Below are 71,052 nucleotides of genomic sequence, written 5' to 3'. Positions count from 1 at the left end.
CCAGATGAAGAGGCCTGCTTCCTGTCCAGACAAGGCCCTCCCTCCCCACCCCTGGCCTCCTGCACTGCCCCTCCCCGTACATCCCAAAGCCATACAGACACCAAGTCCCACTGAGCCATAGTCCCCTGTTCTCCCAACTCCTGGGCCACTCCAGCCTCTGCATTTGCCCAGACTTCCTAAGGTGTGTTTCTCTCCCCTCTGCTGTCCCACTGCCCGGGGACCCCTGAAAATCTTAGTCTGGAGGTCCCCCACAGCCCTGCAGTGACCTTAAGCAATCTGATACTAGGGAGAGAGTGTGACTGGGACGGAGAGATGGCACAGTGGTGGCAAGCAAAGCGGCCTTCTCCCAGCACAGCACCCTCCTGAGGGGAGCACACAAGCTGAAGCCTTCACCGCTGTCCTATGACCCGCACGTCAGCCACCAGCCACCCCTCCAACCTGGACAGAGTCGGGGGGCCAGGACTTCAAATCCCAGGTACCGCAGCCGAGGCCCCGGCATTTCCCATACACGCGATGACAGGTCCGTGAACAAAGCCCAAAGGAAAGTGGAATCCAGCTCCTACACACGCACACACACAACCCTGCAGCGTAACTCGTGTGCTTTGCAAAGCTGGAGGCAATCAAAGCGGTGTTTTTAACTCCCTGAGCTCCCGACTCGCCTTTCTACAAGTGTCTTGGGAGTGTTCCAAGTGTAGTTCAATATTATTTCGTGACTTTTATCTTTCCTCTCTCGATTGTGGTATTTAGAACTGGGTCATCTTTTAACTATTTGCAATGTACCTTCAGGGGAGAGGGGGCGGGCTTTATAAATAACCTTTATTATTACGATGCAGGTTGATTCTATTCCCAGCGCTGAAGGGAACGTGAAGGTACATGTCAGTGACTCATCCCCACCGGGACACTGCCGCGAACTCAGGACGGCACGGGCCCCTGAGCGGCACGGGTCCTGCGGGGGCTGCTGGGACCCCGTGTGCTGCTCCCTGTGCCAGGGAGGGAGTTGGGCCTTCAGTCCCTTGAAGCCAGGGGACTTCTCACAGGTTGACCTGGCTCCTGTATGATTTTCAAATCTGGTGCCCAAGACAGTAAAGGGGGCAGGTGCAGCACCCTACTCAGGTGGCCCTACACCCCACGCAGCGGCTGCCTCAGGACCCCACGGGCTGCTCACGCTGGCTGTTTAGGGTGGGGGCTGGGGACTTTAATAGACACCCCCACCCATGCTAGTCAGTGCTCCAACTTAGATCATCAGCAGGCATCTCCTGGTCTCCTCCTTGGAACCAAGTGCCATCAGAGCGAAGAGCCATGGCATGGAGGCGCCTCGCTGATTCCAGGGAACCAGGGATGAATAATTTTCAGATAAAACCAGAACCACACACCAACCCCTTTCGGCGACTCCCTGGGACACCCAAATTGCCACGCTCGCGAGGCCACACGTGCCTACATCACTTGCTCATGGTCCAGCAACCGGCTTTCTGGCTACCAGGCCTCGATTCCCTGTTACGTTGCTTTTTTAAATTACTATTTTTTAATCTCTTGGTAGATAATCCAGGAAGGTATGGTGTCGTCATGGTCATTAGCAAGTCCACTCGGCCTTCCTGAAAAGAAGGGAGCATAATTTGCCCACCCCTCACCCCTGTTTCACCCACCCGGCAGCCCTGGTGAGCTGGGCAGCGGAGCCCCGGTCTGATGGAGATCCCCCCAAAAGGAGTGTTGGGGGCTGTTCCCATCTTCCTCACTTCTCATGGGACAGAACTGCCAGGCTGGGGGGTGGCCCTGCGCTTTGCCAAGTGCCGGCCTGGGTTCTCCGCCTCCTTCGAGGGCTTCGTTCCTAAAGCAGGTGTAAGGCCTCCCCCCGGAGGGCAAGCAGGTAAATACATGTGAAGGGCCCCCGATGGCGGCTGCTTACCGCTTTGAACCAAGTCCCCACCCTGTTAGCAGTTAAAGACCGAGGAGTTTCTATTGTGATTGCCTCCCTGCTCCCTTTCATCTTCTCCACCTCTGCCCGCCCCGCCTCTACCTGTCCGAGGGCACCAGGGACCTTGAATCGCATCAGGAAGTGGCATTCAGTGCCTAGCAACACCCTCCCGGCTCCCAGGGCAGCAGCCCCCTTACCTGTGCAGGGCTCCCATCGCCGGCCACCTCGGCCTGGAGTCACCAGGGGCAGGAGCACGACACACAGCGTCAGCAGGATAGACATGAGGGGTCTGGGTCCCAAGCTCCATCCAGGGCTCGCACTTGGCCCAAGGGGAGGCAGCTGCTCCTCAGACACCTGGTCAGCCCCTGGCACGGGGGCTCCTGGGCAGTCACTGCGATGGCCACATGCCAGGGCCTGTGGCAGGGACAGAGGTGGCCCTGGTGGCAGCCCGCGTCTAGCAGCTCCGCTCGGGAGGCAGGTGGTGCTGGCAGGTCGGGGCTGCAGCCGCCCGCTGTCTAGCTCCTCATTTCCGCATGGGCTCGGGGGCTGCTGCGGTGCAGGTGACAGCTGATAACATCTCCGCACGGGCCTCGATTAGTCATTGGCAAAGCACATTTTTCCCAAAGGAAAGACAGAAATAGATCGTCCAGGGGAGAGCTGAGAGCAAACCAGAAAAACTCAGAGAACCAGTTTTCCTCGCAGGTAGAGCTCCGCTGGCAGCCGTTAGGACGGAGCTCGGCCACCAGCTGGGGAGGGCCCAGCAGATCCCCGAGGGCGCTGGCTGGGCTCCGCGGCAGGTGCGGTGCTGGGGTCCGGATGACAGGCCCCCACGCTCTCCCGGGGCCCCAGCCCCAGGTCCCCGCACTCTGCTGGGTCCCCCGGTGGCAGCGGCAGGTCCCCACTCTCGGCAGTGGACGTCCCCCTTTTATCTGGTGCCCGGCCCTCCGGAGGGTGTGTGGGTTTGTCAACTGTTGGGTTTCAGGAATTTCCCTCCGGAGGGAAGTCAGTCCTTCAAGGGAACAGCTAATGAGAAGAGAGTCGCCCGGGGGAGGGGAGTGAGCACGTGCGTGTGCAGTGGGTGGTTCGCATCTTCAAGGCCCAGGGTCACTCCAGTCTGACCTCTCAAAACCGCAGCTGACGTGAAGTGCCGCTCCAGGCGGACAGCCATGAAGTGTGGCTAGTCTTTAAAAAACAGCCTGCCCGCCTGCCCCTCCCAGCAGCTCAGGGACAGGCTGGGAGGGAGTTCCCAGCGGTTGGCAAGGGGCTTATGCCCTTGTAGGAGACCCTGGCATCCCAGTCCCGCACTGGCAGCTGCCCCTCGGTCAGTCAGTGGGACCCCTCTCAGCGGCCCCTGAAATGCAGTGTTGCAGTGTGAGCTCCAAGCTCCCCTGGGGAACCCCAGCTCCAGGTCTGGGCAGAGGCTGCTCGGGACACAGGTGTTTGTGAAAAGCACACACCCTGGGGCTGGGGCTTGCTGGAGGGCGGAGACAGAGGTAGAGACCAGGAGAGAGACAGGCAGGGAGGGAGGGAGAGAGAGAGTGTGTCACAGGCTCTTTCCGTAAAGCAACCTCTGTGCCTGGAGAGTCTCTCTCTCTCTCTCTCTCTCTCTCTCTCTCTCTCTCTCTCTCTCTCTCTCGTCAATATATAGATAGATGATAGATGTGTGTGTGTGTGTCTTAGTATCTGTTGAATATATATATATACACTGAGTGGCCAGATTATTATGATCTCTGAACGCATAATAATCTGGACACTCAGTAGATATATATTAGAGGCCCGGTGCATTAATTCGTGCATGGGTGGGGTCCGGCCAGTCTGGCCAGGGGCAGGGGACATGTGGGGTTGGCTGGCCTGCCTGCTGGTCGAACTCCTAGTCGAGGGGACAATTTGCATATTCGCCTTTTATTATATAGGATATACCCTGAGTGGCCAGATTATTATGCATTCAGAGATCATAATAATCTGGCCACACAGTGTGTATATATATATATATATATATATATATTCAACAGATCCTAAGAGATGGTTTTCATCCTGGTCATATGGTCACATGGTCTCAGTTATCTGGGGTCATGTGAAGAAAACCTGGAAGTGGCTCTTATTACACAGAACCCCATTCCCAGCCCCAGGTGAAGCCTGGAGTTGGTCCTCCCTCCCCTCCACCCCAGGACCCGCAGGCCTGGCCGGCACACAGTGTGAGGACAAAGGCTTTCTGACCCTCTGGATCTTAGGAGCTATGAAACGTCACACTCCCAGGAACAATCATTATAACCATTATCTGATCAAAGGAAGGACATAGCCCTCCAGATGTGAAAGGCTGATCTTTGGGGGAAAGGCAGCTGTGTAAATTGGATAATCGAGCTTTCCTCTTTTCTTTCCCAATTGATGAGAACTTTGGGGGTCACAGTGGCCCTGGGTGGGGCAGGAGCAGGTCAGGATGGGAGATGTCACTTGTGCAGGCCACAAACCCAGGCCCCGTCACTGTGACTCCTGTCAACCTCACCAGGTGACCCTTGACCTCGGGTCCCAAGTCTCTCACTAACCTTTAATTGGTTGATAAAAATGAGATCATGTGTCATCCCTTAACTACCAGATTTGAAGCATCAGAATTGTGGTGCCGTGAACCCTTCCAGGAAAGGTTTCCTCTGTTACATCCGACCCAGTAATGCCAGTAATGCTCTTGATGACAAACGGGGTAATTAGTGGGATCTCGCTCCTATTTTAAAATGCTAACGTACGTGCCTGAACGCAGCAAAGTGCTCAGAATTGCCTTCTCTAGACTGGGCCCCGTATGGCCCTGGACAAGTCACTGAAATGCTCTGAATGTTGATCCCCCATCTGCGAAACGTGCCTGGTGGGGGGACCTGCATGGGAGGGAGAGCCTACAAATGAAGGGATGGGTGCAATCTACATAAAGCAGCATTTCTGCAGACACATTGCCAGCACGCGGGCTCTGAGATGCCCAGTGAGAACAGGAGACTCAGTGTGGGATTCCTCCAGGTCCCCTCCCTGGGGACACACCAGCACAGCCGCTCGATGAAGGATCGGAGGCCCTGGCAACAAGAATGCGCTTAAGTTTCCTGCCCGTTTTCTCCACGCTGGATTCACTGCCCCGTGCCACACACTGAGGTCCCAGGAAGCCACTAGACCAGCCCAGGTGGAAAGAGCAGAGCGTGGCCCTGCCACAGTGTCACAGACCAGAGCTCCTGCCATGACTGTTCAGAACCTGCTCAGACCTTCTGTTGTCGGGCATCACCCCCAGGAAGCAGGCTGGCTACATCTCCTATTGGGAGCCAGACACAGCCCCAACAGCCCCCCGAAATCAGGCTAGAAGACCAGCCCACCCTGGTCCGCCAGCTGCCTTCCCATGAGAAAATAGGAAATCTCCCAAGAATCTCCCCCCGCACATCCTGTTGGGCTCCGCTGAAGACCTCTGTCGCTCTCAACTCAGTCCGCTCACTGGTTGAGAGGAGGGCCACGCTGACTGGCTGGGACAGGGCTATTTACCCACGTGGATGAGCGTGCCCCACAGGCGCTCAGCCAGGGCTTCCTTATGGCGCGACCCCTGAGAGCATCACCGTGTGGCCGAAGGTGGCCGTTAGTGTGTCCCCATCTCCTCGGGGGCTGGTCAACATATCCCAACCAGGGAATGAAGCTTTCTCTAGGAAAATGAGATGAAGTGACAGGTAAAGGAGAAATTTGAAATGATAACTCCATGTTACAAAAATGATAACTCCATGTTACAAAAAGATGCTAATACCATGCAATCCCCCAGTTTGGGGTTATATGAAGTTAACCTGTCACTTATGTGGAATACTGGGGGGGGGGGGGGAAGAGAGCACTTGACATGTGACCACGGGTCTAGATAGACTAGAATAGGTGGCAGGCTTAGACAGCGAGCAATGGCCATCTCCCTGGGCTCCCACCTGGCACCCAGCGTGGGTCCATCAGTCACTGACACCTGGAGGGGCACATGTGAGGCCCGGGGTCTCCAGGAGATGCAGGTTAGAATTCCATTTTGAAAGTGATTTCATGAGAGAGGTCTCGTGAGGTTATTGAATAAGAGAATAAGACTTGGTTTTTCCAGTCCCCAGAAGATTTCTTCAGATCAGCAAGCCATTAACTCTTTGTCTGCTGAACAGTTGCTGCAAATATTTCATCCCTATCACCTCTTTTTTGATGCTTTGGTTTAATTGCTTTTTTTTTTTTTAAGGAATGCTTTTTGGAGCTTTTGTCTTTTGCCAGGTATTTTAAGCTTTTATTTAGTCAGTAACATTTTCTTAAGACGTATGGATCTTAAAATACAATTTTTAAATGTCTCCAGGGTCTTGTTGTGTTTATGTTTCGCTCTCCATTCCATCTGGAGTGTGAGCATGAACATGGGCAATGCAGGGAGTGGGACTCTGTTTCCAGAAGCTGCTATGCACCATTTGTTAAATGCCTCTCCTTCCCCGTCACCTGGAAATGTCACATGTAGGATGGATTAGGCTCCTACCTACACTTGGGTCCAGTCCATTAACCTCTGTTTTAAAATCCTTTGGTCTCTTTCCTTTGCCAGCATATTATCTCAATAGCAGTCTTTACAGTAAGTGTCAGACCTACAGATAAAGGACATATGCATTAGCCTTCCCTTTGCACAAATGTATTAGCAATTCTCACACAGTCTCTCTTCCATATGAACTTCAAAAACTATTGGTTCTCATCTTCACCTCCCAAACCCAAATCAAACCAACAATAAAAAACATTATAGGAATACCCATTGGCATGATATAAGTTTGTAGATCACTTTCAGAATAATGAACATTTTTATGATATGACATCTTCCGACTCAGTAATACATATATCTCTCTGTTTATATCCATCTTGAATTAAGTTCATCAAAAAAAATTTTAGTGTTATTCCTGTAAATATCCTATAAATTTACTTATATACTATTAGAGGCCTGGTGCACATTTATGCACTGGGTGGAGGGGGGGTCCCCTCAGCCCGGCCTGAGCCCTCTCACAGTCCGGGACCCCTCGGGGGATGTCTGTCTGCAAGTGGGCCTAAGCCAGCAGGCAGACATCCCCCAGGGGTCCTTAGTGCTGCCATGGAGGCAGGAGAGGCTCCCACCACCACCACTGTGCTCGCCAGCCATGAGCCTGGCTTCTGGCTGAATGGCACCTCCCCCGCCCCCCCCCCCCCCCCCCCGTGAGAGCGCACTGACCACCAGGGGGCAGCTCCTGCGTTGAGCGTCTGCCCCCTGGTTGTCAGTGCGCGTCATAGTGACCGGTCATTCCGCCGTTTGGTCGATTTGCATATTAGGGTTTAATTATATAGGATATTCTCATACAGTCTGTGAATGTGTGTGTTTCCAAGCCCTCTGTCCTGTTCCACTTCTCCCTGTAACCCTGTCCATTATTGCACCATAAATTCTGGTGCCGTATTGTTAGGTGCATATATGTTTGTGACCATTATATGCTCCTGAGTTTTTTCTTTCCTGGTTGGTATAGAACATTCTTCTTTATCCACAAGGTCTTACGTTTCTACAAGTTTGTTGAACATGTTTTGCTGCTTTGGTTGTGGTGCCTTTTCCTTTTGTATCATCACAAAAACTCCATCTTTGTCATGCTGCCCAGTGTTGGTGCTCTTTCTAATCTGGGCGGATCACTCAATGTTGCAGAAATTGACTTGCTCCCTGAAGATAGCATAGCAATAAAAGATAAAGATGGACAGAGACTGAGCCTCACACATGCCACAAGGAAAGAGGAAGCGGGGTCAGCAAAGGGGTCGGGGGGAGAGGAACTCGACCTGCCAGAGGACCTGTACAGAAGAACTGGTAGGAGCTGGTAGAGTGAGAGCCCAGTGCTGACCTAGAATTAAAGTGTTTATTTGGTGGGTAATACCAGGGTCTCTTCTTTGCCCTTAATGTGAATCCACTTCACCCAATCAGTTGAAGACCAGAAAAAGACAGGCTCCTTCAAGGAGGGAGGAAATCTGCCTTCAGACTTAAGCTGCAATACCAGCTCTTCCCTGGGTCTCCAGCCTGCCAGCCCACCCTGCGGATTTTGGACTTCATGAACCTGCTAGCCTCCGCAATCATGTGAGCCAATTCCTTCAAATATCTCTCCTGATACACAGATAGATGATAGATAATAGATAGGTAGGTAGATAATAGATAGATGAATAGATAGATAAATAGATAATAGATGGATAGATAATAGATGAATAGATAGCTGATAGATAGATAGATAGATAGATAGATAGATAGATAGATAGATAGATGAATAGATGGATGGATAGATGGATTGATGGATAGATAGAATATAGAGATATATCCATATATAGCCTCATCCCCTGTTTGGTTCTATTTCTAGAACCCTGGCTACTACAGCTCAGGCAGTTCTTCTTAAATCATCGTCTGAGGCGGAGGAAGTAGAGCTGAGAAAGTGAAGCAGCCTTGCTTTTAGTATTCCTATAAATTGGAGTCCCATGTAATGTCACTTTAGTGGGAAAGATTCTCCTAGATTAAATTTAGGTCTGGAAATCACTGTTCTGGGAATTTCGATGTGGGGCTCATTTATGCGGGTGCCAACAGTGGGATCTCTTTAAACGAGCCCCTCTTTACCTGAGTAGGTGATGCCGTGCCCCAGGCATCGTGTGCTGTTTTCTGCACCATTTGGTCCCATAGCATCAGTGTCCAAGTGTCTAAGGGGTCTTTAGTATGGACTCACCCAGGCAAGCCCTGTCCGAGGGCTCAGGAATGGAGTCTCATTTGCGATTCAAGGAGGGCCCTGGGAGTTTCCCTTTGAAGGCTCTGGGCTCAGCCAGGTTTGCTCACTGTGGGTGTCACAGTTGTGTTTGGGGAGCAAATGTGGAGTGGGCTGAAGGAGGCCGTCCAGAAGAAGGACATCAGACTCAATTTCTATTTGTTATTTTTCTGAACAGCCAAACCCTCTGCTGAAGTAGGCATCGCTAAGGCCCCACCCATGATGCTTTCTCATAGGGAACCAAATTGGGGGGGAGGGGGCGGGGATCAGAAAGAAATATTTCCCTCATTTTCTCCCACAACTGGCTTTTAGCTTCACATACCAAAAACTGCATTTGTGTAACCACTCGAGTTGGTTTTATTAGCTGGTTAGGAAAGGGAGCGCATGCCGAAGTGGCCAAGCCGAGAGGCTTGCTGCCTGTGTTGTTCATGAGCTCTGAAGGCAGGACAAGGGGTGTCGGGCCACTTGTGCCGCGGGGACAAATGGCACTGCCTGGGCTTGGCACGGAGGCCGCCAGCCTGCTTCCTGTCCCTGGCTCACCAAGCCTGTCATTTTCAGCTTGTGAGGGGCACCAGTCCCACCTCCAGGCAAAACCTATCCTTACCACACAGAGCATGTTCTTAAAATTCTTTACAGCTTAACCTACAGTAATCTAGCCCCGATAAAAGCATAGGTTTTACCTGCTGCTCCGAGCTGCATTGTAATTTCCCCAACAACCTGCTGAAAAGACCCAGGGAAACTTAGCAACCGGCAGCCGGCCTGGAGGGAAGCTGCAATTACCAGGGTGCGAGGCCTGCGGGCAGCGGCACCCACTTCAAAGGCGTGAGGGGCGGGCGCAGGCAGAGCTGTAATTAGCCAGGCCGCCGGGCACCAAAGCCCCGCGTGCGCACGCACCACCGCGGCGGGAACAAAGGCGCCCAGTGTTTGATGTGAATCACCCAGAGTCCGGGAGGAGGGTGTGCACCTCCGCCCTGCACCAGGACCCCCGCGGAACGCACATCCTCTCTGGTCAGGCGCACCATGGGCACCTGCATAGGAAGAGGCCCGAAGAGCAGAGACCACACCCTCCCTGCCAGGGGACCTGGAGAGCTGGAGAGGGGAAGCCCTGGCTGGAGGGGAGAAGGAAGCATGAGATTCCTGGTGGCTGACCACTGGCCACTTGCCCGATGGCCAGACCCAGGCTGCTCGCTGGTGAGGGCAGGGCTGGGAGAGGGGCACACCCAGCAGAGGGTGAGGTCAGGTATGGAGATGACGGCAGGACAGTGGGCCCCCCTCTCCTGGGTGGTGAGCCTCTCTGAGGACGGGAGTCGGAGAGTGGGAGCTGGTATGCGCTTCTCAGGCAATGGGGGCAAAGGGAAAACCTCAAGACAGGAGAAGCTGGAAGGTTCCAGAAGGAGCCAAGCCCCTTGCAGAGGGGAGGGAGAGAAGGGGACAGGGAGAGGAGGGCCTGAGGCAACGGGAGGACTGCGTGCCACCAGAGGCCATGGTGGCAGGGAGGGCTCGGGTCCCCATGTAAACCGTGCCTCTGACAAACGGCCGTCTTCTCCGTGTCCTCACGTGGCTGTCCCTCCGTGTGTCTGTAGCCTAATATCCTCTTCTTATAAGGACGCCAGTCATGGCGGATCAGGACCCACCCTATCGACCCCATGTCACTTCCATCGCCTCTCAGACCCGTCTCCAAATACAGTCACACTCTGAGGGACCAGGGGTTAGGGTTTCAACTTAGCCCATAAAAACCATCATCATAGAAGGGAGAGGTTAAGTCACTATTTATTTAAGACAAAAGTAAATACGTAAAAGCACATCTGGTATTAGTCCTTTTCTCGGTGTCAGGAATAACATTGGCAACACGATAACTAAATATTCGCCTTCGCTGAGCGATGTTCTTGGTGGGGGGTGTGCAGGCGTGAGCACGGCAGGCCCCACGTTAAGCTCGTTCCTGGCACATTGCATACGTCAAATATGAGGAGTGTGTTGTGATTGGAATGACTGCATTCTCTCAGCTGGAATTCTGGAATCACACTGAGTTGGGAGCACAGGTCCTACCCATGCCAGGGATACACTTCTGTGTGGTGCAACAAGCATGCGCTCATGTCTTATTTGTGTAATCTGTTAAAATAACAGTGACAGGAAGGCCACCAAGCTTTTACAGCTTTATTCCCTGCTGACAGATTTGAGGGGCGCTGTCAGCCGAGAAGCCTTCTCAATAGTCTAGGATGGTCCTCGTCTATTACAGCCTGCAAATAAATGACCTCACTTGGACATACAGGTGCTTTTAAAAATAACTTTATTTTTCTTATGACACAAGTAAAAGTAGGTTCGTTGTTGAAACCTCATCACATGCTAATGACGAAAGGAAGGAAATGAAAATGATCCATAACCCCGCTGTCAGAGGCGATCACTGAGCATGGCGGTGTATGCAGCAAGAATCATATGCTACAGTATACTATATATGCGTCATCAGCATACGACACACTCCTCTGCCGTCTCTTCTTACTGACAATATAGCTGGCGATGTGAGTCGCCTGAGCACTGAGGCCATCCTTGTAAACAGCCCTGGCCCCCGAGCAGGACACGCTGCTGTGCCCATTTCTACGGAGATCCAGAGAGGGGGCCCCCCTGGGTGCAGGAGGCCCAGCTCCTCCTGTGTGGCCGAGAGGAGCTGGCGCAGCAGTTCTGGGCCAGCCTGTGCCCCCTGTGCATCCCTCTCCCTGGTCAGAGTAAAGCAGATGCTCCCTGCAACCCGGGCCCCGCACCTCCATCCACCTCCCCTGCAGGGGACAGGGCATTTCATCAAAGGGGCAGCACCTCCCTGGAAGCTGGCCTCCCTGCCAGGCCCTATGGCTCTCTGCCTGAGGCCAGGCCTCTGGACTGGGGGCCAACACCCACGGGGGAGAGGCAGGACAAGTCCCTTTGCCTTGCTGTTTCCATTTCCTACAACAGGAACACCCGTGGTGGCCGCCCTGCCTGGCAGAGTGGATGCAGAGCAGGTGACCGGGGCCCACTGTGGGCGGGTCTTCGCCCAGCTCCCTCCAGGGGATGGGAGAAGGGAATCACCAAAAAGGATTGGGCTGACTCTTGTCAGTACACAGTGCGGCGGATACTTTCAGAGATCACGCAGCCCCTGGACGCTCACACCTTTCATCCTGGAGTCCCCAAAGCAGGAAGCAGCCCACCCTCCGCCCCTCCCCCAAGCAGGGTACTAGCCGTTTCCCTGCGCCTGGCACATGGAGGTCCCTCTCCATGTGGATTTATTGTCTCGTGTGACAGCTCCTAACCCACATGCCAGGTGCAGGGCATGGTCCAGGCTTTCAGGACACACGTTTTATCTTGTACTTTCCTAGACTGGAGTGGGAAGGAACGTGGCCAGACAGTGGACGGGCCCACGCAGCTCGGTAGACCGCTGAGGTTCATGCCTCTGCCCTGCCCTCTCCCACCTGTCCCTCCAATTTCTCTCCCTCTTCTAGCCTCCCCCCAGGCCCAGCCTCCCCCTGGAGCCTCCTATCTATCCAAAACTGGAACCCTCCCTGCTGCCTGCCCTCCCTCACTTGCTCCCGACCCGGACCCGTTGTGCAGTGCTGGGAGAGGATCCTGGGGTCTCGAGGCCCCAGCCCCAGAGGCAGAAGCGTGGGAACTGCTCCAGGAACCGACAAGCCGCCATCAGGCAAAGCGGCAGCTCCTGAGCAAAACGGCTGCGGGGCGGCGGCGGGGGGGGGGGGGGGGGGGGGGGGGGGAGGGGGGATGGACTTGGCACAGCGGGGGCAGCAAGGACAGGGAAGGGACAAGCAGGGGCTTCACTATCTCGGCCGCCCTGTGCACCGCCCAGCGTGGGCTCCCTGGTCCTGGAGGGGCCTTAGCTGTGGTTCCTTCTCCGACTTCTCAGTGTGAAGAGTTAATGTCCCAGGGCGGCAGGTGAATGCTCGTGAGAATGGGGGCCCAGGAACTCTGTGAGACCCAGTGAAACTGAGTGAGGCCCACTGACGACGTCACTGAAGTTATCTGAGAGACAGGACGTTAGGGTGCAGTCGAAAGGGGTGCTCTGGGTCGGATGAAGAGTGGGGGACAGTCATTGAGGGTGTCCAGGGCTCCAGCACCGCCTGCCCAGCCAGCCCTGCTGAGTAAACGCCCGTTCCAGGCCCCACGGCTCCCATGTACCAAGCAGAAGCCCTTACCCCACCCCACCCCCGCCCCATGACAACCAAGTGCTGGAGGCAGGAAGCGATGCTGTGTTTGGGCTTGGAGCCAAAACGAAAGCCGGGCAGAACCTGTGGAGGATTTTCCCACTTGAGACACCTCCGCTCGGCTGTTAGCTGGTTCAAAGCTGCAAAGTTGAAGACGGGATCATTGGCCACGATGGGAGAGGAGTGACTGATTGTCCTCTCTTGATCGATGTATGATGTGTTGGCTGCTCTCAGAAAACACAGCATCTTCCTCCCCCACAGGGTCCTGGGGGTGCTACCTACATGGTGGGCACCACAGGGAGAGAGGGGCTGGCCAGGTAGGCAGGGACAAGACACGAGATGACAGGTGTATTTGCTCCTGGAGCAGCTGGAAAAAATGAACACCAACTGAGGGGCTTAACAGAACAGGAATTCATCCTCTCAGTCTGGCAGCCAGAAACTGGAGATCCAGGCATGGGCAAAGCCACGGTCCCTGCCCCCCAGGCTCTGGGGAGGATCCTCCTGCCTCTTCCAGCTCCTGGTGCTGCCAGAATCCCTGGTGTTCCTGGCTTATGGCGGCATCACCCCGACCTCTGCCTCGGTTGTCAGACGGCCCCGCCCTGTGTCTTCCCCTGCTCCAGCCTCACCTCCTCTGCAAGGACCCGCCAAGCCTTCCTGATAAGCTGGCGATACTGGGGAGCACGGCCCACCACTGTGGATTTGGAACTCCCTTGCCATACCCCTCTGCACCCGGGCAGCCCCAGGGCCCAGAGCCCAGGCTGGAGCAGGAACCCCCGCTCGCTCACACTGGCTCTGAGCGGCAGAGAGGCTGGGACTTGGGCTTCCCGACTGCGCAATTCGGAGGCCTCACCAGGTGTCAAACCGCCAGACACAGCTCTGGCTCATTACGTTTCCACTTATGATCTGATCGTGAATCAGCCGTGACTCTGAGCCACGATTCCTCCGAGCTCTGTGCTTGGTCTGTGCCTGGACCTATTGCTTAGGAGGCTGGCTGGCTTCTTATTCCAATCTAGGGTGGTTTATAGAGCAGCCTAATTCCTCGCCCCACCGTGGCTGGGTGCAGTGGTGTAAATGGCGAATGAAATGCCAGGTGTGCGCTCACCAGCCAAGCGAGCTCCTGAAGCGCGGCGGGGCCAGGGCACTGAGTGCGGGAGTGCACAGAGCAAACAGAGGCGGCCAAACGCTGCTCCCTGGGGTAAACGACCTGGGGTGGGGCAGTTCTTCCCTGTAGTGACGGACCTGGGGACAGGGAGGGATGCACGATGCGGAGAAGGTACCCACACAACTCACAGAACACTGCAGGACCCGCTGTTCCCCGAGGGTTCCACGAGGCCAGTGGCTGGGCTGCTCCCTGTCCACCCCCACCTGGGGAAGCTGCCACTCTCAGCCTTCCCTGTACACGTGTCTGTATGTGGTATGTATGCATGTGTGCACACATGCGTGTATGTGCATATGTGTACGTGATGTATGTGTGTGTACATGTGTGTGCGTGTGTGGCCATTTAACCAGTAAGGACAACCGCCCCGTGAAATCCGAGGCCGTGAGTCACCTCCCGCTGCCGGGACTGAGCGCTGGGGGCAGGCCTGTGGCTTTGAACGGGAAGATAGGATCTGGCAGACAGTGAGTGATTGCATCTCCAGGTGGCTGAAGGGGAGGAAGCTGGATGCGTTCCGAATGCGACTCCCGTTCTGAAGGGGGAAGCACCGGGAGCGACGTCGTCAGTGCCATCGCTAATGAGCCGGCTCACAACTCGTCTCAACACGTGTCTGTGCCCATAAAAGAAGAAGGAAGGGCCCCCATGGAACTCGCACATTTCACTGTCGGGGCTGCTCAGGGGCCCAGGCCCTGCTCCAGTGTCTCTCTAGCCAGGCCTGTCACTGTGTCGTCATCCAGGCGAGAACAGCACTTGGAAGACACTTTAATAGAAACTGCCTTTTACTGTCGAAGCCCCTGAGCCCTGGAGGTCTCCTGGGGGAGCCACAGTGGGCAGCAATGGTAATAACAACTATGACAGTGATAATAGTGACAAGAATGGGTTGTTGATTGCACACACCCTAAGCAACAGGCTCTTCTGAGGCAGATCCAGAACCAAACCCAAGTCTACCTGGTTCCCAAGCCAAGTTCTTAACGGGCTCTTAGGTCACTCTACAAGGCCCTGATGGGGATGCTCTGGTCTGACCTCAGATGTATGGGTCTAGGGCAGGGGTGGGCAAACTTTTTGACTCGAGGGCCACAATGGGTTCTTAAACTGGACCGGAGGGCCAGAACAAAAGCATGGATGGAGTGTTTGTGTGAACTAATATAAATTCAAAGTAAAGGAGCGGAGGGGAGAGCAAGAGAACCGGATAGAACAGCCGGATCCGGCCCGCGGGCCGTAGTTTGCCCAAGGCTGGCCTAGGGTGAGTTTTCACCATTGCAGCCTCTCAGAGGTCAGCTCACAACCAGCAGGGCAGCTGTTCAGGGAACACTTCAGATGCCTGCAAGTCACAAACATGGAACAATGCACTTATTGAAGGATGAGGGAGGGAGCGCTTGGCACCTACACAACCCAGCTGGGGTCTCAGCCGTGTCCTGAGATGGGGTGGGCCTGCAGCTTGTTCAGCTGCAGAGCTGGACATGGGCCTGACTTGATGGGAGGAAGAGCCGTAGGTGAGAGAAGACACTAGTGAATTAACCGGTCAGCTCTTGGCAGCTGCTGCCCTGCTTCTCTTTGCATCCTGAGTGGTGGCTCAGGTCCTCAGGTGCTAGTGCAGGATGTGCAAGCTGCTGTAGCCACCAGGAACATTGCACGTTATGAATCACCCTATAGACGGCGGGCTGGGCGGGCATGCCCGACATGTGACTTCACGTGAATGTTCAGATTGCAGATATTTCTTTAAAGCCTTTTCAATAAAATTTAATTAAGTTTTCAAAAGAATTAACTTTTTAAGAGTCTAATTTTCATAACTTGCCTTTATATTTTATAATCATTATAACTCGTATTTTGCAAATTATTAATCAATTTACTTTGTATTTTAATATATACCTTTAAATACCTTAGAAGCAAATAACTTGTTGAAAACACTGAAAAAATACTTTCAGCTTTTAATGTTTAACTTTAATGTGTGTCTATATTTTATTACACGTCCAGTGTAATGGACGTGTGTGGACACTTTTGTCGGTAGGAACACCAGCTTTTGATACATCTTTGTGCAGGAAGGGGACAAAACCTGTTTTATTTCACAGCTTGTCAGCGTGGAGTCTTGCTGTTTCCATGTGTGGATCTGGCAGTGGCCTCCCTTGCACACTTGCCCTGAGCCTCTGTGTGGAGGGAAAAGCGGCTCAATGGGGCGCACCCCTCAGGACCACCTGGACAGTAGAAGGGCGGGGAGTCAGCCTCCCTGAGCCCTGAGTTCTGGAGGCATCTTTGCAATGTGAACCAGCCCATCCTGGCTAAGAGAAGCACGTTCCATCCTGGATCCCCACAGAGCCATGTGCATGTCCAAGACACCTGACGGCAGCTCGAGTAGCCACCCAGGCCAGACCCTGAGACCCTTGGGTTCTGTGCCAAAGGATGTCCTCCTGCAGTGCGAACTCTCCTAGGCCATCAGCTGGACAGAGGGCTGGCCAGCAACCAGGCAATCCTATGGGGTTCTGCTCTCTGCTGGCACGCAGGAGCGGCGGGCCAGAACCACAGCCTCAGCCGCCAAGGCAGCCTGGGAGTGATGGCAGCCTGGTGACCGGCTTGGCCACCTAGGGTTTGACATGAAGTCAAGTCAGCATGTGTGTGCAAGTATCTGTGCCCCTCTGACTGAAGCTGCAGGCCCGAGCTCCTGGTGGTGGGCAGCTGTCTGTCCCCGGGTGACGCTCACCTGGAAGCAAGCATGTGCAGGCTGGCAGTCATGGATGACTCATGTGGCTCATTTCTTTATGACAATCAGGCTAAATTTAGGTTAATTACTTTTTAACCATTCTCCTGAGGATGCATGAAGATACTTGACACGGTCCACAGGCTCCGACACTGCTATCTGATGGACCCAATGCCAGCCTGGTTGTGCGGGGCCCTGCCCAGCGTGTGGGGAAACCGGGGTCACCAGCTGGAGAGAACCTGAGGCGTTGCTGTCCAGCATGCAAACTGGCAGCCCGTGTGGGGTTTTTGGACACTTAGGCATGAATGTGTGCAGTTTGTCTGCCTGCCCAGCCCTGCAGTCCCCTTCCCTCCCCAAACCCTCACCCAATAAGCCCGTACCCTGAGACATGGGAACCTGGGGAGCCCTCTAGCTGGGATGCCACCACAGACCCTTCTCCCTGGTCTCCTCATCAACCAACAACTGAACTTCCCAGAAAGTCACTCTGGGACCCAGAAATGTCAACCTACCCAGCTGTGCTGCCAGCCCCTCGCAGCACATCTCCCGCCCCCAGGCCCAGCCCCACCAGTCTGGGCTTTAACGAACCCTCACCTGGCTCACCCTACACCCTCACCTGGCTCCTCCAGCACCCTCACCTGGTTCCCCCAATACCCTCACCTGGTTCCCCCAATACCCTCACCTGGCTCCCCCAGTACCCTCATCTGTCTTCGTCCACTAGACTTCAGCCTCCCTAAGCCCTACCTCGGCGGAGCCCTCTGGGCAACTACTGGCTCAGCCATCACTCTGGCTCACAGTTGCCGGCAAAATTGTCTGGCTCCTCAGCTGCCCATGGAAGTGAGGGGCTGCCCCCTCACAGAGGAGCTCCAAGGGGCACATGGTTAGAACAGCCACAGTCAGACAGCGCTGGCCACACTAGCACACCCTTCAGGCTCTTCCCATATGTATCAACTCAGAATGCTCTAGAAGCTGAGGGGACCCACTGCTGCCCTGTGACTAACCCTGTGTACTCCATTCTCTCCCTCCAACACCAGGCCAGAAACACTGCCCTGCTCCCGGGGGACTGTGCCCCACAGACAGCGGACTCCCTCTTGTCCAAATCCACTCACCACAACTCCTGGCCCAACACGGCCAGGCACCCCGCACAGAGGCCTTACAAGTCAGCTCTGGGTCACGCTGCTTTGGGTGGGCCTGACAAGGCCGTGTGAGGCCTGAGCAGAGCATGGTTCTCACAGAGGCTGGTCTAAAGCCCAAAGGTACTGTGACATCTCTGTAAAGGTTGTCTGTGGAGGATGAAGCACTGGCATCAAACAAAACTGCATGCGTTTCCACGTCCCCTCCCCAAGCAGGGTCCGTCCCTGCAGCGGGCTGAAGGGTAAATAATGGAATTCCTTAGCTCCACTTCACTACCTCCCAGGAGAGCCAGCAAACAGCCTGAAACCCCATCAGAGATGCACCTGCACAGGGTGGGAACCAGCTTAACCAACGTTTTAATCTTTATGAAATTTTAAAGGCAGCACGTGTCGGCTGTAACAATGAACCAATGCAAAGCAAAGGAGGTGATGGCCTCTGTCCCACCGCAGCCACGATCATAACTGGTCCTGACCAGCACTTTTGCCCTAAACCAGTGGTCGGCAAACTCATTAGTCAACAGAGCAGCAAACCGCGGCTAGCGAGCCGCATGTGGCTCCCGGGCCACGGTTTGCCAACCACTGCCCTAAACCAATAACACACTAACAGAATACACAGGCCAGTCTCCAGGTAGCGGATGAGGGCTGGTGCGAAACTGTGACCCCAGAGAGGGAGAGAAAGGCTGCGGGAGCCCTGGATCCACCCCTCCCCAGCCCCACCCCCAGCACAGTCTCTCACGTGGCTCAGCGCTGGGCTCCAGGCAGAGCATGGCAGGTGGAGCTCAGAGAGGAATGTGCATCAAAGAAACTGCGTGGAAATGGGAACCCAGATCCAGGGCCCCCAGTCCTTGGCTGAGGACTATCTGCACCTACCAGCGTGAGCACGTGGGAACTGCTGGAGAGGCTGCTCCGGGAACAGAGACTGAGAAGTCAACTGGTCCGGCCCAGCGGCGTGGAAAAGCCCCTCGGCCCTCACTCAGCCCCCGGGAATCCAGTGGAGACACCAGGACAGCCATGCCTGAGACTTGAGGAAGGTCACGACTTGCAGTGGGGACAACATTTTAAGTAAGGTCCATGCTAGACACCCACTCCCACAAAGCCCTAAGGAAAGCCCTGACAGAAGCCACAGGGACAGGGGCTGCCTGTGGAGTCCCACCCAGTTACAGGAGCTTAGAGAACACCTAGGACACACCTCAGAGCTAAACCAACAAAGCATAAAACCAAACTCACACAAACCCAGAGCCAATTAGATAAAAAAAATCAGCACTCTTCAGAGGAAGATAGGAACCCAGAGTTTCCATGACCTCCGCAGCCAAGTTCAGCAGAGATGAGGAGAAGGAGGGGGGAGGAAAGGACCAGTGGGAATAAGAAAGTCAATTAACAGTCATGAGGTGGGCCAAAGGTGGGACTCAGCAGAGACTGAAAGCAGGTGTGGTAAACAGGCTCCAGGAACACAGGGAAGGCAGAGTTTGATATGAAGAAAAGGAGTCTCAGCACATACACAGAAACTGTAATGCAAATCATACTTCTCAGTTCTGGAATATCCAAAATGAATAATTCACTGGATTATTAAAAATGAGCAATCTGCCGAAACCGGTTTGGCTCAGTGGATAGAGCGTCAGCCTGTGGACTGAAAGGTCCCAGGTTCGATTCCGGTCAAGGGCACGTACCTTGGTTGCGGGCATATCCCCGGTAGGAGGTGTGCAGGAGGCAGCTGATGGATGTTTCTCTCTCATCAATGTTTCTAACTCTCTATCCCTCTCCCTTCCTCTCTGTAAAATATCAATAAAAAAAAAAAGAAAGTTCATCTCCCTGTTATCCTTGAAAACATTTAATAATATCTGTACTTAGCCTTAATAAATTCATAACTAATATAATAATAAAAAAATAAAAAATAAATAAAAAACAAAACAAAAATGAGCAATCTGAGGAAGAGAGAAAAAGGAGCTTGAAGAGAAACACGGGGTCGGGGGGGCCACAGGACAATTGTGAATGCCCATCTTACCTAATAATAGACAAACATGCAAATTGACCGTACCTCCGCTATGCCCACAGCCAATCAGAGTGAGTATGCAAATTAGAAGGCAAAAAATGGTGGCCGCCCAGCTGCTCCAGGCGCCGAGTGGCCAGGCGGGGCAGGACGCCTGCTATGAGAGGGAGGGCAGGGGGAGAAGGGATCTACAGGAGTGGAGTGCCTCAGCGAAGACAGACTGCAGACTGCGGAGTCTGCAGCGAAGACGAAGATGGCAGACTCCAGCTGGAGTCTGCAGCAAAGACGAAGACGGCAGTCTGCAGCAAAGATGAAGACGGCAGACTCCAGCTGGAGTCTGCAGCAAAGCAGCAAAGATGAAGACGGCAGTCTGCAGCAAAGATGGCAGACTCTGGCCAGAGTCTGCAGCAAAGATGAAGACGGCAGTGCAGCAAAGCAGCAAAGATGAAGATGGCAGACTCTGGCCTGAGTCTGCAGCAGAGATGAAGATGGCAGACTCCAGCTGGAGTCTGCAGCAAAGCAGCAAAGACGAAGATGGCAGACTCTGTCCTGAGTCTGCAGCAATACAAAGACAGACAGACTTTGGCCAGAGCGAAGGCCTGGGTCCCGGGTGCCAGAGGAAAACGGGTGCTGGAAGCCAAGGGTAGGAAGGCCTATTGCATGAATCTCTTCGTGCAACGGGCCTCTAGTAAACATATAAAATTTGAAAAATTACTCAACATACATGAAAAAATGAACCAATTCCCAAGGGAAAAGACAATTAACAGACGCCAACCACAAGACACAGATGTAAGAATTACCAGACTTGAAGGTGGTTTTCACAAGCACCCTCCACAAGGTGTGGTGAACCACCCGAATTGAGTGGAAATAGGAGTTCTCAGCAGAGAAATGGAAAGCATTAGAAAAACCTAACTTCAGAACTAAAAACAATACAGCATCTGAAGTAAAATAAAATATGAATTGTACGTAGAATGTGGAAGTTAGGGCTGTGTATTGTTATCCCTAGAGTGGCCACTAAAAAAATAATATGAAATTAATACAAATTAATACTACATACAATTCACATTTTATTTTACTTCAGATGCTGTATTTTTTAGTTCTGAAGTTAGGTTTTTCTAATGCTTTCCATTTCTCTGCTGAGAACTCCTGTTTCCACTAAACAATATACAAATAATCCAAAAGGATGCAGGAAAACTGATACAAAGCAACAAAAACCAGAGGGACAGAGAGGTAAACAGTAAAACTGCTGACCCAAATCCAATGATCTCAGTAAAGAAACCCACTTTAAAAACAATGCTGTAGATGGGTTAATGTTAAAAAAACGTTCCCCCCATAGAGACCAGAAAAACCAGGTGGTTTAACAGGTAAGTTCTACCAGACTTTCAAGGAACAGGGAATCCTATAAGAAAAAAAAAAACAAAAAAAAGACTCTCCAAGTCCTTCTCTGAGGCCTGTAAAACTGATGCCCAAACCAAACAGACATAAGAGAGGAAAAGTCAGGTCTCCAGGCACTCCTGAATATGAACACAAAACCCTCAACAGACACCAGCAAGTCAAACTGAACAAAGTAACTTCAAGAACACACCACAAACTGGATTACCGAGAAACATAAGAAGGGTTTAAATACAGAAAATCCAGAAATGTAACTCACTGTGACAGATGAACAGAGAAAGGGTGTCAAGGATGCAGGCGGGTGGGGCCAGCAGCACAGGTGCTCACAGGGAGCCACTTCTCAGCAGTGCCCTGAAAAATGCCCTGGGAAGACCCTCTGGGTGGAGCAGAGGGAGACAGGGAGGCAGAGGCGCCCTGGCCAGGTGGGTCAGTTGCGAGTTCCATTCCCGGTCAGAGCACATACCTAGGTTGAGACATGTATGGAAGGTGTCTCATTGTTTCTCACATGGATGTTTCTCTCTCTCCCTTCCTCTCTAAAAAAAAAATCAACCCAGGTGAGGATTTTAAAAAAAGAGGCAGAGCCATTAATCCCTCCCCCACGCCCACCCCAAGGCCCAGGGACATAACTCTGTAGGCCCACAGGGGACCTGCTAAGAGCACGTGTATGTCCTGACACCTCCCCCTACGCCCCGCTGATTTCAGTGGTCGAGTTTTTGCCACACTTGAATCCACTCAGAGCCTGCAGGAGGAGAGGAACATATTCAAACAGTGGGCCACGAGGCTGTGCTGGTCTGGGGTCCCAGGTGAGTGGGTATCTGGTGCGGCACCTGTTCCAGCCCAGTCTCTACCATCCACATATGGCAACAGAACTGAGCTCGAGTGGACCAGGTCCAGGGAACCACAGCCGTCAGGGCTGATGGGACAGGACATCCCAAAAAGCAGCCCGGACAGATGATGGTTGGGGAAGAGGAGGGGAAGAGTCTGCAGAGAGACAGAGATCTGCATTTTCCTGAGGTTGTTCAGACACCCCATGGGCCCTGGGGCACATTCGTGGGCCTGTCCTCTCCCTTGACTGCCCATGGCCCCAGTCCAGGAAGGCTGCCCTGAAGCTTCACTGCAGACCCACACACTGTGTGCTCAGAGCCCTGCCCCCGCCCCCTGCACACGCTCACCCCTCCGCCTGCTTCAGGCCCTGCATTCCTGGGGTCCAGCGTATTTTTGTGGGTGGAAAGAGAATGGGCATGGAATTCGCCCCCACACTCACCCATCACTGGGCTCTAGTTGGCAGAGGCTGGTTCCACCCCTGCAGCCCTCACCTGTCAGGGCCCCTCTCCTCAGCTACAGCTCAGCAGGTCTGGACAGCCTTCCACCCTGTCCCTGCAGCCCAGGCCCATGTAAGCCTGCCCTGGTCCCAAAAAACCTGCCCGCACCTCTGTCCACAAACCCTCCAAGTACCCCGTTGAGCATCCATCTGTCCTTGCCAGGACCTGCCAGCCCGGTGCGGTCCCAGGCAGTGCCCAGGGATTGGCAGCGGTGAGCTGTGAAAGCCAAGTCCCATCCCACCGGCACGGGCAGACCTCAGGTGCCCGCAGCCTCCTGGGACTTCACTGTTGGGAAAATAAAGATGGAGGTGGCAATCAGGTACCCAGCCTCAAAGCCACTGGGGCTTCTTGCCCTGAGGAGTGATATGTATATGTACACACTTATATGCATGTATGAGCTGTGCACACATGTGCTTGTGCACTCGTGTGTGTGCACAGGTCTTCACGAAGGTAGGGCCATGCTGGGTGAGGTGGCGCCCAGAGGTCTGGTGGGTGGGACCTTGCTGCTGCCCCATCCCTGCTTAGCTTAGCTGCTCCCGTGGGCGGGAACTGGTCCAAGAGGGAGAAACCCGTGAGAACCCCCAGCCTGCTCTGCCCTAAAGCTGCAACTGTTTCATGTGGTTCCAACTCATTTAGTGTATTATCCAGGATTTCAAAGAGCCATTAGCAAGACAATCCCTCAGTCCCTGGTTTCCACCTGAATCTGGGCCAACGTTAGGTCCTCTGCCAGACAGGTAAACCCGCACACACATGTACATGCACACACGTGCACGCACACACACATACACAACTTGAAAGGAACTTGTCGCCACCGTTACCCTGGAGCAAACAGGAGTCAGGAGGACCAAGGCAGGACATGAGGTCAGTGCCATCAACACAGTCACACACACAGCTGGCCATGCAACCATGGGGGCCCAAGGGGCAAGCACCGAGCACCCACCACCTGCACTCTGCGAGATCTGCGCTCTGGTCTTGATTCCTCCAGGCCCACCCTACCCCTGCGCCAGTGGCTGATATCTGACAGGGTTAGTGTTGCCAAGAGCCAGCGGCAGGAGCTGAGGAGGTGAAGGGGCTGGAAGCAGTGAGATAGATCCCTGGGTTGAGATGGACCTGGGCCCCAGCTGCACAGCCAGGGGCTTCGGGCAGCCACAGAGAGACTCACCTCCCGTGGAGGGCGGAGGGGCTTTGTCTCAGAGACTGGGGAAAAAACAAACCCTGGCCTGCCGATTAGCCGGCTTATAGACAAGCACTTGGAGGCAGAAGCCCATGTCCCTCACCCCCAGGACCAGAGCCTTGGTTCTTGCCCGTGAGGCCATCAGGGGACTTCTGGCTCCAGAGCACGGCCCTTTGACCAGACACCTGAGCCACTCTACAATGAGCTGCACTCCGGCCAGGCAGGTCCAGGAACCCCGCACAGCTGAATGGCCTCCAGCCCCACACCATGGCAGGCGCATCTGCAGCCATGCCCAGCTTTCCTGGGCAAAACACCTGTGAACACTTGTGGGTGTCTGTGCACCCCTGAGTAGCTTGGGGACTCCGGTCACCTCAGGTGCCAGGTGGAGAGGAAGTCTCGGCAAATGCTCAAGCCACACATAAAACCAAGGTTCCTAGGGCTTGGGGTGACAGGTGTTGGTGGCCAAGGCAGATGGCCTTGAGGGGAGGGTGGCATGCCTCTCGATGTGGAGGACAGAGGAGCAGCCTCCATATGACTGGGCTGGTGCCAGCATCTGCGAGAGCTGGGTTTCAGTCGAGTGGGAAGGCTGTGGACACCAGGTGGTTCACACCCAGGACACAAGGCCTAATGACCCGTGGGGCCTGGGTGGCAGGGGATATTAAAGGTGCTGCTGGGCCAGGTTCTGGTTTGGTGGTGGGACGGGTCTCTGAGGGAGTGAACAATTTTGTCCCCTGTAAAAGCCCAGTCCTGGGGGAGGGAAGCATGACCTGAATAGATTTGGGGGGCTGTAATACTGGGCCTCTGGCCACACAGCTCAGCCTAGGAACACCATTCTCTACATGGAAGGGGATGTGTGGTGTCGAGTCCACGAGGGTGCCTCCCCTGCAATCAGACCTCCTGGGACTTGCCTAAGGGGTCAGGTCCCTGGCCTGAGCACCAACAAACTCAGCCAGCATGGCCTCTCCTGCCTGCCCAAGATTGGCCCTTGGCTGGCACCTGAGAATGTGGACTGCAGACTAGGGTGCCTCACTGGGCCTACACCATCTGTGCTGACGAAGGGTGTGCCGACACCTGCTCTCCCTCTGGGAGTCTGAATTTGAGGAAGTGCAGGCAGAGGTGCCATGTGACCAGCCCCTGATAAAAACCCTGGGCCCTGATCTCTGACAAGGTCCCTGGTAGACATCTCACAGGTGCTGTCATACTCCTTGCTGTGTGCATCCTGCATGAAATACTGGGACGGGCTCTAATCACTCACCTGGTGTCCCCAAATCCTCCCACAGGTCTTCCCTGTGCTGTATGCTTTCACTGTCCTGTATCATGGCTGTGAGTCCAGCAAGTCACCAAATCTGGGCTGGTCTGGGGCACCCCAACTCGAAATCACATCAGAGATCTGACATTAAAGGAGTGAAAGCCCCTCAATAGAAGGCAGAGTGAGCACTGCTGGGGGAGGGGGATCCAAGACCTGAGCCTGAGCACCTCAGAAGGTGGTCCAGGGCCCAGGGCTCAGGGCGGGAAAGGAGGGCCAGGCCTGGTTCTAGGGAAGCCTGGGAACGAAAAAGAAAAGCCGACCATGACAGTCACCAAACAGTACTGAGGTCAGCAAAGCTGGGACCTGGGCCCCTTTACTAATTTACACACTAAGCAAGGAACTTCAGAGGCACGTCCCACAGGGACTGTGACTTCACGTCCCAATGAAAATCCGAGTGTGCTCTTAGCTTCCTGCAGCTTCCTACTCACACGCCTGTTCTTTGCTGCCCATGTCCAGTCAGAGGCTGGTCAACAGACATCTCCTCTAGACAATTTCACAGACTGATGCTGCCACAGACCCAGCTAGGAAACCCGGGAACTACAGAAGGAAAGACACAGAGAATGGAACAAAGGGACTAAGAGAATGAACCCATCCAAGGCTCACACAAGTCCAGAATAAAGTGACCTCTGAACAATCCTGACACGGAGTCTTGGTGCCCATACATACTGCCCAAGGAAGGGTAGCTCTATGGAGGGGCTTCTGGCGTATTCCACAGCGGGCAACCCTGTCGTGGGTCTCCACATCATTATATAAAAACTAGAGGCCTGGTGCACGAAATTCATGCATGGGGGGCGGGGAGGGCCTGGCCTGCACCCTCTCCAATCTGGGACCCCGCAGGTTATGTCTGACTGGGACTGGGCCTAAACCGGCAGTCGGACATCCCTCTCGCAATCCAGGACTGCTGGCTCCTAACCACTCACCTGCCTGCCTGCCTGATCGCCCCTAACCACTCTGCCTGCCTGCCTGATGCCCCTATTCCCCTGCCAGCCCGGTCGTCCCTAACTGCCCTCCCCTGCCAGCCTGGTCACCCCTAACTGCCCTCCCCTACTGGCCCAGTTGCCCCTAACTGCCCTTCCCTGCCAGCCTGGTTGCCCCTAACTGCTCTCCCCTGGAGGCCTGGTCGCCCCTAACCGCCCCTGCCTTGGCCCTCGCCACCATGGCTTTGTCCAGATGTCCAGTCTAATTAGCATATTACCCTTTTATTAGTATAGATGCGACAAATAAAAATACACTGCAGAATGGGGAAAATATATAACTTTATTTTTAACCAGGGGATTCTCTTTCCATTTAATAAATACAAATTAATAAAAATACTTTGTTTTACAAAGAGACAATCTCTCTTCTTTCTCCAGATTTCTTGGAAGCCCCCATGGCTACCTGCTAATGTGGCTGCAATGCCCGCTCTCCAGCCATGTCCACAGATCACATCCCCACACACTTTCCCTCTCTGTGGAGAGGGCTCTGCCTCCTGCAAATGGGCCTACAAATACTGTTTAGGTGCAACACCTCTTTCCCTCCCCTTCCAAATACAAATCCTTGTACTAAATTCCAAATCTTAAAAGATGCCCTTCTGAGGAGAGAATCTGGTTTCCAATGAAGCCCAATACGGAGCCCCCTTAGCCAGTATTTGTCAACCCAAGAAATTATGTGTGAGGTGGCAGTAAAACAAATACCACAACTGCCCACCGGACACATCATGAAAAGGGAGGAAGGGACAAAGGAAGATCTATTCTATGTCTTGAAGGCCGTCCCTTATTTTAAAAATAGAAATACCTATTTAAATGTAACCTGTTTGAAACAGGCTGAATGTGTGATTCTGCAAGCAATATATCTGTTATTGCTCATAATGGACCCTGGCATCATGCTGCTGAGCCGCCCATACTGGAGAAGACTGACTGTAATCCACAAGTAAGTGATTTGTGCCCACTGGGGCCTGGGACCCCGCGTGCCACACTTCCACAAGTGAGCGCAGGTCAAGTTTGGAGATAAGGCACGCCTCTGCTCTGCGCTAACAAAAGATCCCTTCCAAGTTGCAAAGAATAATTTTGTCCCAATAAGTCAAAGTTCCAGCTGCAACCACAATGTGCAAAAACCTAGAACTCCCTGGTTTTGAGACTGGAAAAAGTAAACTCCTATAGATCCAGAAGAAACTGTGACTAAAAACTTTCAGTCTCATATTTTCCTGTATTAGTAACTGAGAAATGACTGTCATCTTTGATAAATGTGATCAGGAAAGATGGTTGGTCTGTGTGGTAGCAGTGAGCCTCCCCATGTGCCCACTGTTCAGTCATCCACATTTAGAAAAGTATTTATTTCCTGAAAGTATTACTAAGTGTGATAGTTTGTAATACACAACAAATGAAAAAGATGTAACTAGATTATAAGAAAAACACCTGCTTGTAAAATACAACACACTGAAATGGCTGCACACTGCTCGTGGGGCACACAGGAGCCAGAGGGACCACAGACGCCCGGCCCTGCCCTTTGCCTTGGCTCCAGTCCTGAGGAGGCCAGCACATACCCTCTCAGCACTCAGGAGGGAAGGGAAGCCACTAACTGTTGGGTTTGCAGGTGCTTCAGCTGGGAGAGGTAGTGGCGACAGCTTTGACAATCTACCTGAACCACCTTGCTGGGAACACTCTAAAGCTGCATCCAACTGTCATTATCCTACGTGAATTGTAATTTCAGAAGAGAAGCCCGTTTGGGGTGGGAGGGGTGGAAAAGAAGACCAGAGCTGCAGTTCTACAAGCTTGCCTTTTTTGGTACCAGCACAGAGTGTCACTGTCACTCAGTGTCCTGGAGGAGAAACACTGGAGACTGCCTGGTGGTGTATGTGCACACACACGAGCAAGGCCTTAGAGCCCCAGAGACTTCTGCACGATCTGCTTGGCGATCTTGTAAAACTGCTCTCGGTCATCCCGCCACATTTTGGAAGCATCCACATTAGCTCCACTTTCGTCGTTGGGCTCTGGAAGAGAAGGCAGACGTGTCCACATGAAAGGGGCTCCTAAAGTAAGGTCTGAATTGACAAGATCTTCATTCCACTCCCAAGATGTGTCCCAGAAATAAGAGATGCTGACGACTGAAATGCTGGGGGAGGAAGCCTGTTCTTTAAGAAACAAACAACAGCCCCTCCCCTGAGAAGAGGTGTGAGGTCAGTGGAGAGACACGTCTCGGGGCAAGATCCACTCTCATGACTCCTACCTTCTGAGCATCTTAAATGTACCCACAGAAGTCATCTACCTCGCTTAGCACATAGGACAACTGGCACATGACCTGCGGAGTGCCCAGAGAGCGAGTCACAGACCACCCACCCGCCAGCTTATTCCTCCAGGACTTGCTCTGTGCAGACACTTCTCTCAGAGCCCTTCTCAGTGCAGCTCCCCCTAGCAACTATCAGAGTACACGGCCAGGGAGATGTGGCCCCACATGGACTTTCAGCCCATGTGGACACCTGGCCCCAGGCTAGAATCAGCAGACACACAGAGAGGCAGCCGGGGCCTGTGGGAAGGGGACAGGGGAACCAGCAGTGACAGAGGTATAGGCAGTCACCACCATGTAGAACCCGAGAAGCGACCAGATCAGAGCAGAGAAGGCTGCCTAGAGGCCAGCAGGACAACGAGCACAGTTCTGAGCTCAGCATGGCCCCAGGCTGCTCCCTCCCACTCTAGCCCTCCTTCCCTAAGCTGCCACCGTGTCTGTGACTCTTCAACCAATAGCACTGTTTCCCTCCCTTCTTTCATTATTCAACAAACCCTTCCTCACCAGCTCCTGTGTGGGAGGCCTCATTCTGGACACTGGCTATGCAGGGGACCCAGTGACCTGGGCCCTCTGAGAGACACCCTCTCATGGACCCACAAATGCCTCATTCCAAACTAAGTGCTACAAAGGGGAAAACAGGACAGCAGGAGGCAGGATGACTGGGAGTATGTAGGCTTCTCAGAGAATGTGGCATTTAGGGGACCCCTGTTTGAAACAGACTTCAGGGAACAGCCAAGCATGGACAGAGCCAGCCCCCAATTCCTGCCCACAGCCTTTGCCCGGGGAAATTCCAGTGCCCCAATGGCTTGCAGAGGCCCAAGGACCGTAGTCTCCTAGAGCAGCACTGAAACAGACCACACAACTGAACGGGAGACAGCCTGGCCAGACTAAGCGCAGTGGCGGTGCTGGAAAAGCAGCTCAGAGCAGGGGACTGGTATTCCAAGAGGAGTGTGTAAAGAATACATTAAAACCTTTCAAAAAAGGAAAACAATTTAGACCAAAAATGTTTACAATAGTAGACCTTATATCTGACATCTGAAGATAGCCAAGTCACTGCCTCTCTCTCGTCTTCAGACACCTTTTGTCTGATGCTGTTTGCTCATGTGAGAATGCAGAGAGTCTCCAGCTTAAAACACGCATGCTGGTGTGGCTCAGTTGGTTGGGCATCGTCCCATGCACCAAGAGGTCACTGGTTCGATTCCTGGTCCGGGCACATGCCCAAGCTGCAGGCTCGATCCCTAGTAAGGAGGTAGCTGATGGATGATGAGCTCTCACACAGATATTTCTCTCTCCCTCTTCTCCTTTCATCTCTTCTCTAAAAATCAATAAACTATTCTTTAAAACAACAACAACAAACACACAAAAAACACATACACTGAAATTCTTGACTTCAGGTTCCTGGACTTCACTGAATCCCAAGCAGTCAGCTGAGGACCTCCAACAGCCCAAACCTAGTGGCCACTGAGGTTGGCCTCCAGCTGGGACCTCCTACAGCACCGTCAACTTTCTCTGTCTGACATGCCTCCATTTCCTCCTAATTTTCCAGACCACTTCCCCCATTCCTGTGAGGACCCCTCTCCTTCTATGTGCTCTTTTCTCCATTATCCCCTTTGTCCTACCCGTTACCAACAGATGATCCCATATCCTCACTTCCATGACCCACCCTCAGATGAATGGCTTCTGGACAAGCACTGGAGGGTGGACATTCATACCCCAAACTGTTCCCTTCCACAAATTATGCTCCCTCTGGATTCCTGTCCCCAAAGAGAGCACCCCATTGCCCAGGCACTAGGGTCAGAAACACAGGAGGAATTACGCTTGGAACAGTGTATATAAATAACGTAAAATGAAAAAGCAGAAAAGCATATATATAAACTCATCAAAACAATAAAGCTGAATTATAAAGACGAGGATGAAATGAGGGAGGAGGCACAGCCACTGAGCTATCTGGCTTCCTCTACTAGCAGCGAGCCCACAGTGGCCAAGGCTTTTCTCACCTGCCAGCATGCTCACCACCGACAGGAGGATCTTCTCCACGCTCTGCACAGGGCTCCACCTCTCGGCACTGCTCTCGTAGCCCATGGGGTCGTCGCCTGGAGCATGGAGGATGGAAATGCAGACTCTGCCATCAGGGTAGACTGCAGGGGCCAGAACACACCAGGTGAGCGATAACTGGGCCAGTGACCCAGCATGTGGTCAGGCCCCACAGAGGCAGGGAGCAGGAGGTGCAGACAGAGAGTGGGCTGTCTGCACAGCTGGAACACAACCTGAGTCCCCAAGTGTCAAGTTCCCATCCACACACTCCCATCCACATGGTCCTGGAAGGCCTATACGGGCCCCTCAGGTCACTGCTCACCCCCTGAAGGGGCTCTAGGCTGGTCTGTCCAGTTCTAGTCATTATGGGACAATTCTACCGTCATATGGTTGTTTTTAAAAAAATATTATATCCAAAAGAAGTAAATGAAAGGTTACCTGGCAATCAAATATTTCACCAAAATAGCCTATCTAATAAAAGGGTAATATGCAAATTAACCACCACTCCGTCACAAAGATAGCAGCGCCCAGTCCTCTCAGCCCCACCGGAGTCCCCCAGTACCGGGAGGGCGGCCGCAGAGAGCAGGCAGCATGAGCGACCTGGCAGAATGCTTGTTTCGTCGTTGCCCTGGTGACGAGGCAAGCGTTCCACACCCAGCTGCAGATGAGCCTCTGGGCCACGGAGAGCCTCTGGGCAGCAGGTGCGGAGCGGCCAGGCCCTGCAGAGAGCTACTGGCACACGGATTCGTGCGCAGGGCTACTAGTCTCACATAATCAGGATTGTTCACAATAATTCTACCATTAAATCCCTGAAAAATGTTCACATGGCTAGGACAAAGACAACTGAAATTACTTAAATATTTAAAAAAAGGCACGGGATTTCTCTTGGTAACTTACACTTTTATCTACATTAAACTGTCCTTCTAAACTGAAACCACAATGTTGTCAATACCACCATGATTAACTTGCTAAAGTTCAGAACATAAAAAATGTTTTCAGTGGTCTATTTCACTCACAGACACCACCTTTCATGTAGTCACTCTGGGGCCCTCCTGGAACCACTAAAACAACTTCCAAAAGTACTCACTGTTGGGATGAAACATCTCACAGGTGAATCTCATCTTTGGGGGACTTAATGGGTAATCAAGCGGGAAACTCAGGATGGCAGGAAAAACACCAAACTCAAAGCAAGTGTCTTCTGGGCCCCTGAAAGATATAAAATACACAGAACTTGAAGGTAATTTTTTCAATGTCTACCACACTTTAGAAATGAGTTCAAGGTATTTTTGCTTAATTGCACATGAAAAGATTATCTAAATACTAATGATGAATTGGTTCTTTTTCTGAATGGAAAATCCTGTCTCACTGTTGCGTTCCAACCTGGTTTAAATCTTAGGTACAAGCACAAAGATGAAGTTACAGGTAGTTTTTACACTAATAGAAGTAACAGTGGGGCCACAGAACCTCTATCATCATAGGATTAGAGAAAACTAAGGCCAGCACTGAAAGACCCTGAGGACTGTGCTTTTTTGTGTATGTGATACAATTACATTTTAGGAGAAAGATAAAAATTATGGCACATGTTAGAGCAAGATTCTATTGTAGTAAATAAATGAGGGGTTGAGAGTTGTTTTCCAAAGGGTATTTTTAATTTTTAAATGAGCTTCAGAAGTAGTTTTTCTAACCTTCCAGAAACAGGTAAAGAGCAGACGTGTGGTCCCTGCCAGGTTCCCTATAGAAGGCCAGGTATGCACACGTGCAGCAGTGTTGCAAGCAAGCCCTGACCTGCAGGCCTAAGCTCGGGGCCACACCCTGCATTTACACGGTCACCTAAGCACTCAATGTCACCAGGCACGTGCATGCCTGTTTGCCTGGGTTTACCAACTCCTCAGATGGAAAGTAGCAGAAACAGACTAAACCACTTCAGAAGTCCTATCACATTTTAAAACTCTATGAATATAAATGAACACTCTCTTGATCAATATACAATACCATGGCCGGCAGGAGAGGAGAAGTGAGAGCCACCAGCTTGAAATTTAAAAGAGATGAACTCCTCCACCCCATACAAATGTTGTTTATAAAATCTGCATTAGAGTAGCTTTAACAGATTTCAGACCATTTTTCCTATGTAAATTTTTATAGAAAACAGAATTGCTAAACAACTAAACACTAGGACAGCAGCAACCACTTTGGGTATGACCCATTAACTCAATAAGAAAAGAAATTCTACTCTATTCCTGTGAACCGAGAGGAGGTCTCTTTAGCAACACCTGTCTCTCTCTAAACAATGAGCCCAGCATGTTAATTCTACAGCATAGTGAGTGCCATCACAAGCACAAAAGCCTTGGCCACTGCAGAAGCAGTTCAACACAAGAGACCTGCTGCCTCTCAAAATAAATAAATACAAGATATAGCACAGGAAAAAAATTAAAATATATTTATTCTAAAACAATCTACATACATTTTAAAATTGTCTCTTAAAGTATAAATTTATTTTAAATCTTGATAAAATTATTTTTATTCAGTGAAATTTTAAAAATTTATGTAGATTGGCAAATATTAGAAACAACACTTATCTCTACAATTAAAGGAAACAGACAAAAAATTCAAAAAGAACAGAACTTTAGCCCTGGCTGGTGTGGCTCAGTTGGGTGAGCACTGTCCCAGTTGCCAGTTCAATTTCAGGTTGGGGCACATGCATGGGTTGAGGATTCAGTCCCAGATCAGGGTGTGAGCAGGAGGGATCAATGTTTCTCTCTCACATAGATGTTTCTCTTTCTCCTCCCTCTCCTTTCCTTTCTCTAAAATCAATTTTAAAACATGGAAGGAAGGAAGGAAGGAAGGAAGGAAGGAAGGAAGGAAGGAAGGAAGGAGGGAGGGAGGGAGGGAGGGAGGGAGGGAGGGAGGGAGGGAGGGAGGGAGGGAGGGAGGGAGGGAAGGAAGGAAGGAAGGAAGGAAGGAAGGAAGGAAGGAAGGAAGGAAGGAAGGAAAGAAGGCCGAAGAAAAGAACTTTATTTTCATTTGGTGCCAACACTATGGGCTTTCAATGACACCACCATAGTGGAGGCCAGGACCGAGTCACCAGCCTGGAGGCTGGGCTGCGGTAAAATGTTCAAAACAGGAACAAGGCAAGAAGTGTTCGGCGGAGCTAAATATTTTCTTTTTATTTATATATATATATTTTTACTAATAAATCTTTATTGTTCAGATTATTACAACTGTTCCTTTTTTCCCCCCATAGCTCCCCTCCACCCGGTTCCCACCCCACCCTCTGCCCTTACCCCTCCCCGACCCCCGTCCTCATCCATAGGCGTACGATTTTTGTCCAGTCTCTTCCCACACCCCTTTCCCTGCCCCGAGAATTGTCAGTCCACTCCCTTTCTATGCCCCTGATCCTATTATATTCACCAGTTTATTCTGTTCATCACACTTTTTACTCACTTGATTTTTAGATTCACTTGTTGAAAGATACGTATTTGCTGTCACTTTGTTGTTCATAATTTTTGTCTTTACCTTTTTCTTCTTCTTCCTCTTCTTAAAGAATACCCTTCACCACTTCATATAATACTGGTTTTCAATTTAAGAGGCTAATCTTGATTCTGAAAACTGTGTCCTTGCTACTTTAGGGGGAAGCCACAGTGAATAGGTACTTTGTTTTGGAAGGGTGTCACTGCATAACAGCGCCCAGAGCCTTGGCCTGAAACCAGGACAGGAAAGCCATAAGAGGAGGCAGGAATGGGGTGGGCTCCTGGAAGAGAGGTGGCCCACCAAAGCTGCAGGGGAAGGCGTCCGGCCTGGCACAGGGCTGCAGGCCACCACCACCAGGAGCTGTGCTCTTCCTGAATGGTGCCCTGGAAGCCTTTCTTTCTGCACACAGGGTCAGCACAGACCACATGCGAGATTTCCAATCGGCCCACACCTCTTTTCCAGAAGACCTCAAAGCAGATGGAAGTGCCACTCTGTCCTTACTCCATATGTCCTTCTGATAAAAGCTGTCAGGAAGTGCTGTTTTCACTTAAGAAAAGCTGGGATATAGCCAAGGATGAAATGACTTGGTCAAGGTCTTAAACCAGTTCAGTCCCGGAGTTAACAGTAGAACAGTTCAAACTGCTAACTCAGACGCTGGGCAACAGAGATATTATCTTTAAAAACAACAGTGTTACTAGGTCAGGAATGTGTGCCAGTGCTTCAATCTTTCTGGCACCTCTTTAGTAGAGGAAAAAAATGTCGGGGTAATGTTTCTGGAATGAGCCAAATGGTACTTGCTCAATACTCTGATAACAGTTCTTTGTTTCTCATAATAGAGCTTTCTTTAAAATAAAAAATCCACTGGATCGTCTGCAGCCTCAGAAACATGATCAAACATTTCCTAAAGTGTTCCCACATCTTAAATATCAAAGTGATTTTCAAATGCTCTGGTTCGCTACTGGTTTAAAACCAGGGTTCCTTTCTCTTCCAGAGGTCCTGGTGCCGGGGACAAGCCTACAGCTGGGCCCATGTGGGCAGTGGCATGCCAGCTGACTGATGGAAAACACTAGCGAGTAAATTCCTGAAGCAAGACAGAGAGACATAATTAGTATTATTTTTGGACAAGTTTTAGTGCCATACTCCAGGCAATAAAGAAGTGATAGCCTCCCTTCTTCACTAAATGCCTCATCTGAAAATCTTCAGGGGAAAAAATGTACAAGAAAAACCAAGGAAGCAAAACATTTTATCTATCTGAGGCAACTATACATTCTTCAAAGCCTGAAAATTCTTTTTTATCTCATTAATTAAAATAATGGCCTAAATTATTTCAGAGCTCTGAGATAGGTACTTATTTATTTGTTGAGACGAGTATTAAAGCAAAATACCCACGCTGCACTCTATAAAGGAAATTGTTCCACATCGCTCCACTCGGACGACTAGCTCAGGTGAGTCAGATGCTGAGGAGGAAATACCGAGAGCAACATGGGGGTCTAACCCTGACCACTGTTCATAGTGTCTGCTCTGCCTGAGGGACAGCTGCCTGCTGCTTCCTCCTGGAGTCGTGGCACCCCAATTCTGCACCATCCATAACAACCGATCACCTGTGCAGCTAGGCGTGCCTGCTGTGAGCCACCTGCCCTTGGGCATGTCCTAGCATCACAGCCCACATGGCTCTCCAGCTGGGGCAGGTGGTGAAGAAGCTGTTTTTGCTATTCCCTTTTTCAGGTTTGTCACAGCACACGAACAAAATGTCTCATACATGTGACAAGGGTTTAAATAATAAAGATTGTAAACCCATTCATTAGTACTTAAATTTGAACTGGATTACAAAGGACGGTTATGCTCCAAAGACATAACCGCCTGAAGCATAAAAAAGGTACACTGCTTCATAACACCTTCCACTTCCAGGCGGGTCCCAAAAGAGCCTGGCAGGCCATGAGGGGCACTGGCAGTACAACCCAGTCATCACATTTAGTCCTCAAGAAAAGCAGATAAATTCCACAATAAGATCCCACTTCACACCAGACAACACCAAGTGTGTGTGCGGGGGGAGTGGAGAAATGAAAACCCTCACCTGCGACTGGTAGGAATATAAAATAATGAGTGAGCTACTGTGGAAAACAGTTTGACTGTTTCTTAAACTGTTAAACACAGATTTATTCTATCCTCCAGCAACTCCACTCCTGCGTATCCAACCAGGAGAAACAGAAAAGCATGTCCACACAGACGGTTCACAGCAGCACTATAGCCCAAACATGGCAACACCGAAGTGTCCATCAGCTGATGAGCGGACACCTCAGATGGGACCCAACACACAGCGGAACACGACTCAGCAACAAAAAGGGAGGAACCACTGACACTCTGTGACACAGAGGAATGCAATCTATGCAGTACACTGAGTACCAGAAGCCAGACACAAAAGACAAGGTATTTTATGATTCCATTTGCAGGAAAAGTCCAGAAAAGGCAAATCTATTAAGGCAGAGAGTAGAGCAGAGCTGCCTGCAGCTGAGATGGGGATGGGAACTGACAGCAAATGGGAAAAGTTCTAAAACTGGATTGTGATGATGACTAAAAAACTCTGACTTATCACTTAATACAAGACAACTATGGTATATAAATTACATCTCAACAAAGCTGCAAAAAATTTTACACTGGGGGGCAACAGCTCAGTCATACTAGAATTTCTCGACCTCAGCACTGGTGCATCTTGGGCCAGACCGCCCCGTGCTGTGTTAGAGGCCATCCGGCGCACTGTGGGGTGTTTAGCAGTGTCCCACTAGATGCCAGTAGTGGAGCTCCCCTTACCCCTCAGTTGTGATAACCAAAAATGTCTCCAGACATTGCCAAATGTCCCATGGGAGTTGGGGGGGGGGGGGAGGGGCGCAGAATCAACCCCAGTTGACAACACTGGTCTAGACCTGCTGTTACATAATTTGCTTCTTCCTCTCCATAGCCACTGTGGACACATCTCTAGGCCAGTAGGTGGATTCTGCCTGAGCCTCTCTCGAACCACGTGGCATTCCACCGTATGGATGATCTGTAAATTATATTGGACAATGCCGTGTCCATATTACTGCAACCCAGATACATGCCCTTGACTGGGAATTGAAATTGCGTCCTTCTGGTATTTAGGCCAACACTCTAACCCAGCCGTGGGCAAACTATGGCCCGCGGGCCGGATCCGGCTGTTCTATCCGGTTCTCTTGCTCTCCCCTCCGCTCCTTTACTTTGAATTTATATTAGTTCACACAAACACTCCATCCATGCTTTTGTTCCGGCCCTCCGGTCCAGTTTAAGAACCCATTGTGGCCCTCGAGTCAAAAAGTTTGCCCACCCCTGCAACCATTGAGCCATGCCAGCCAGGGCTCATACTGAGATCTTGATAGCACTTCTATTGAAGAAATTCTTGGGGTTGGGACTGTTCAGTCAGAGAACATACAATACAAATTATAAGCATCTATCTTAATGTCTCAGGTCTGTTTTAGTAGCACAACACGCATGAGAGAAGCTCTATGATACTTTTCTGTCAACAAGAAAGCCTAATGTAAGGGTGGCTACTGTGACCATGATGTTCACACCTAATGTAAGTCAAGCCCAGTCCTAGGAGAAGCAACAGCCTCGGAATCCTTGCACCCACGGTCGTAACCCAGCTTGGACCCAAATGTGCCACAGTACCATGGGGGTAGTCAGCAAAGGGTCCCCAACCATTCAGGAAGAGGAAGTCCTTGTCATTTTATCACAACCGACAGATCCCCCTGGTCTGGAGAGGGGACAGCAGCTAGGCCATGGACCAGGCAGGGACGTCACCACTGCCAACTACTTCAAGAATGCTGGGGAAGGACAGAAACAACGTGGCAAAATTCCTAGGAACTTCATGCTTTTTCCAGCCATTGAGGATATAACAGATGTCCTGTACCCCATACTACAGGGCTCCAAAGAAAGAGTACGTCCAACCTCCACAGTTAAGGACCTCAGACAGCTCCCCACACCCACAGCCAGGGGCCAAAGAGGTCATGCAGCCAGACCCTGGAACACGAAGCCACTAGTTCATGGATGTTGAAGCCCTGTCCAAGTGGCTCAGCTGGTTGGAGCGTCGTCCCATATACCAAAAAGGTTGTGGGTTTGATCCCTGGTCAGGGCACATATCCATGGCAGCCATATGCCCTGCTGGCACACCTCCCTCAGTCTGATAGGAAGCCCCTGCCCTTCTTACTGAGTATAGGTTCCAACTCTAACATAAGCTCCGCAGAAAGTCATCAGAGTTATTTTCCCCTACTGACCGGACAACGGGCAGCAGTGATCTTACTTAATTATTCCTTGTTCACTAATTTGTTGTGCTCCCACCCCAGTCCCCCAGTCTTGTTCTTTCAGGATGGAGGTTCAGGGTCACCCCTACTATGCCTGTGTCTGCGAAGAAGTACCCTAATAACAGGCTCTCAGTGTTGTGTGTCTGGGACATGTGAAAAGATGTTTTCTTCCCGGCACATCTGAGATGGAGGCTCTGAAAGTAAGCTGAAAACTCTGGAAAATGAGACAAGCATGACTTTTATAAACACTAAGGTATGGGAGAAACTCTAGAAACAGTCAAAGAATAAAAAGAAAGAAAAGAAAACCTATCACTAAGTAGAGAAACTCAGCCAGCTGTCTGCCAAGACAGGAGGGTGAGCCGAATCAATGGGAGGACAGTTAATTCCTTAATAGATGTTTTAAGCACACTGGTGAACGGCCTCTTGTTTGTGAAAGGATCTGGAACAGGACCAAAACCCACATACTCACAAGATCCTGAAGCAGGGGAATTCCACATTAAAGCAAAAGCCTTATTCAAACACAGAAGTGCTCTACCTAAAAAATAGTTCTAATTACTTTTTAAGACAGGTTTTCATAATATTGATTTAATTTTATACTGTTTATCTAAAATTAGTAATAGTTACCCTAACAGATTTTAAACAATAAACACTATTAAAAAACCATAGTGAGAGGCTCATGTGTCCCTTTAAAGGCTTCTAAATAGTCTCCTGGGCTGCGCATCGTCACTACCTCCCAGACACAAAAGGCCTATCAGGTGCCCACAGACCTCTGCACTCAAAGGGACTTCCAAAATTCTGTCCCTACAAGCAGGCTTGCTGCCTGGTGTATGTGTATGTGTCTGTGTTAACACAAAGGAATTGCACGTGATACAGTAAATGAGAAAAGCAGGTTAAAGAGCAAGTTCCTACAGTGTGATATCTTGTTTCTTTAAAAGCTACACTAACATGAGTACAGTATTCCATTGGATGTAGGTCATTGCTGACCCGGAGCCCACGCTGTGGGGTGAAAGACACAATGCAGTTACAAATACACGCTGCAAAGACATGCTCATACCAGAAACACTGGAACACAGGAAAACTATGGGTATCATGGACCCAAGCAATGAAGAGATTACAAATGATCAGGAAACATTAGCATGCTATACTGTCTCTGGATAGTGTTCACTCATTTTTGCTTATCAAAAAACTTATCTTCACATCAATTTTCATATATTAATCTAACCTCACAGATAACAGCAGCAACTTGTTTCTCAAACTAACATGTAAATGTTAGGAACTAATGTCATACAAGCACCAGGAAAATCCAGAAAGTCTGATTACATTTAAAATTACATCCTGAAATCAGAGTTCACATTTGCTGCAGCAGCTTCAAGCTTCTCCCAGTCCCTTCCCAGTAGGGCACTGCATCCAACGGGAAAACTTCCTAGCTAGGTGAAGACCTCATCTCATGAGAAAACCGAGGACTGATTATAAATCTCAACTACCTAAATGTTACCGGGCCACATTTTCTTGAAATACCCTAAGTCTAAGAATAGCCCAAAAATTGTACATCTAAGGTATAAAGAAGGCAAACAAAGAGCCTGGGTCATAGAGCCATAGAAGACTCTAGAAGCAGAGGTCTATTTGTTGCTCTTTAAGCAACATCACTGTACATGAAACCCAGTTACAGTCTTTCTAGACTGGGTAGGAACTGCACAGGTCATCTCAGAAGAACTGAGCATGTCTCCCGGTCAGGGACGATGGAAGGCCAGACAAGGCACACGGAAGGAGAGGCAGAGGGGAAGACCAGTCCTGGTGCGCAGGCGGGGTGGCCACCCCCACACGAAGGAGCCTTTTCAACCTCAAAGCCTTGGCTCTCAGAAGTTCTTGAAGCCAAAGCCACCCATGCTGTTTGAAGCTAATTCAGCACAACACAGACCATTCACCATTTATTTTAAAACTCTACAAATATATAATGCTTACTAAACCTTTTACTGGTGGTGCTAAGGAAACACTTTCATTTCTTATGGATAAATGTTTGTGTTGTTTTCCGCCTTCAGATTATCAGACTAGAGAAGAGCTAAATTTCAGACACACTTAGCCTTTTTTCTGATCAACACTTCTTAGCAGAGTTGCACTGCCAAACATGATGTGCAGGTCTAATTTCCAGTAAAGTCTTAAAGACTAAAAACATATAGGATTAACTTACATGATCAATGCCTCCCATTCAAAAAAATTCTCTTCATTCATGGGACCTGCAGAAAAAGAAAAATAGCCACATTGTCACTTAGAAGGCAGCTTTGGCTATTAAAAGTTAATTAGAAAAAGGTTAACTTTAGTGCCTCACCTGCCACAATTCCTTCCGGAGGATTCAGTGTTAATTCTATAAAATTAAAAAGTAAAACCATTATGAAACAGAATGAATATTACTGTTGGCATTTTAACAAAACAACTGTAAAAACTATACAAACTATAAATTATATAGTATAATATTAGCAGATCAAAATTCTTTGTACAAAGTGAATGACTGTTCCAGTTACATTTCTGATAGACTATAGTGAATAATTCTTTATTCCAGCAAAAAAGCAGAATTTTAGAGCTAGAAACCCTTTCATTCTACAGATGAAGAAACAAACAAAAGGAGTTAACTGTCTTTCCAAAATACTCCTGCTGGAAACACAGGATATTATTTTCCAACTGAAAAGTATCTCCTGTCACTCTAAGACAAACTAGAGAAGTGAGGAGAACTGAGGCTTCAAAAGCTTGACTCAGAATCAAGGACACCAAGCACTGCATAGACCAGCTGCCAGCCTCTAACATCACTGCACAATCTATGAGCCCCACAGATGTAATATTCCACAGAGTATCAGACTTCAGCACTGACAGCAGAAACACTAAGAAATAAGTCAACAGCAGCACTGCTCAGCAATTTAAGATCATTATGTAGTTGTTGAAAACGGTGAGGCCCAGCTCTGCAACTTAGAAGCTGCCACTAAGAAAAGTCATTTAACTCCTGGCCTCCTAGTTTTTATGAGAGACTCCCAGTGAACAAATCCAGAAATATGAGGAGAAGAAGATGAAAAATCATGGGCAATAAGGGTGGCAAACAGGAGTAAGGAAGTAGGCCAAAATGCATGCCCCATTTGGGCTGAGGACATCACTAAAATAGTAAGAAACATGCAAACAGAAGATCTATAAAACCAAACGTTGTTTGTTTTTAAATATATTTTTATTGATTACAGAGAGGAAGGAGAGTGAGAGACAGAAATATCAATGATGAGAGAGAATCATTGATCGGCTGCCTCCTACACACCCCACACCAGGGCTAGAGCCCACAACCCGGGAATGTGCCCTGACTAGGAATTGAACTGTGACCTTCTGGTTCATTGGTTGACGCTCAACCACTGAGCCACGCCTGCCTGGCCAAACACTGGTTTTTAAAGAGACATAAAATTAACAAATCCCTGCTAAATAAACAGGCCTAAGGACTGGAAAAGAAAAAATAATTTGTCATTAGTCATAGATGCTGTGCCAATATACATAGAAAGTCCAAAGGAACCTAAAAAAAAATATTAGAAAAAGTAAGTTTGCCAATACTGCTGAATATATATATATATAAAACTGAGTTGTATTTCTATATATTAGCAAGTTAGAAAAGGGAAGTATTAAAAATGATACCATTTATAATGGGAAATGTAAAAATAATTTCATTGTTGTTAATCTTCACCTGAGGAGATTTTTTCATTGATTTTTAGACAGAGTAGAAGGAAGGGGGGGGGGGGGAGAGAGAGAGAGAGAGAGAGAGAGAGAGAGAGAGAGAGAGAGAGAGAGAGAGAGAGAAACATCAATGTGAGAGAGACACATCGATTGGTTGCCTTCTGCACGTGCCGCAACCGGGGCCAGGGTTCAAGCCTGCTACCAAGATACATGCCCTTGACCAGAATCGAACCCGGTACCCTTCAGTCCTCAGATCGACAGACACTCCAACCACTAAGCCAAACTGGCTGGGGCTAAAAATAATTTTTTAAAAGATGTGCAAGATCTGTAATAGATGAAAAGAACTTATTAAAGAAGAGTATCATACTCGTGGACAAAAACAAACTCATTATTATATAGTTACCAACCCTTCGCAAAATGAATCTATTAGTTCAATGCAACCTCAGCCAAAATCCCAACATGTTTTCTTGTTTGAATTTGACAAGACTATTCTAAAGATACATGAAAATGCAAATGACCAAGAATAGCCAAGACACTCTCACGACTTATCCTAAAACTACACTATGTGCATTGTGATGTTGGCACAGAGTTCCATAAATCAATGGAATAGGACAGAGCACAACCAGAAACAGGCTCATGGAAATACAGACCCTCAATTCACTCTGAAGGCAGTACTACAGAACAGAGGGGAAAGACAGGCTTTCCCACAAATGATGCTAATCTTTAGACAAAAAACTTTTCACCCTGACCAGTGTGGTTCAATTGGTTGGGTGTTGTCTCACGCACCAAAAGGTTGCCGGTTCCATTCCTAGTCAGGGCACATGCCTGGGTTATGGGATCCGTCCCCTGTATGGGGGGGTGGAGGGGTGCAGCTGATAGATGTTTCGTTCTCACATCAATGTTTTTCTTTCTCTCTCTCTCCCTTCCTCTCTAAAAATCAATTTAAAAACTTGAACATTTTTATTAAAAATAAAACTTTCCCCCCATTTCATACTATGTACAAAAAACAGAATATATAAGAAAAAAGAAAGAAGGAACATGTGAGATAATAAAAAAAAATATGCTGGTCTCTGTTCCTAGCTCCTGGGCACAGTGCTCCTGAAACCCTTGGAAATTCCTAAGTGACAGGAAAATCAGGAGTATCTTTGGTTCTATTTGGGCTCTGCTCCTGTCCTGCCCAACTCCTTGTTCCTGACACAAGGCTCCTAAATCCCTTGAACTCCCTGGGTGACAGGAGTCTTTGTTCTAATGAGGTGACTGTGGGTGGGCTCCTGGGTGGCTCTTGGATGAGGGCTGGTTACCAGAAAGACAGAAATGTAACTAGATATAAGCTTGGAACTTTCAGTCCCTTCCCGCATTCCTCAGACAAGGGAAAGGAGCTGGATGGAGATGGAGGTAATGATCCATCATGCCTATGAGAGGACTCCATAGAATCCCAATAGCATGAGGTTCAGGGAGCTTCTAGGTTGTTGAACATGAAGAGGAGCTTATTCAGAGAGGGCACCAAAGCTCCACACCCTTTCCCCATATGTTGCCCTACACATCTCTTCCATCTGGATGTTTACCTGTATCCTTTATCCTTTTATAATAAACTGGTAAACTATTTTCCTGAATTCTGAGCAGCTCTAATAAATTTATCAAACCTACATTGAGGGTCAATTTATAGTTAATCAGTCAGAAGCACAGGTGACAACCTGGACTAACAATTGGCATCTGACACCATCTCCAGGTAAATGGTGTTAGGACTAGAGGGCACCCACCTGGTGTCACAGAATTGTCTGGTGGAGGGAAATATGTTAATTAAACCCACACATCTACTTTCACAAGTGTTGTGACTGTGAGAGTAAAGGAGACACACAGAAGTATAGTTTTCTAAACACCGCAAAGGATGTGAACAGACATCCAAAGAAGACATGCATGGCAAATCAGCATGTGGAAAGATGTTCAACATGTGAGTCATAAGGAAAAGGAAAATTAAAACCACAAAAAGATATAGCTCTATATCTTTATCTGTAAAAATACCTTTATTCAGTCAAAACAAAATTGCTAAAATAAATAAATAAATAAAAGACTGACAATGCCAAGTGTTGGCAAGTTTAGCAACTGGATCTCGGATGCATCATTGGTAGAAATGCAAAATGGTCTGTTAAAACAGTTTGACCATCCTAATATATAAAAACCCAGGGTCCATAACATCCAAAACAACTGAAGGCTCGACCAATCGGAATTCAGTCCTGTAGTCAGTGCTGGGTTGCCGCTGTGACCCAGCACTGACTATTGAGGGCGCTGCAGATCAGGCCCCAAGAGAGGCCTGGAGAGAGAAGCAGGGTCTGATCTGTAGCCTCCGTGGCAGATGTATCAGCACTTGCCTCTCTCTTTCTCTCCGGGCCTGGCCAGCAGTCACTCCTCTCTTTCTCTCGGGCCTCTGCTGGGGCTACTGATCAGCCCCGCCTCTCTTATCAGGCCTGTTGATAGGCCCAGAGACACTGACTGGCAGAGAAACCAACCAATCAGAACCAAATCTGGGTGAAGTGTGAGGAGCCAATGGCTGCCTAGGAGGCGGAGATTTGGACGCTGATTGGCGTAGAAATCGACCAAATCAGAACCAAATCTGGGTGAAGTGTGAGGAGCCAATGGTTGCTTAGGAGGCGGAGCTTTTGATGCTGACTGGCATAGACACCAACCAATCAGGACCTAATCCGGGTGAACTTAGAAGGCAGAACCTAAGGTGGGGACTGAGGAGGGGTTTTAAGGGCAACAGCTGTTTGGTGTAAGGTATAAGAAAGCGGTTCAATTTTTTAATGACCGGTTTGGTAGTATAGTGCATATGGCTGGCCATCAGTCCAGCTATAGGGATTATGTATTTTTGTCTGCCAAAAGCATCTCCTCCTGATGAAAAAGACTCCCCCCCGACCCGCCCAATTTAAGCAATCCTATCCTATATAATCTATCTATACTAATAAAAGGGTAATATGCTAATTAAACCAGGTCAACCGGCCATCTTCCGGACGTCCGACTTCCTTCCGGACAAAGCCATGGTGGTGGAGGCTGAGGTAGAGGCCGTTGGGGGTGATCAGGCCAGCAGGGAGAGCAGTTGGGGGTGAGATCAGGCCGGCAGGGGAGGGCCATTGGGGGCAACCAGGCCGGCAGGGCAGTTAAGGGCAATCAGGCAGGCAGAGGCAGTTAGGGTCTATCAGGCCGGCAGGGGAGGGCAGTTGGGGGCGAGATCAGGCCAGCAAGGTAGGGCAGTTGGGGGTGAGATCAGGCCGTCAAGGTAGGGCAGTTGGGGGCAATCAGGCAGAGGCAGTTAGGGGCAATCAGGCAGGCAGGCAGGTGAGCTGTTAGGAGCCAGCAGTCCCACATTGTGAGAGGGATGTCTGACCACAGGTTTAGGCCCAATCCCTGTGGGTGGGATCGGGCCTAAACTGGTGGTTGGACATCCCCCAAGGGGTCCCTGATTGGAGAAGGTGCAGGCTGGGCTGAGGGACACCCCCCCCCCACCCCGGCCACGAATTTCATGCACCGGGTCACTATTTTCTAATAAAAACAATTTAAACGTATACTTACCCTGAGACCCGGTGGACTCAAGATAAATGAAAACATACATTCCCACAGGTGCATACATGAATATTCATAGCAAGTTCATTCATATAAACCCAAACTGGAATCAACCCAAATGTCCATCCTCTGTAAATAAACAAGGTGTGATCTTGTGTACAGCACTTGGCAACGAAGGAACTAGCTACTGACACACCCAAAAAAATGAATTACTCTCAGAACACTAAGTGAAAGAAACCTATTTATATGAAATTCTAGAAAAAAAACAAGACCATAGTAATAAAAAGCAAATCAAGTGTGGCCAGAGGCCAGGGCCACAGGTAAGTGGGAGGGGACTGCAAAAGGAACAAGGGAACTCTCTGGGGTCATGGAAATGTTCTGTATCAGGATTGTACTGATGGCTACACAGCAGTGTATACTTGCCAAAGCTCCAAGAATGGTATATTTGAAGTTGGTGCGTTTTACTGTATGTAAATTTTATCTCAATAAGTTGACACCCCCAAAATTAATTTCAGTTGTTTTAGGAAATATAAAACAATAAATCTCCTAGAGCCGTGGTTGGCAAACTGTGGCTCACGAGCTACATGCGGCTCTTTGGCCCCTTGGTCTTCCACAAAAGACCATGGCCTGGGTGAGTCTATTTTGAAGAAGTGGTGTTAGAAGAAGTTTAAGTTTAAAAAAATTGGCTCTCAAAAGAAATTTCAATCGTTGTACTGTTGATATTTGGCTCTGTTGACTAATGAGTTTGCTGACCACTGTCCTAGAGGATAATACAGGGGAATATCTTCATGCTCTAGTAAAACTAATAATACAGTTAATAACCAAGGAGTACTAACCATAAAGGAAAAGACTGAAAAAATTAAGTACATTAAAAGTAAGAATCTCTTTATGTCAAAAGATATCTCTTTAAAAAAAAAAAATTCAAAAAATTACTTAAGAGAGTAAAAAGGTAAGCCACAGCCCAGCTGGTGTGGCTTAGTGGTTGAACGTGGACCTATGAACCAGGTGGTCATGGTTTGATTCCAGGTCAGGGCACATGCCCTGCGTACCCAGTGAGGGGTATGCAGGAGGCAGCCAATTGATGATTCTCTCTCATCAGTGATGTTTCTATCTCTCTCTTCCTCTCCCTTCATTTAGAAAACTGACAATAAGAAGTGTCTGTACAGATAAAGAGCAACAAAAACACACTGCTGGAGGGAGTTTAAGTTGGTATTTTGGAAATGAGGTTGCTATTACCTACTAAGACCCAGCAACTCCTCGTAGGAGTACAAACACAGATATATGTGCATCAAGAGACATGTCTAAGAATATTTTTTCCCACTTGCTGATGTCATCACTCAGAAGAGCTACAGATTCTAAGTAGCAACCAACATGTTTCTATGCAGAGTAACTTATACCAAATTATAACAAATCCCCTATGAATCCACCTCTGGAAAAATACAGGGAAATACTAGGTGAAATGTCACTGGATTAATTATGGAGTTTGATATTTAACATTTTGGCATGCTCCCTAAAGAGACAAAGGATACCAGCTTAAGCAAGTGAGCATTTGATGACCCTAAATCCTCAGATTAAAAAAGAAAAGAATGCATGCATTGATGGAAAAGTAAAGCTAAACAAGGAGGAGACTCTCCTGTGAGGAAGAGCTGCCAAGGGGTGGGGGGCCCACCCCATGGGGTTCTAGAGGGCTGGCAGCCTTCTCACTTCCCCTGGCTGGTAATGCTCTCTCTGAGAACTCCCTAAGCTGATATCCTTCCTTGTACTTTTCTTTGTCCCATTATATTTCAAGCTAGTAAATACTTTTAAAAGCTGTTACTGCAACAGTTCTGACAGGGAAGATGATGCCCTAGGCCAGTGGTCAGCAAACTGCCGCTCGCGAGCCACATGCGACTCTTTGGCCCCTTGAGTGTGGCTCTTCCACAAAATACCACGGCCTGGGCGAGTCTATTTTGAAGAAGTGGCGTTAGAAAAAGTTTAAGTTTAAAAAATTTGGCTCTCAAAAGAAATTTCTATCGTTGTACTGTTGATATTTGGCTCTGTTGACTAATGAGTTTGCCGACCACTGCCCTAGGCCAAAATAGCAACTGTGAAAGTGGTAAGGAATGGCCCATAGGCAGAGGTGGCAGGGCTTGCTGATAAAGCTGATGTGCTATGTGAGGACAAACAAGAGGAGTCCAGACCACTAAGTGAGTGGTGGCACCATTACTGGAATGGAAGAGTTCTCACTTAAACATGGGAAGGCCGAGACATCAGTAAACAGACAAGCAGAGGTGACTAGCAAGCAGTCGAGAATGAGTCTGAAGCTCCAGGAAGGATGGATGTTGGAGACAGAAAGTGGGGAGTTACTGCATGGGGAGTGCACAGAGCCTCCAGGGCCTGATGGGATTCTCCAGAGCAGTATTTCCCAAGGAACATTTGGAAATACGGGGGGTCATTTTTAGATTGCACAGTGACTGGGGAATGCTACTGCCATCTGGTAGGAAGTGACCAGAAGCACTTAACATTCTGCCATAAATGAGTCCTACACAAGGAAAAATTATTTCACTCAAAATGCCAGTAACACCTGTGGAGAAACCGTGACCCAGGAAACAAGTAAAGGGATGTCTGTTACTGAGGATGAAGAGGAAGGGACAGCAGATGTTAGGGGAGGCCAGTGAAGTAACACAAATTAGATATTGTCCCAAACACCAAGTGCTTTAGTAAATACTTCAAGGAGGGAAGAACCAAGTGCAAATGAGGTCAATTACCAAGGAGACTGAGACCGTTGGATTTGGCAAGACAGACCCTGACTATCTCAGCCCCTCTCTGTATCTCTTCACAGTAGTAGACTGGGAGAAGTGACCCTAGGACCGAACTCACCAGGCTTTATACACCTAGTCATCTGAAATCTCATCTGGTTTTTGTGTCAAATCACATTTTTGTAAAAACAACAATAACAACAAAGAAATAAACAACAGATTAAGGCAGGTGGGTTATAAATTGCTAAGGGGAGCAGGGGGGCTGGGGTTGGAGGGATGACAACGTCAATGCTAATGGAGAAGAGTGCCTAAGAGCAACACAGAGAAATAATTACACCAATAATTTTCATGGAATCTCAAGGAGGAGCTTACACCAAAAAGAGCTGGCTTTCTTCTTCATTTGTGGAGTTCCCCCTTGGAACTTCCCTCTGTGCCACCCTCCCTTTAGGGAGAGAGCAAAGGGTTGTCTAAACTGTAGCTGGAGAACCAGCCCACATGCAGCAGCCTTCCCACCAGCATTCTTATTCACCAGCGGCATCTACTGGTCAGTACGAAACTACAGTAACCCAGTTCACTAAGAGGGAATGCTGTGGACTACACACACATAGACACATACACATACACACACACACACACACTACAGTTTTGTATTTACAGATAAAAACAACTTTAAAAAGAGAAACAAAATCTTAACAATGCCAGAGAAATTTGCAAAGACCATGCCACTGATTATTCGACAATGTTGTTAAAAGCATTTTTTTAAAGTGGCTTAAAAAATAGCTGCCACACAAAATGAAATATAAATTAAACCTTTAACCCAGCAATCCCATGTCTCAGAATAGATCCCACGGAAACACTGGTAAAAATAAGAGACATGCATAAAGCTATTCATTTCAGGACCATTTATAATAGCAAAAAAACTGGAAACGATTCCAACACTATCCATAGGGGACCAGTCAACTCATGTTACATCTGCCTAAAGCAGTGTTTGGCAAACTCATTAGTCAAAAGAGCCAAATATCAACAGTACAACAATTGAAATTTCTTTGGAGAGCCAAATTTTTTAAACTTAAACTTCTTCTAACGCCACTTCTTCAAAATAGACTCACCCAGGCCGTGGTATTTTGTGGAAGAGCCACACTCAAGGGGCCAAAGAGCCGCATGTGGCTCACGAGCCACGGTTTGCCGACCACTGGCCTAGAGAATACCTGCAGCTGTGAAAAGGAATGATGAACACCTCTATGCACTAACACAGAATAAACTCTAGGGCGTCTATATAATAAAGAGCCAGGGTTGTAACAACCATTACGACCAAAGGCTCAACCAGACCGGCAGTCAGTGCTGGGTTGCCGTGAGGACCCAGCACTGACTGGGGCTGCTGCCGGCGCCCTGACCCAGCACTGACTACCTAGGGGGCTGCGGATCAGGCCTGGAGAGAGGCCTGCAGAGAGAGAGGCAGGGTCTGATCCGTAGCCTCTGTGGCAGCCATTGATCAGAGCTTGCCTCTCTTTCTCTCCCAGCCTGGCCAACAACCGCGCCTCCATTTCTCTCCAAGCCTCCATCAGGGCTGCTGATCAGCACCGCCTTTCTGATCAGGCCCTGTTGATAGGCTCAGAGATGCTAACTGGCATAGAAACTGACCATTCAGAACCAAATCTGGGTGAATGTAAGGAGCCAATGGCTGCCTAGGAGGCAGAGCTTTTTACACTGACTGGCATAGAAACTGACCAATCAGAACCAAATCTGGGTCAACTGTGAGGAGCCAATGGATGCCTAGGGGGCGGAACTTTTGACGCTGACTGGCATAGAAACTGACCAATCTGAACCAAATTGGCTGGCAGAGGAGGGCAGTTGGGGGCGAAAACAGGCCAGCAGGGGGGGGCAGTTAGGGGTGATCAGCCAGGCAAAGGCAGTTGGGGGCTTGATCAGGCCAGCAGGGGAGAGGAGTTGGGGGCTCGATCAGGCCGGCAGGGGAGGGCAGTTAGGGGCGATCAGGCAGGCAGGCAGAGAGTTTAGGGGTGATCAGGCAGGCAGGCAGGTGAGTGGTTAGGAGCCAGCGGTCCCAGATTGTGAGAGGGGTCCCTGATTGGAGTGGGTGCAGGCTGGGCTGAGGGAAACCCCCCTCCGTGCATGAATTTTATGCACCGGGCTTCTAGTCTATAATAATGAAAGTGTAATAAGCTAATTAGACCAGATGTCCTTCTGGACTAAGCCAGGGCTGCGAGGGAAGCCCAGGTCCTGAGTGCCAGAGGGAAGCCGGTGCCAGCAGCCGGGGGAAGGCCTACTCTTGCACGAATTTTGTGCATCGGGTCTCTAGTATAAAATAAAAAACAAAGAGGAAAATGTGTAACTTGCATCCCTAATGAAGTGATTCAGGTTAAATGAAGTTGCTGGGATGGGTTCTAATGTAATCTGACTGGTGTCCTTATAGGAGATTAGAACACAGACACAAAGGGATACTGCATGAGGACACAGGGAGAAGACAGCTGTATGCTCAGGAGAGGTTACATTATATGAAGAATTCTTACAACTTCATAAAACAAACATAACTAAAACATGAGCAAAAAACTCAAAGACACACCTTCAAAAAGGTATTATGGATGGCATATAAACACATTAAATGATACTCAATGTCACTGATCATTAGGAAAATGCAAATTAAAACCAAAATGAGAGGATGGTGACGTATAAAGATCTGAACTCACTACCCCAAAAAGATACTTTTTCCCTCTTATTAACAAACTAAAGGCCCGGTGCATGAAATTCATGCACTGGGGTTAAGGGGGGGGGGGAGGTCCTCAGCCCAGCCTGCCCCTTCTCACATTCCAGGAGCCCTCAGGGGACAGCTTAGGCCCACTCCCCATGGTCTGGCCTGGCCTGCCTCTGCGGGAGGCTACTGAGCTGATCAGGAGAAGGCACCACCCCCATCACCCCACTGCTGCTGCCACTGCTGGCCGCCACAGCCGCCAAGGTGTTTTCATCAACACGGACTCCAGTCCCTTCACCACGAAAAAATGACCTTTTTTTAAGGCATTTTCAAGATATCTCTTTCATAGGATATGACATTTCTTTCTTTCTTTCTTTTTTTATCCTCACCTGAGGATATTTTTCCATTGATTTTTAGAGAACGTGGAAGAGAGAGGGAAAGACAGAGAGAAACATCAATGTGAGAGGGACACTTCAATTGGTTGTCTCCTGCATGAGCCCTGACCTGGGGCCCGGCTAGGGAGAAGCCTGCAACCTAGGTACATACCCTTGACCAGAATCGAGCCCGGACCCTGCAGTCCACAGGCCGAGGCTCCATCCACTGAGCCAAACCGGCTAGGGCAGTGGTCGGCAAACTGCAGCTCACGAGCCACATGCGGCTCTTTAGCCCCTTCAGTGTGGCTCTTCCACAAAATACCACGGCCTGGGTGAGTCCATTTTGAAGAAATGGCATTAGAAGAAGTTTAAGTTTAAAAAATATGGCTCTCAAAAGAAATTTCAATCGTTGTACTGTTGATATTTGGCTCTGTTGACTAATGAGTTTGCCGACCACTGGGCTAGGGCAGGATATGACATTTCTTAGCTCCTCCAGCAGCGGACCTTCATTTTTTCCTCCAGGAATGAGGTGGAAAAACCCTAGATCACCTTCTTGAATTCTTATTACCCAAGTTACCAAGAACACTGCAAGTGGTATACCAGGAGCTTAGCCAATGAGCAGTCAGAAAAGGTGTTTCCTCTGCAGCTCATGGGCAGAGGCAGGCCCTGTCTCCGCTCCGGGCCTGCCGCGACGGCGCTGGCAGGCCCCCCTGTCTCCACTCCAGGCCTGCTCAGGCCGCTGCGGCATCCATGGCTTGCCTCACCTCACACGCAGTCCCCTCCCGCCCATCTGCGCATGCATCCTCCTCCTGAGCGGTCGTGATGTTACGGTATCCTGGAAAATTTGCATATTACCTCTCTCTCTCTCTCTCTCTCTCTCTCTCTCTCTATATATATATATATATATTGAGTGGCCAAATTATTATGATCTCTGAACACATAATAATCTGGCCACTCAGTGTATTTGTATCTCAAATGGGTACCAAAAGTATTCTAGACTTTTGCTGGTGATCAACCACCTATTTGCCCTGAGCTTTCTATCAGCCAGTGCAAAGGGGAAAACTGATCAGGTGCACAATTTATAGTATCTTTGATATCAAATAAATGAGGTACTCAAGAGAGTACACTGAGTGGCCAGATTATTATGCATTCAGAGATCATAATAATCTAGCCATTCAGTGTATGTGTGTGTGTGTATGTATGTATGTATGTATGTATGTATGTATACACTAGAGGCCCGGTGCACGAAATTCGTGCACTGGTGAGGGGTGTCCTTCAGCCCAGCCTGCACCCTCTCCAATCTGGGACCCCTCGGTGGACATTCCTCTCACAATCCGGGATTGCTGGCTCCCAACCACTCGCCTGCCTGCCAGCCTGATCAACACCTAACTGCTTCCCTGCTGGCCCGATTGCCCCCAACTGCCCTCCCCTGCCGGATATCTTTGACCACATGGAGAGGCCATCTTGTACGAGGGTGTGAGGGTAAATTTGCATATTACCTCTTTATTATATAGGATAAACAAAAAACAACCAGACAACTACGCATCGGGCAAACGGGAAAAATGGCCCTGCTCCAGAGCACCCGTATCTCCTGGAAGGGAGCCTGATGCCCCAATTTTTGCAACTGCCCTTGAACACTGGCTCTGGAGGCCAAGGGAGCCATGTTCCTGGTCACATGGGACTACAATAATCAGTGTCACCCAGAAAAGAGCTCATACCCCAGTCTGGCACCCCAATATTTGTGAATGCTGCCAGGTGACACCTCTACATCACCTACCTCTGGTGGCTAGTGGGGCTTACACTGGTGGGCCCTCTGGACTGTAACCAACAGAGTAAGATTTTTTATTTTATTTATTTTTTAAAATATATTTTTATTGATTTCAGAGAGGAAGAGAGAGAGAGAGTGAAAGATAAACACATCAATGATGAGAGAGAATCACTGATCGGCTGTCTCCTGAACGCCCCAACTGGGGATTGAATCATGACATCCTGGTTCATAGATGGACACTCAACCACTAAGCCACACCAGCTGGGCCAGAGAAAGATTTTTTAAACAGCTATCAATCCCAGAGCACAGCAAGAGGCAACAGGCCCAGGAGCTTAGTCTTTCTGTGAAGGAGTCCTATTAACAAATCATCATGACTGCAGCCTGAGAGGCAGGCTTCTAATTAACCTGTAATCCTTTCCAGAGACCTCAGAAGGCAAGTGCTCACCCTCTGCAGAGCTCCAGAGTGCCAGTGTCTCCTGGAAGGGAACTTTATACATGTTTGGTGCCCTGGGTTTTTGTGGCTGCAAAGGGCTGCCCCTTGATCAGCTTGCTGTGGTGTTAGGAATGGGTAGGGGGTGTCTTGCATTCTTTTCAGTCCCACCGGCTGTGGCAATCAAAGAGATGATTATTAGCAGGCTACCACTCCCAGGGTACCGCCCAGATAGTGGAATGAGATACACCTCCAGTCTTTCTACGAAGGAGGCTTCTTACACCATTGTCCAGTAGCTTCAGCCTGAGTGGCAGGCTTCAGGTTTGGCCCAGACATAGTGGCCTGCATAGCTGCTCTCAAGGAACATAGGTTGTGGACACCATCTTGGCAGTCTCCCTCTGCCTTGCTCCAGCTCACCCTATCACCCAGAAAAGAATGTATACACTCCTCTGGCATCCCAATACTTGTCTGGAGCCACAATCTCTATGACTGCCAGCCAAGGGACACCTCCAGAGAGACTGGCTCTGGTGTACAGGGAAGCTTATACTTGCAAGCCCACAGGACTATAAATATATTTGCATTCTTTTAAAAGCTGCTGCCTGAGAGTCTGGCTTACAACCAGCCTGAATCCAGGAGGTAAGACCCTTCCCTTCAGGACACTGACAGGTCTTGGCACACATTCAAGTACGGCTTGGACAAGCACAAAAATTTGAAAGACAACTAAGAGCTGAAACAGGGTTGAATGACAAGGTTCCTCTCCTATAAAAGGCCACTTCCCTTCAAGATGGGAGAGGTGGTTGTTTCAACTACTATACAGAAACTAATACAGAGTCAAGCAAAATGAAGAAACAGAGAAATATACTGCAAATGAAAGAATAAGATAACACTTCAGGAAAAAAAACTTGATGAAATAGAGATAATGTACCTGATAATGAATTCAAAGTAATGGTCATAAAGATGCTTGCCGACGTGGCGTGGGGGGAGATGGATGAACAAAGTAAGAACTTCAACAATGAGATGGGAAACATAGGAAATACCAAACAGAAGTCACAGAGCTAAAAAACTCATTGACTGAACTAAAAAATATATTAGAAGAGTACAAGAGCAGACCAGATGAAGCAGAAAAGATAAGTCAACTTGTCAACTTGAAGACAAGGGAGTGGAACTCACCCAATCAGAGCAGCAAAAATAAAACTTAAAAAAAGTGAAGAAAGTTTAAAGGAATTATGGGACATCAAATGGATTAACATTTCCATCACAGCTCTCCCAGGAGAGGGAAAGGGGAAGAAATCTTATGTGAAGAAATAATGGCTGAAAACTTTCCTAACCCTGAGAAGAAAACAGACACCCAGATTCAGGAAGCTCAGAGAGTTCCAAATAAGAGGAACCCACACCAAGACACATTATAATTGAAGTGTCAAAAGTTAAATCAAGAAGAGTTTTAAAAGCAGCAAGAGAACACTTCTTGTGTACAAAGATGAGAGGATCATTGATCGGCTGTCTCCTACCATTAAGGAGACAGATTTTTAAGCAGAAACTTTGCAGGCCAGAAGTGAGTGGCATGATATATTCAAAAGGCTGAAAGAAAAAAACTGCCAACCAAAAATACTCTACCCAGCAAAATGGTCATTCAGAAATGAAGGAGACAAGCAAAAGCTAAAGGAGTTCATCACCACCAATTAGATGTTACAAGAAATATTAAAGGGACTTCAAGCTAAAATGAAAGGGTGTTAATAATAGAACACATATGAAAGAATAACTCTCACTGGAAAATATATAATAAAGGTATTGGACTAATCACCTCAGACTCATCACAATACGTTTTGTCTCTTAAAACTTTTTTTAAAATATATTTTATTGATATTTCACAGAGAGGAAGGGAGAGGGATAGAGAGTTAGAAACATCGATGAGAGAGAAACATCGATCAGCTGCCTCCTGCACACCTCCCACTGGGGATGTGCCCGCAACCAAGGTACATGCCCTTGACCGGAATCGAACCTGGGACCTTTCAGTCCACAGGCTGACGCTCTATCCACTGAGCCAAACCGGTTAGGGCTTAAAACTTTTTTTTAAACTTCTCAGTACAGTCTAGCTGGTGTGGCTCAGTGGTTGAGCATCGACCCATGAACCAGGAAGTCATCTTCGGATTCCCGTTCAGGGCACATGCCCAGGTTTCCAGTAAGCTGATCAACAATTCTGTCTCATGATTGATGTTTCTCTCTCCCCCTTCCTTCCTCTCTCTGTAATCAATAAAATAATAAAATCTCTCACCCTAGCCTGTTTGGCTCAGTGGATAAAGCGTCCGGCGTATGCCTGCGGACTGAAGGGTTCCCGGTTCCATATAGGTCAAGGGCACATGCCGGGGTTGCGGGCTCAATTCCCAATAGGGGCGTACAGGAGGCAGCCAATCAATGATTCTCTCTCTCTCCCCCTCTCCCTTCCTCTCTAAAATCAATTTTAAAAAAATTTTTTTAAAGAAAAAAACTTCTCATTACGCAGTTTAGGCTTCCCTCCCCTTCTCTCACTGCATGTGGGCAAGGCTGGAATTAGGTAGTTACCCAAATTACTAAGATGGGCAAAGAAGAAAACAAACGAGAACTGAATGTAACTGTAAGCATTTCTGAACTAGCCCAGCAGTAACGTTCACTTCTGTCCTTTAACGCGTCCTCCTTACAAGGAGGCGGCAGGCAGGGTGGCGGAGGGCGACCGGAGACCACTGCGGCTCCCCCGCCTGCTGACCGTGAACAAACCGGCAGGCCCGTGGGGTGAGGAGTCCGCTGCCCCGCACTCCGCCCAGGCCTCAAGGAGAAACGACGGACTGGGGACGGAGCACAGGGCAGGGGGCCGGGAGGAGGGATGAAGGGGCGCCGCCCCGACGTGAGGTTCGGTAGCGGGCGGGCCCCGGACTCACGTTTGTACTCGGCCATCAGCCTCTTCAGCGCCGTCCCCGCCATCGTCGGGGAAACAGCTGTGCCGTCGGACGTCGCCGCTAACCGCTCGTATCCTCCCGCCCGAGGATCGGGTTACTTCCGGTCGCTGCCGGGGGCACAGAAGCCCTTCCGGGCCGCGGGGCGCGCGCGCGCGGGGGCGGGACAGGCGCGCCAGTGAGGGAGGCTCGCAGAAAGGGGCGGAGTGTAGCCAGGGGCGGAGTGGGATGGTCATGGGGTGGGGACGGGAGCGTGGCGTGGAGGAAGACGAGCGTCTGTAGCCCTTAATCCCGGGTGGCTCGGTCCTACGACCGCTTCTACCAGCCCCCGTTCCTGTAGGGCCTGGTCTTCCCGAAGATTCCAGGGTTGCGTGCTTGGTAACCGCCTGTTCCGTCATGGTGGCCGCAGGAGGGTCCAGTGGGGGACGGAGACGAAGAACGACGCGACGACAGAGCGGGAGACGCAAGTTGGGCAGAGGTCATTTAGATAGGGTATTTTGTTAAATGTTTTTTATTGATTTCAGAGAGGAAGGGAGAGGGAGAGAAAGATAGAAACATCAATGAGAGAATCATTGATCGGCTGCCTCCCGCATGACCCCTACCAGGGATGAGCCCTTGACTGGAATCCAACCCGGGACCCTCCGTCCGCAGGCCGAGGCTCTATTCACTGAGCCAAACCAGCCAGGGCAGGGAATCTTTTAAAAACACCGGGAGGAGGGGGCGCTGCAGTCGGTGGTGCCACCACGCGTGGCCGCACGTCATCCCCGCCGCTAGGAGCCAGTTCCTGACGCGGCCCAACTGCAGCCAAAGGAGACCGGCTCCTAAGACAGTGACGCCCCGAATTCTGACAGGGGTTAGGTTTGGAAAGGGGTTTGGCGATGGTGGTGGGTTTCTTCGGCCAGCGCGGCCAGAACTCAGGGTGCCCAGACTCGGCCCCAGGGAGGGAGGAACCTGGGGAGCCCCGGAGGACCAGCATGACCGGGGTTCTGAGTAGCAGGTGTGATATGTGAGGGCTTCCTAAGGCCGGCAATCACACGGAGGAGGCCAAGTTTAGAATGAAAGTAGTGTCTTTTGTATCTTTGACAACTAAAGTTCTTAAGTATAAAAGGTCTCTCACAGTTGAACCCGGTTGAAAGTAGTTTTAACCTTAGTATCTTGCTTCCCCAGCTGTGAGCTTGTGCCGCACAGCAGGTGACACCTACTGGGGTTTTCCTGGAAGGGAGGGTTCCTGGGCTGAGGGACTGTGAGTGCTGAAATGGGGCTGTGCCAGCTGGGACCCTGGCACCACTAACAGGATAAATAGTGCCTATCTCCTGAAGCATCAATTTAACTCTAAGATCCTAGGAGTTAGATTTATGTAAATATATTTTCTTAATTTTAGAGGAAGAGAAACATCGATTTGTTGCTCAACTTATTTATGCATTCATTGGTTGATTTTTTTATGTGCCCTGACTGGGAATCGAACCCACAACCTTGGCATATTGGGAGGACGCTTTATAAACAACGGAGTTACCCAACTAGGGCCTGTAAATATTTTTAAAATATTAATCCAAGAGGTATTATTCCAAATGCACAATGTGCATAAATTTTGAGAGAAAAGATAACCTCAAGGACATCCCTTGTTCTTTCTTCTTCGGTCAGTGCAGTGGGTGGGAATTCAAGCAGCACTGCTCTGATGTCCCAAACTCTTAGCCTCACTCTCCTAACTTAAGGAAGTGCAGGGGCTCCTCTGCAGATGCAATGCCCCCCACCTCCACTCTCCGGGGCACCTAGCAAATTATTCAGTCCCTGTAATGTGCTTGAACCCATCTACTTTGGCTGGTGTAAATGATCATGTGTGAGTGGACGTGCTATATCCCAGCTCCCCTTCATCTTTCAGTTTGTACTAACCTCACCTGAAGGACTAACTAAAACAGCTAGGTCATTTTCAAACCTGCTTTAGTCACAGCACAGTCCCCTGGGAAGTTCTGTCACATTAGCAGCAGTTCGCTCAGCTGCAAAGCACTCAGATGCAAAGCAAACAAGGTTGTCAATCACACAGAAGAAAACTCGTCTGACAGTAAGGCACCAAACAACTTGAGAGGCCAGACTGATGTCCAAATCAGCTGCCTCCAAAACACACCCTCTTTACATGTGGCATCACAATGCCAGTTTAGCTTACCCCACGGGAGAGCTCTGGGATACGTGAGTGTGTGGACTCCTCATCAGAAGGTGCCAGCCCTATACGGGCGATCCACCAAGGATACAGGGAGTGGGAGAGGCAACAGGCGAATACTTACTTTTCAGCAACTAGCCTTTAAATAAAAATCTGAGTGGCCTTGCTGAATGGTCATTAAAAATGTTGAATTGTGACAGTCAGCCGCAACCTCCAAATGCAATATTTAATACAAGAGACAGAATATCAAACTATATTTACTGTTTACAGTAGTAAAGGACAACAAAGAATGTACAAATTGTGAACAAACAGCAGAGCCAGCAGACACCACATCCACACCCCAACAGCAAAACACAAAGGAAAGGCAAGATTCCGGGCAAGCAAGAGATGATGGTCCAGGTCGCACTGTTCAGGTACCAGAAGGAGGCAGAGCAGGGCCATCAGGCAGCAGGGGTTCCATACAGAAGGGCAGGAGGAGAACTGAAAGTTTAATATTCCAAAATGTTTCACAGAAATGAAACCACAGCTAATGTCAGGAAAGCGGCAGAGCACGTCTGTGAGAACAACATGAAGTCATCTTTGCACAGGGCCCATCTGTAACCCCACTTTGAAGTAGCTCTTTGACACAAAAAAGTCACTGCAAAATCAGCAATACTTAATCGTACTTTTTTATATAGAAACCATAATTATTCATCAGAAGCAAATACTGGAAGAAATCTGAGGCCACAGTACTGCCAAGTGAGAAACATGGCAATTGCTTTCCTCTATTAAAAGGGGACCCCTGAAACTAATACAAATAGTGAATATAAACTGTAATTGAAAAATTAAAAAAAAAAGGAAAAGCCAATTTCTGCTGCACCCTGCTTTGCCCATGCACCCATCAGGGGTCCTGGGCCTGCCCTTGCCTAAGGAGAACTAGAGGAACAGAGTGCCCAGGCCTGTGCTACTGAGGGACTCGGTTACTTTTCACCTTTTAAAAAGCATTCCAGTATTCTCCCTTCAACTTTACCATATTCTCACAAAACTTAAACTTGCAATATTTAGCATTGAAAAAACCTACAAGACAGTAAGTGGACCTACAAGAAACAGTAAGTGGAAGTTTGTCTCCCCACAATGCCCCCAGAACGGCCCACAGAAGCACCGCCACTTTGGTGATGTGAGCTCTCTACAATGGACTAAGCAGATGGATTTATTCAATACCTGGGATAAGATCCCTGTCTAGACTAAAAAGGGACATTCACACAACAAGCTTCGGGGAAATGTGGTAGGGGGAAAGACAAAAATGAGAGCAAAAGCAAACCCCCAAAACCTTGCAACTCATTTTCCTAAACAGACATGACACTGGCTGGCCCAGTTCAGGTAAGGATTCGTCCCTGCAGACAGTTTTGAGTTGCACCCGCAGTATGTCAGAGAGGAAAGGAATTTTTGTGGATGTCCTTGGTTCCTGCAGACTCCTTTGTGATTGGCATGGTCACGTGTTCACTATTCAACAGCAAATGCAAGGACGGTGACAAAGTGGGCCGGTCCCTCTACAGACCACATCCCAAGAGGCAGCCAGTCGCCCGTGAGCCTCCTGTTTGCTGCTGGAACACGTCGATGGTATCTTCATCCTCCATCTCCAACTGGCAGGGTCGACGTGACAGGCACAGTGAGAGAGGGGAAATCTGTTAGTTTTCTCGCCATCACAGGAACAAAAACTGTTCAATTGAACACACATGTCCACTGCACTATCTCCCTCGCACCGGCGCACAACACCCCACCACACCTTTGCTCTGTGGGTTGCTCCTGGGTCGCTAGGTCATATCAGGGAGAAGAGACTTTGTTTAGGATTTCCAATAAGCTACCATTCAGCAACCTTCCCCTAACAAAACTCATAAAAGAGTATTCAAAACTTAACTTTAACTGACAGAAAAACTAAGTCTCATTAAAAAATGAACAAGTATCTAAAATTGTTACTGAAAATTAGACAAAATCAGATCCCAATTAGGAACATCCACAGAGTGGCGCTAAGTCCTCAGGACTAGCAGGGGCCATGCACTTCATAACAAGTGCAGTGGATGGCGGGTTCCAAAGCAAACCAAGTCAGAAAAGAACCCACTTGGTAAGGGACCGGCTGCTGGCTGTACCCCTGCTCCCCGTCAATTCCCTTCAAGACCAGGGCAGAGATGGGCAAAAGCTCCCCACCTGCTCCGCCTGACACCACAGCAATGGACATCTGCCCTGATCTTTGTCCATTCTCGGAACAAAAGAACTGCCAAATCACAGAGACTAAACAGGGCTGGAGGCAGTAACATTTCCCAGAAACAGAGAAGTAGGTCCGGGTTAGCGCGCCCTGTGCTGCTGTAGACACTACTTGAACAGGAGCCAGAGTGACAGGCTGGAGGAGAGCGTTCCAGCCCCCCACCCCAGTGCAAGCCCCCCAGAAATCCTCACAGAGCCAACCACCATCTCAGCAGCAGAAGAGTTCTTCAACTGAGCAGAAACATGCAGCCCTTTTACATGTGCCAGCCCAATGGATTCTGCCTCTGTGAAGGGCAAGACTGAGTGAGACCCCAATAGTAGGTGACTCTGGATCACAAGGTCGTCCAGCTAATAAATGACAAGAACCACAGACTGAACCTCGGCCTCCAACTCCATCCGAAACTTCACTGTGGGGCCTTGCAATGCAACAGGCTGGACCAACACTGAGACTGTTGGGGGGTGGGGGGAGGTCACGGGCTTAACAAAAGCTAACCCCTGACTGAAATGAAGGGGTACACACTCCTTTCCATCCACACCCCTATGCACAAATGCTTACAGGGCACAAGAAGCAAGCCAGTAAGTTGGCTACAAATTGACTAACCCTACAAATTCAATGTCCAGACCACCAGGGGGTGTGAGTGCATCTGCCCATCTTGCCTGGACCCCTCTGCTGAGCCCCCAGCCCGCTTGTCCAACAAAGGGCATCATTCTCATCTGAAACACTAAACTGCCCAATTAAAATGTTAAATATTGTAATAACTAAGAACATTAAGAAAAAGTAAGGTATCCCATATGAACACCCATCAGTAGCTCCCCAACAAGAATATTTCAAACAGCAATTAGTCAAATGCAGGTCGAAGTGGCCTCAAGAAGTCGAAGCTGCTTTCATACCTGGGCCGGGGTGTCTGCTTCATTAATTGGCTGCCCATCAAACCTGAATCTAATCTGTCTCATTGACAAGCCCTGGAAAGAAAAGGCAAATATAATTAAATATTTCTAGGTAATGCATTAAGTCAAAAACATCACATATTTACACCAAAATACCTGGATTCTGACCAGAGGATATTTTTCCATTGATTTTTAGAGAGAATAGAAGGGAGAGGGAGAGACAGAGAGAAACATCCATGTGAGAGAGACACATCGATTGGTTGCCGCCTCACGCACACTGACCAGGTTCGTGCCCTTGACCGAATGGCACCTCACACCTTCAATCTGTGGGCTGACGTTCTATCCACTGAGCCACATCGGCTAAGGCCAAAGACCTTTTTTTCATTCAAAGGGTCCTCAGGTTGTAAAGGCCCCATACATGCTGCAGAAGCAAACACAGTTCTTTGCTGAGTAGCACACTTTAATTAAACCAGGATGAATTCCAAGAATAAAGTTTCAAAGCACTTGAGTTTCCCTTAAAAAAAATGTCACCAAACTTAAAGAATATACTTTAGAATTAATATACCTACAAACACTGGATATGTTAGAATAATTTTTAAAAAGTAATATAAAATATCTTTGCTTAAAATGCTTTAAAACTATCAAAAATATGTCAAGGAATAAGAGTTTATCAAAAATTAGCAAGAAATCATTTCTTGAAAAGCACATAAAATGTTTAGAAATTAAAATAAGAAATTCAGTGACAGATGAAACAGCAGATCAGACACAGCTGAAAAGAGACTTTGTGAAGCGAATAACAGGGCTAAAGGAATAACCAGAATGCAAGTCAATAGATAAAGACATAAAAAAATACAAAATAGAACATGGACTGAGAAAAAATACCAGGATTCTGAATATGCAGATGGATGATCCAGTGGATTATAAACCTACATGTGGGTCTACAATGCATTTACTAGTAATGTGATACCAACACCAGCACCTTCAGAAACCACTGTTCTAGCGACTTGTAGCTCCAGGCACCTGCCCCTACTGATCCCTCTCACTTCCCTCTAGAACCTAAGCAGGATTTCTAAACTGCTGGCACCACCACCTTCCCCCTTTAAAAAATTCTCAGAGAGAAATAGGTCAGGTGACAGAGGCATGTGACAAGAAGACTGCATGAAACTGGAAGTAGTCCCGATGGCTGTGGCCTTGAGAAAGGCAGGAGGAAAGGCATTTTCCATCCAAAGAGGAGCACGTGCAGACTTTCTGAATCCTGAGGGAACGGTAAACATGGTCAGGGTGCAAAGACATTGCCCTTTTAAAAGCAGCTCTGATTTTGCTTAAACAGGAGAGAGGGGATTAAAACACGCATCTCGGCTCCTCCTGAAACCCTGGTTCAGTTAGTTAAGCATCATCCCGTGCACCAAAAGGTTGCCAACTCCACTGCCAGTCAGGGAGCCTACCCGGGTTTCGGGTTCAATCCTCAGACTACATGCCGGAGGCAACCTATCTCTCTCTCTCTCTCTCTCTCTCTCTCTCTCTCTTCCCCCCCCCCCCCCCATCAATGTTTCTCTCTCTCTCCCCCACTTCCTCTCTCTCTAAAAAAATCAATAAATTAAAAAGGCATAGTCAACAGGACAAAGAACAGAAGAGGGGACGAGCCAGCAGAAAAAGGGTGTTACTGATGGGCTGGAAGCTCCAAAGCCCGGATGCTGGGTGGGAGTGGGGACAAGATGCAGCCCTGAGACGGAAGGGGCAGGTACAGGTCTGGGAGGCAGCGGTGCAGCAGGCAGCTGATTTTGGATGGTGCCTAGAAGTTCCTATCAGACCCCAAGTCAGGGCCGCCAGCTCCAAGAGGCCAGGAGCTGTGCCTCCACAGGCAGAGGGAGCTCCGGGCTGGAGTGAAACTGAACTCCTTGGGGAAGAGGACAGGGCACCTGTCACACCATCGCAGTAAGGTCCCTCGCCCACTGAGTGAGGGGCCCAGGTGGAGGGGATAGGTCCCTCGCCCACTGAGTGAGGGGCCCAGGTGGAGGGGATAGGCCCAGGACCAAAGGTGAGTCCACGGAGCATGATGAGAGCAAAACAGACGCAGGGATGAAGCACAAATGCATTTGAGCTGTAAGTTCATGACACTAACAAAAATAATCACAACTGAAAAGGCTCAATTTACTGGTCACTGTGGGAGGACGCAAGTGAGTCAGCTCGTTACTTTGAAAACCGGTAAAGGGAAAGAATCAAGCATTTTGTAGAAACCAAACTGTGATGAGGGCTGTGTCTCCACAGTGTTTTCCAGCTACCGTGTGAAGGAGCCATGGAACTGCACTCAGATTCACTGTTCTGCAACCTCCCAGGAAGGAAGCCGCATACACACTGACCCAAGAGCAGACACGTGGTCACACTCCACTCCCAGAGGAAGAGGCAGCATTTTGCCTGGCCTGCTGAGGCAAGAGCTGATGGGCACAATCTGGAGATGAAGAGGGTTGAAGACAGAAGGCCACCAAGGAGTGCACACACTTGTGCAGACACACATAAATGCACACACACAAATATGCACACACGTGCACACCAATGCACACATGTGCAGACACACATGCACACTTCCAGGATAGTGGAGCCCTGAACAGCCTGGACATGGGGTGACAGCAGAGTCCCACCCAGCCCATAGACACACCTGCCGCTCGCAGTAGGCCTTCATCAGCTTGCTCAGTGGGGTGTGTCTCTTAATCTTGAACTGGACCACGGAGCCATCTTGCCCAGCCACTTTCAGGTTGATGTGGTCATTCTCTGTCTTCACTCCCTCCTGCAAGAGACAGGACACTGGGCCTCAACACCCAAAATAACCACTATTTTAAAGGGCAAATCTTTAGGTAATTGCTGGAGTTTTATTTTTAAGTCATTAAAAAGCAACCTAATTCTGAAAACTCTCCAGCAATCCAGTCACCCATGTGATAGCTTTATTTTTACACAGAAATTATGTTTAACTTCTACTTGTTAAGCATCCATGTGTAAGGAAATGCAATGCAAATCTACAGAGTTCATAGATTGGTAATTCAAAGGAAAAAAATCTGTTCAATAAATCTAGAAAAGCTGAGAGCAAGTCCACGTCTGCCACAGAGTACTCTGTGAAGCCAGAGGGAAACCATGGTATGCCCGTCCTTCTGGGGGAGCGGTTTGAGCAGCAGCATCTTCCACCTTCCAGCTGCCGACGCCCGAGTAGTTCAATCAGCCCCATCTGGTCAGGGACACTCACAGTACTTTATCTTGCAGAATTCCTGACTCACTCACAGCTCCTGAGCAACCACACATGGAATGGATGCCACAAGTCTGTGTCCTGCAGCAACAGCTCAGTCTGAGAAGCATTTCCTAAGCGCCAGAGAGATGTGCCCGCAGGGTAACGCGCCAGTGAGGGTCCTGCCGTCACAGAGCCACCTCATTTATCTGGCACTGACTGTTTGGGAAGAAAGAGTTGTTTATCTTTGAGCAAAATGATGAAACTGACCCAAGTCAATCTGAAAATAAAGACTTGATGGAACTCAAAGTGATTCTGTACCTTCTCCAGCTGACACACATGCTCCCTTGTTGGTGCATCCCCAGAAGAGCTGACCACCACAACAGGGCTCATGGCCAGGCTGCTGGCTTTGTGGAGGAGTCAGATCCGCTCTCCTTCCCTCCCTACTGGTGCCCCCCTCGCCCTGTCGCCAGCTGTCCTAACAGAAGGGACTGGGAGGCAGGCAGTCACATCCTACACTCTGGTTCGAAACTTTGAGTGGGGGTGCCGCTCTTTCTAGGGAGCTTGGAATGGCCTGAGAAGTGGCCCTAGGAGGCAAGACCCCAGCAAGGAGCCTGAAGGTCATCCTGGAGTGGTGCTTACCCCACCGCAGCCTTGGGCGGCAACTTGGCTTGGCACCACTCAAGCCCCCCTCTCTGCAATGTGGACTCGTGTAGGCAAACCCGGTGACACAAGTTGGGGGGTGCTCAGGAACCCAGGCCAGGATGGACTGTGGGTCCCTCTAGCACACCTTCATTCCCCAGAAAGTAAGGATACATTTGCTTCTTTGTTCAAATAAAGGTTTTGTTTTGGAATAAATTATGCATTTATAGAGAAATTGCAAAACAGACATGGAGAGAACTCCGGTACACCTCTCACCTGTCTCCCCAAGGTTAGCATCTCACACCCAAGGTACATGTCACACTAAGAAACCAGTGCTGGCACACCACTAGCAATGAAACGCCAAACTTTGTTGCTATTTCACCAGTTTTTCTATTAATGTCCTTTTTCTGTTCCAGGATCCAATCCACGGTACCACACTGTGCTGAGAGATATATTTCCCAATGTTTTATTGTGTTAAAAAACACACAACATAAAATGTACCATTTTAACCATTTCCAGTGGTATTAAATACATTCATAATGTTGTGTGGCCATCACCAATATCCATCTTCAGAACTCTCTTCATTTTGTAAAACTGAAACTCTGTCCCCACTAAACACTAAGACCCCCTCCCCAACCCCTGGCACCCACCCTTCTACTTCTGTCTGAATTTGATGACTCCAGGTCCCTCATACAAGTGGAATCATACAGTCTTTGCCTTTTTGTGACTAGCTTATTTAACTTAGCATAATGTCTTCAACGTGCATCCATGTCATAGTATGTCAGAATCTCTTTTCCTTTATAAGGCTGAATAATATCCCATTGTATGGATGGACCATTTTGCATGTCTACTCATCCATCATTGGATGCTTGGGTTGCTTCCACATTTTAGCTACAGTGAATAACGCTGCAGTGAACATGAGTGTACAAATCTCTCTTGAGACCCTGCTTTAAATTATTTTGAGTTTGTACCCAGAAGGGGAATTGCTGGGTCATCTGGTAGTTCTATATTAATTTTTTGAGGAACCTCCACACTGTGTTCCCAACTGCTGCACCATTTTACATTCCAACCAAAGGGCATGAGGATTCCAATCGCTCCATGTCCTCACCAACACTTGCAGTTTTCTATTTTGTTTTTTATAGTAACCGTCCCAATGGTTGTGAAGTCTTGATGACTTGCAATTCCCCAATGACTGGTGTTGTTAAGCATCTTTTCATGTCCTTATTGACCATTTGTTTTCTTTTTATGTTTTATTTATTGATTTTAGAAAAAGAGAGGGAGGGAGGAAGAGAGACGGAGAGAGAGAAATATTAATTTGTTGTTCCACTTATTTATGCATTCATTGGTTAATTCTTATATGTGCCCTCACCAGAGGTGGAACCCACAACCTTGGCCTATCAGGATGACACTCGCACCAACTGAGCTACCCAGCCACGGCTCTTATTGACCATTTGTATATCTTCTTTTGAGAAATGTCTATTCAAGTCCTTTGCCCATTTTGGAATGGGTTTATTTTTTTTTCAGTTGTTGAGTTTTAGAAGTTCTCTATATATTCCAAATATTAATCCCTTATTACATATATGATTTGCACATATCTTCTCCCCTTCTCACATTGCCTTTTTACTGTCAATAGTATCCTGATGCACAAAATTTCTGCAATTTTCATAAAGTCCAGTTTGTCTGTTTTTACTCTTGTTGCCTGTGCCTCTGGCATCATATCCAAGAAATCACTGCCATACTCAAAGCTGTCAAGCTTTGTCCTGTTTTCTCCTAAGAGTTTTATGGTGTGGGTCTTACATTGAGGTCCTTGACCCATTTTGAGTTAATTTTTGTATGTGGTGTTACAAAGGGTCCAACTTAAGTCTTCTGCATGTGGACAGAGGAAATACTTGTTTTTATAATGAAAAAACATGATTTGTTCAAACAAACAGATGCAAGAACCAAAACACAAAACAAACAGAAACAGAATCACAGGGCAGCAGCTGCAGACCAGGCAAAGGAAGGCAGCAGAACTGGGCAGAAGGCCTCACCAGGAACAATGGGGGCATCAGCTCCCTCAGGGAGCACGTGCAGCAAGGAAAAGCCCCAGGTACCTCTCTCCTCTCAAGGAGGGACACCAAGAGCAATGGCCTGTACCAGACCCCGGTGAACTCCTAGTAAACAAGGAGTAAAAGAAACCCAAAACTAGAAACAACGACCACGATTTACTGCAGTCAGTTCCCTGACTCAGCTATGCAGGGAGCGAGAAGCTGCTTTCCCAGCTGACCCACAAGGCCTTCCTTTCGCCAGCATGATGGCCTGGGAATGTGCCTGCCCCTCCTCGCCAAGTCCAGAGCAGAGGGCTCCTCAGCAGGCACAATGGGCAATGCAAACTGTTTAGTCCTTTTGGACACAGTCCAAACAAGTCTATTCAACTGAAAGGACATGGGAGGTGACCGCGCGGAAGAGTTCAGTTTAAACCCACTGGAGAAATGAGTACAGTGTGTATTTCACTGTATGTAAACTTCAGTAAGAGGAAGCCACCCAGAAAACAAAGAAAGGCATTTATATTTGGCCAAGTGACCAGGCTGAGAAGAGTGGTATAAAAGGCTGAGTTGGAACCAAAATGTACAAAGCAAAGGCGGCTCCAATTGCAATGCAATCTTGACTCAAGGCAGGGCAGGGAGGGGGCTGGCCTCCACCATCAGCCAGCGGGCACACGCCTTGTTTACTTAAATGAGGCATGCCTGCGAGTTTGACATGATTGAGGGCTGCAATCTCTAGTACCAGGCTGGTATCAGAAGAAGCCTGTGTGCAAAGCATTCAACTCAACAGCAGACCTTCCTCTTGGTCAATAAACAAACCCTGACAGTGCAGACCAAAAGCTTTGGAAACATCCTTCCTATGCTATATAATGAAAGGGTAACATGCAAATTGACTGAATGGCAGAACGCCCGGTAGCTATGACATGCATTGACCACCAGAGGGCAGACGCTCAACACAGGAGCTGCCCCCTGGTGGTCAGTGCGCTCTCACTTGGGGGGGTGCCGCTCAGCCGCAAGCCAGGCTGATGGCTGGTGAGCACAGCAGTGGTGGCGGGAGCCTCTCCCGCCTTCGTGGCAGCACTAAGGATGTCCCCATGGACATCCCCCAAGGCCCGCCATCAGCTGGACATCCCCAAGGGCTGCCGGACTACAAAAGGGCGCAGGCTGAGTTGAGGGACCCGCTCCTCCCAGTGCACAAATGTTGTGCAGCGGGCCTCTAGTGTTTTTAATGAGAGTAGTTAGCACAACAGCTGTGGACCTCCCCACAGACTGACAGCCAAAACCCTAGAGCAGTGGTTGGCAAACTGAAGCTCGCGAGCCGCGGTTTGCGGCTCTGTTGACTAATGAGTTTGCCGACCACTGCCCTAGAGTGTCAATTTTCAACCAGTGTGCCACAAGAATTTTTAAAACTTGCAACCTATTTAGTCAGGAGCACTTTTCCCTTATCGATTGTCAAATAAAATGACCACAGCCAACACAGTAGCCATCTGGTGTGAATGAATCACCATTATACCTATTTTTTGGTCAGATCGGCAAAAAATGTATTTTTTAGTGTGCCGCAGAATTTTAGTAATAAGTCTATGTGTACTATGAGATTTTAAAAAGGTTGAAAATCATTGTGCTAGGCCCTGGCTGGGTAGCTCAGTTGGTTGGCAAGTCGTCAACATAGCCAAGGTTGCAAGTTAGGGTGCACACCAATGAGTGCATAAATACATGAAACAACAAACTGATGTTTCTGTCTCTCTCCCTAAAAACAATAAATAAATAAATAAATAAATAAATAAATAAATAAATAAATTTTTAAATAAGCCGGGGGGGGGGGGGCCTAAAAAGAAAAAATAAATAGAAAATTAAAAAAAGAAGCCCTGGTCGGAGGTTAGAGCATCCGCCTCCTACTGAAGGGTCCTGGATCGACTTCCAGTCAAGGTTTGAAAGGTTCGATCAGGCCTGGTTGGGGCGTGTGCGGGAGGCAACTAATCCATGTGTCTCTCTCACATCGATGTTTCTTTCTCTCTCCCTCCCTTTCTCTCTAAAAATCAATAAAAAAAAACTATCTTCCGTTGAGGAGAAAACAAAAAATCGCTGTCCTAGAGAAGTGCACACCAGGGGGCGCCATAGGGACCGGTGGGTACAGCGGTAGGGAGGACTGGCGCACACTGAGGGACAGCAAAGAGGAGAGTGGGCGCGCACCGCCGGGCCTGGCGGCGGAACGGCAGGCGCAGAGGGGCTGTATGGGAAAGGTGGCAGTGCGCAGACAGACCAGGCTACACACCGCCCCAGAGGATCGCAGACGTGGATCCCACAGTGAGGGGCGTAGTGGGGGTCGGCCTCCGCGATGGAAGGTCTTAGGGAGGGGCGGTCCCCCAGAGGGATCATGGGGGGGGGGGGGGGGGCGGGCGGGAGAGAGTGTCCGAAATCCCCACAACTGGGGTCCGAACGGGAAGAGGGTAGGGTCCCCGGCGGGAGACTCCCAGGAGAGGGAGTCTGGATGCGACAGAGTGGTCCCGAAGACGATGTGTCCCGGCGGTTAAGGGGCAGTAGTTGCGGGAGATCAAGGCCAGGAGGGTCCCGGCAAGGGGTCGCCCCGCTCTACCTCGGCGCTCTGCGTAGGCTCCGCGGATCCGAGCTGGTGAAGCGGGGCGAGGTCAGGCTGCGCGCGGGGAACAGGGGGAAGCAGTGGGGAGGGGCGCGAGCAATTGGGGCGGAGCCTAAGTCGGGTGTGGGAGCGGCTGGGGCGCAGGGGCGGAGCCTAAGCGAAGGGCGGAGCGGCTTGGATCGTGGGGGCGGAGCCTGGGCCGAGGCAGGGCGGAGCCTGGCCGGCGGGGGGAGGGGAGCCCAGCGGCGCGACTGCGGGGGGAGGGGCGGGAGGCCCGGGCGCCGGGGAGGCCCAGCCGGCATCGCGGTCCCTGGCCCCGGGGGCCGTGCGGAGCCGCGGAGAGCGTCCAAAGCGCGGAGGGGGCTGAAGGGAGCGGCGCGGGCGGGGGTCGAGCGCGGAGCCCGGCCCGTGCCCACCGGCCCTTACCTTGGGCTTCTCCTCGGACATGGCTGCGCGCGGTTGCGGGTGGTGGGGCGGCGGCAGGGAATTAGGCAGCGCGGGAGCGGGCGAGTCACGCTCTCAGCCCGCCGCTCTCCCGCCGCAACTGCTCGCGGGGCCGCGCTTTGCCCCCCAAATCCTGGCGCGCCAGTTGGCCGACGCGAGGTCACGTGGCGAACGCGCGTGCACGACGCGCGCGCCCGGGGCATGGAGCGCGCGCCCGGTTGGGCCGAGGTTCCCGGCGATTGGGAATGCGTCACGGGGCGGAGCCCCGCGCCATCCCCGCGCCATCCCCGCGCCCCGACACCGGGGGGCGCTCAGGCACTGAGGGGTGGGGGTAGGGCGCGCTGGGACCTCCGGGGCCCTCAGGGCATCCAGGGCGGGGTCGCTCCGGAGGTCGAGCTGGGGAGGGGTTTAGGGAGGGAAGTAGCCTACAAAGAGGTAGGCCTTGAGGCCGGGCCAGGTTCGGAGTCAGGGGCCAGGACTGGCACACTGTCTTGGGGTCAGTCGGCCAGGGTGCTTCCTGGAAAAGGTGCATTCACCCAGGTGCCAAATGTCAGGTCATGAAGGACTGCAGAG

At 49.6% G+C, this 71,052-nt stretch overlaps 2 protein-coding genes across 4 annotated transcripts; both read right to left on the bottom strand.

The window, feature by feature from the left end:
• Positions 1 to 26,244: 26,244 nt before the first annotated feature.
• On the bottom strand, positions 26,245 to 56,392 carry UBE2G2 (ubiquitin conjugating enzyme E2 G2). Of its 2 annotated transcripts, none has more exons than XM_080657198.1 (6): positions 56,261 to 56,392; positions 40,404 to 40,439; positions 40,266 to 40,311; positions 31,387 to 31,505; positions 30,263 to 30,403; positions 26,245 to 27,972 (listed from the first exon to the last, which is right to left on the bottom strand). In XM_080657198.1, the coding sequence occupies exons 1-6, from the start codon at positions 56,301 to 56,303 to the stop codon at positions 27,860 to 27,862; spliced, it is 498 nt and encodes a 165-aa protein (XP_080513324.1). In that variant the 5' UTR covers positions 56,304 to 56,392; the 3' UTR covers positions 26,245 to 27,859. The 2 variants fall into 2 exon arrangements, with proteins under 2 accessions (XP_080513324.1, XP_080513325.1); XM_080657199.1 differs by having other exon boundaries at positions 30,263 to 30,358.
• Positions 56,393 to 58,667: 2,275 nt separating this feature from the next.
• SUMO3 (small ubiquitin like modifier 3) lies at positions 58,668 to 70,792 on the bottom strand. 2 transcript variants are annotated; one of them, XM_080654060.1, is made up of 5 exons: positions 70,462 to 70,675; positions 70,033 to 70,065; positions 64,216 to 64,344; positions 61,563 to 61,634; positions 58,668 to 60,052 (listed from the first exon to the last, which is right to left on the bottom strand). In XM_080654060.1, the coding sequence occupies exons 1-5, from the start codon at positions 70,480 to 70,482 to the stop codon at positions 59,960 to 59,962; spliced, it is 348 nt and encodes a 115-aa protein (XP_080510186.1). In that variant the 5' UTR covers positions 70,483 to 70,675; the 3' UTR covers positions 58,668 to 59,959. The 2 variants fall into 2 exon arrangements, with proteins under 2 accessions (XP_080510186.1, XP_080510187.1); XM_080654061.1 differs by lacking the exon at positions 70,033 to 70,065 and having other exon boundaries at positions 70,462 to 70,792.
• Positions 70,793 to 71,052: the final 260 nt, after the last annotated feature.

This window comes from Plecotus auritus (genome assembly GCF_963455305.1).
Source record: "Plecotus auritus genome assembly, chromosome: 2".
Taxonomy (NCBI): Eukaryota; Metazoa; Chordata; class Mammalia; order Chiroptera; family Vespertilionidae; genus Plecotus; species Plecotus auritus.
The sequence above is the reverse complement of the archived record's forward strand: the minus strand, read 5'-3'. Positions and strand labels throughout refer to the sequence as shown.

Bases quoted from the DNA above. Each gene is read 5' to 3' on its own strand.
- UBE2G2 (XM_080657198.1), bottom strand. From the start codon at position 56,303: ATGGCGGGGACGGCGCTGAAGAGGCTGATGGCCGAGTACAAAC. The intron at 40,440-56,260 runs GTGAGTCCGGGG...TTAATTTTATAG, and splicing joins GCTGATGGCCGAGTACAAAC to AATTAACACTGAATCCTCCG. The intron at 27,973-30,262 runs GTGAGAAAAGCC...CTTCTCTTCCAG, and splicing joins GGTGGTGAGCATGCTGGCAG to AGCCCAACGACGAAAGTGGA.
- SUMO3 (XM_080654060.1), bottom strand. From the start codon at position 70,482: ATGTCCGAGGAGAAGCCCAAG. The intron at 70,066-70,461 runs GTAAGGGCCGGT...CCGCTTCACCAG, and splicing joins TGTCCGAGGAGAAGCCCAAG to CTCGGATCCGCGGAGCCTAC. The intron at 64,345-70,032 runs GTAGAGCGGGGC...TGTCTCTTGCAG, and splicing joins AGCCTACGCAGAGCGCCGAG to GAGGGAGTGAAGACAGAGAA.